We start from the raw sequence: 72,089 nt of genomic DNA on the forward strand, positions 1-72,089 counted from the left end.
TTTTTAAATATAATTTCAAAAGAAACTCCCCCTTATTTATTTATCTGTTGACAACGCTCAACTCACATCCTTAGTACTTCCTCCGAAAACTTTCGGAAATATATACATATATATATATATATATATGAGATGAGCTGTGCCTATCAACAAGCAAAACGCTTGGGGAACTTCGACATAGTTCAATGATTCCAAGTATATGATAGGATTCTTAAAAGGACAAAGGAGGGGTAGAGATCTAGTACTTCCAATTGGAATTGTGATACAATACTGTAACCCTAGCCTAGGTGATGGGTTTACCATTTAGGTATTCGAAGGATAATAAATCCACTAAAGAATTGTTTTCAAAAAGAAGGTGTGTATCACCAAGGAAAACTATTTTTAATAAAATGCATCTATCATATATAGCATTATACTTGAGTTTATCATATAGTCATTTCATACTGTACATTATTATGTTGGGCATTATAGCTCACACTTGTTTTCTTAAATTAACACAACACAACAGTAAATCAAGATGCCTATCATGAAACTCACAGCCAGGAAATGGGTAGGAAACGACCAGCTATTCCGTAGGATGTTTGGTGATGTACCTCAGGTAGATCGAATAAGCTAGATTTGTTTTCAGTTGTTTTTAGTCCGACTTATTTAAAAGTATGACTTGTGTAAGATAATGAATAAGAAATGAATATTTGGCCGACGTACTAACCTTACTTAAAGATTATTTTCCCGGTAAGACTTAATTACTTTTGGGTTGTAATAATTATCACTTTGTGGATTGATTTACTCTAGTAATGAATGGTTCATTTCCAAGATAATAACCTATAAGTGTGGGGTTGTAAAAGTGTGAGTATTTATATATTGTGTTACGAGATAAGTGTTATATAGTATTCAAGATGGCGTGGCCTCCTAGATCCTTGACCCGGATTTTGGGGCGCCACATGAGCAGATACCAGTCAAATCCTAGTGAAGGTCATTGGACAGCAATCAAGAATATTCTTAAATACTTAAAGAGGATTAATGATTCATTCTTGGTGTAAGGAGGAGATGAGAAACTAGTTGTAAAGGGTTACACTGATGCTAGCTTCCAGACAGACAAAGATGATTCTGTATCTTAGTCAAGTTTTATAGTTTTTCCTAAATGGAGGTGTTGTAAGCTGAGAGAGTTCAAAATAAGAGACAGTAGCTGATTCTACAATGGAAGATGAGTATATTGATGCCAGTAAAGCAACCAAAGAGGCTGTTTAGATATATAAATTTATAACGGGATTTGGTGTAGTTCCATCGATCACAAAGCAGTTTATCTTTACTGTGATAATAATGGAGCCATCACGCAGGCTAAAGAACCAAGGTCCTATTCCCAGGCAAAGTATATACTTAGGAGATATCACCTTCTTCGAGAGATTAACGAAAGAGAAGATATACATATATGTAAAGTGTATACTGATGATACTGTTTCAGACCCACTAATTAAGGCTTTGTCGCAAAAAATGCACGATGGTCATACTAGTTCCATGGGTATTAAATACATGGGTGATTGGCTCTAGTGCAAGTGGGAGATTGTTAGTGTATGTGCTCTAGAGACGACACTATTATGTTTATGTTATGAGACATTTAGATTATTAATTATGATTTTATGGATTATTCTTTAGAAATTTATTATATCTTTATTTTCTACGATCAAAGGTTATATTAACAAAGATCCTTGGAATATGATATGTAAATTTATATCTCTATGTATGTGACTTAGAAATGAGATTATGTGAATATTATTGATATTCCTAAAGGTCCCTAGTCAAGTATTATTGTTAAGGGATGATAATATTACATTGAGACTAGTATGTTTGTTGACTAATGATCACTTCTCATTGATCATAGGTATGGTTATACTAAAGTTAAAACACAGGCACTTGTATTAGATACATGGTGCTGGATTGACCCGTTCTGAGATATTACATGTTTATAGTGTCATAAGTTAGTCTCACAGTGAAAATGATGTACTGGTCCTTAGACATGAAGTCATTATTGTCACACCCCCAACTTAAATAGCAAAATAATTATAGCTATTACATCATTTTAATGAGTATTACACAACCAAAATCCAAGATCTTACAGTTTAGGGTTTGGAACAGCCCAACACTACCAACTATTACATCTGATTACAAATACCGAGTCCTCACACAACTATTATTACTTATTCTACCTGAGCTCGAACATAAGCATCAGCATCACAGGTTTTACGGGCAGTCTGCTTGAATCTAACCATGGCTGCTAGCTGTAATATCAGGATAAAGCAAGAAGTGAGCCAAAAGCTCAACAAGTGCTAACAATACAACGCAAAGCATAAATCGAGATATACCTTTAGGAATGACAATGGAATGACATAATCAATGATAATCGAGAGATAAAACTTATGTGAATTGGCATCATTTTGCTTGCATCAAAACAAATTTTAAAACCATTCTTAATCAAAATCATTTTATGACGCTACGGATTACAGCCGGTGATCAGCCGCGAAGTAATCCCGAACCTCGCTGGGTTCTAAAACATTATTGGGAATCCCTAGGCAACTTTTAAGCCTAATATAAGTGTGGAAAGGACTCGCGTCTCAGTCCAGATCCACCATTCAAGAAAACATTTGTCCCCCTTTGGGACTGAAAAATCCACCTTTTATTCATTTTGAAAACTGATGCCGATTTATGACAAAATCTCTTTTGACTGAAATCATTTTTATCAGGGGATTATAGATCAACTTGAAACACTGGAAATATGACACTAAATCTCAGGGCCATGATCCACTAGACTTTACTATATTAGGGTAATCGAGAGATTTCCATAAACAAGAATTTTGACAAGGAAATTAAGCAAGGCTATTGGATAATATGAAAGAGTAATGCCAAACTAGGCTTAAAGCAATGGTTGTAGACAAGGTATAGGTATTAGAACATCAAGAAGATAAGCATCACTGGTTCCAATAGGATAGAGGTGTTAAAATATAAAGGAAGTGATCATCAGCTCAAGATATAACAGGGTATCAAGCTTTAGGGTAAGGATAGGGTTATCAAACAATCATGAATGAATTTAAGAAAAGATTGGCTTTTAGGTATCAAGATAAAGTTTCTATCGAGGTTATTTCAAGAGTTGAATCAAAGCATCAGGGTGCAACATCAAGATTTCTCAGGGATCAATAGCATGATAATCAAAAGGATCAATAAGGTATTATAACACATCTCTATTTTATCATGGCATTAAACTATCATGAAAGACTTTTGAACTACTTGCAATACGTACTCGAAGGTTCATGGCATCTCTATGTAACTCAAAGATAAACAAAAGATACTCTTGATTTAAATATATCAAAATGACTCAGGATAATTGCATCGATATATATATGAACTGTTTACAGTAAATGCGAAGGTCAAGTTGAATCACTTGCCTTGAGATAGACTGGTCTGGTCTGACTGGTAGGAGCAACAACTGGAGCTTCACTCGACTTTTATGGCAAGTTTTCCCTCGTCTCGAGATCCTACATAAATAATAATAATCCTCATTATAATATATTCTTTCCATCTTAACCTATTTACAACCCGAAATTAAACATGGATGGCACTTAGGCCTATACACACTTAATTCATATCCACCATTTATATTTTCAAATGTACACACGTAGCCACATAATCACATATCGTATATTAATACCAAATAACATCACATACACCATAATGCCACACTAGGCTCGGATGATCTCGACTCACCACTTAAGTTACTTGGTCGCTAACTAAACGAAGTCTTCGAATTTGGGCTTCCTAACTCAATGTGCCTTTCCTAAATTATCCAAAACCTATTGACCCTCACTTGTGCCTTTTGTTCTACTGACCTTATACTATCTTACAACTATGGTGGTCGACCTAATACTCACTTCTAAGTGTTCTAAAACTATGTGATAAGTGAAAGTGCTCACTGGTGCAAATTTCAGAATGGTAACTAAGGTTTCTTGAGTGCATTAGACACTCTTAAACTACAAGTTTTTCTTCAAAATTTTTACACAAGACTCTCCTGACCTAAGGGCATCTCACAAGCTTGATGTGGCTCAAAGGCCTGGCTTGGGCCTTCTTGGGCCTAAGCTAAAAGTCCAAGGTACCCCTGTTTTTCTGGGCAGAAAATGCCCTGACTTGAATTAACTTGTGACACATGGTTCTAGCTCATATCCTATGAACTATGGTTGGAAAAACTTCTCTGACATACCCTCTAACTAAGGCCCAATTGGGCCTAATGAGGGCCTACCCATGACATGGCCAAATCTCCCTATTTCTAAGTTGCAACAAAACTGTCCCCTGCTGGACAGATTTTGTTATTCTACTTGTGCACCTAACCAAATGACATGCAAACCTCCAACCAACTCCTAAAACCTATTATATACTCCCCATACTAACTTCTGGTGGCTTGGGCCTCAAAGTGCACATCAATGACATGGTCAAAACTCACTCTAAACCTCAGGGTACTAAACTGATTTTTCTGCAGAAACTATAACTCTCATTTTCCAAGGTTTTGACTTGACAAACCCAATTATCAACAACTAAATACTTAAACCAAGACTTATACTTGGTATTCTACTGAACTAACTCCCTTTTTCTCAAAATACCCTTGGTGAGATCATCCTTACCTATGGTGCAACTATGGCAAAATAAAAGAGACTACTCTTTACAAATCACAAACCTTTATGCTCTTGAAGCAACAAGATATATATATATTTTTTTTATAAAAGATAACCACGAATTATTACCATGCAATAAGAAGTATAAATCAATATTAATACATTATTCCTACTGAAATTAAGGCTCACTAACAACCATGAATCTAAATGATCAAAACTTCCAAAAATCAAAAGTGATTTGTATGCATGCATGCTTTCGGATCTTTCAAGCCAAATTAACATGATTTCCAAATAAATTTTTATCATAATTCAACATGCAAGCCTAACATGGATTACAACTAAATGATCAACTAGCATGCAAAAGGATTTTATCAAGATTTTACTACAACATTCATGTTATCATCACAAAATACACAAAAATGTTAACAAGGCAACAAAACACCATCCATTCGGCTCCTATCAAGTCATGGCCGAATGGATTAGGGTAAAAACAGCATTCGCATAAGTGTAACACTCTTATGTCTAGCCATTCTTGACCCTATGATACTATAACTCATGGTGAAAGCCTTAGATTCACAAGAATCAAGGAGGTTCACTTTGAGTTTAACAAAAACATCACCATGCAAGGTCAAAACATAGGTTTTTCACTCTAAACTTTTGAAATATATAAGAATAACATATAGGGAGTAAAATTACTTGAATATAAGATGATTGTTTGGGTGAAAGAATGAAGAAATGAAGGGGATGGAGGGCCTCGGCTATGGGATGGCCGAGAGGGAGGGTTGAGCCGAGAGGGAGGGAGGAGAAAAGGGGAGGGTGGAGTGAAAATGGAGTGATCATCACTTTAGTTTTGTTTTTATGTCTTTGACTTGGCTAAATGTGAGTGGATTTAGGAAATGACAAGAGTAACCCTCTAGCTAAAGTTAGGCAAATTTGCATGCAAGGTCAAGGAGGTAATTTGGCTAGCAAAATGTGAGTTAGTGGGGTGGAGAATGTCTTCTTTGCCCTTTGGTTAAATAGAAGAGAGTTTGCATGCAAGGTTATTCATGTAATTTAATAATTATGACAACTAAAATTTATAATGATTTATTTTTATAAAATAAAATACAAGTTCAAAAATTATAAAATTTCTACCATAAATTAACTTGTATTTTTAGAGACTTTATAAAATCATTTTCACAATTTGTGTACAAAATGTCTTTTAAAAGAAAATTTTTCCAAAGCTTAGAATATTCCTTATAAATCAAAAATAAAGAAATTAAATAAATTCTTGCTTTGAAAAATCATATACTACCCAAAGCAAATTTAAAATGCAGAAATTTTCACTCACACAAACGTACAAGCATTGAATATATTTTTATTTAACTTAATATTATTCACAAATAATATTACATAAAATGCCGGTCGTAACATCCTCTCCCCCTTAAGGGATTCTGTCCCCAGAATCTAAGAGAACAGATGGGGATACCGGGAACGCATATCAGACTCTAACTCCCAAGTCGACTCTTCGACCTTAGGGTTCCTCCAAAGTACTTTCACTAACTTTACTGATTTATTTCTAAGACTCTTTACTTGCCAGTCGAGTATTTTAACCGGTTGCTCCACAAATGACAGGTCTGCCTGAATTTCTACAGGTTCATATTCTATCACATGGCTAGCGTCAGGATTGTACTTCTTAAGCAACGACACATGGAACACATTATGCACATGCTGATACTGAGGTGGTAAGGCCAACTCGTAGGCCACCTTTCCTACTTGACTCAAAATCTCAAAAGGACCTACGTATCTAGGTGCTAACTTTCCTTTCTTGCCAAATCTTATCAACCCTTTCCTAGGTGACACTTTTAGCAACACAGCTTCGCCAATTTGGAATTGAACATCCTTACGCGCTGGATCCGCATACTTCCTCTGTCTATCTTGAGCAGCAAGCAACCTTTTCTGAATTAACTTGACTGAGTCATGCAACTGTTGTACCAATTCTGAGCCGAGAATTCTTCCTTCTCCTACTTCATCCCAACTTGTTGGTGATCTACATTTTCGCCCGTACAAAGCTTCATATGGTGGCATGCCGATACTGGAATGATAGCTGTTGTTATATGAAAATTCAATCAATGGCAGGTGGTCGTCCCAACTTCCAGCAAAATCGATTGCACAACTGCGCAACATGTCTTCAATTGTTTGAATTGTTCTTTCACTCTGGCCATCAGTCTGCGGGTGATACGCCGTGCTCATATTCAACTTCGTGCCAAGACATTCCTGGAATTGCTTCCAGAATCTTGAGTTAAATCGGGGATCTCTGTCTGAAACTATTGATACAGGTACTCCATGCCTTAATACGATTTCGTGCACATATAGATGAACCAACTTGTCCAGTGACGACTTCTCATTTATTGGAAGGAAATGCGCCGACTTCGTAAGACGATCAATTATAACCCATATTGCGTCATGTCCGGACTTTGTTCGCGGTAGTCCTACTATAAAGTCCATAGCGATATTTTCCCATTTCCATTCTGGAATCTTCAGGGGCTGAATTAATCCGCTTGGTCGTTGATGTTCTGCCTTTACTTTCTGACAGGTATAGCACTTTGCAACCCATTCTGCCACGTCTCTTTTCATATTTGGCCACCAAAAGTTCTTCTTTAAGTCTTGATACATCTTGGTGCTTCCCGGGTGGATTGAAAATTTCGAATGGTGGGCTTCATGGAGGATCTCATTCTTTAATTCAGATACATGGGGAATCCATATTCTGGATGAAAACCTTAGTATTCCTTGCTCATCCCTTTTAGTATTAATCTCTTCTCCAGATAACTGATTTTTCTCTTTTTCCATTACTTCCTCTTGATACTTCTTTATCTTTTCCAGTAGTGTTGGCTGAAAGGTCATTGCATGACAAACTTCTTTGACTTTCCCATAAGCACAAAGTTCCAATTCAAATTTTCCGATTTTTTCGGATAACTCTTTTGATGTTATCATTATATTCAATCTTTCCTTCCGACTCAGCGCATCGGCCACTACGTTCGCCTTTCCAGAATGGTAATTTATCGAACAGTCATAGTCCTTAATCAATTCCAGCCATCTCCTCTGCCTCATATTGAGCTCTTTCTGAGTAAAAATGTACTTTAAACTCTTGTGATCCGTGTAGATTTCACACTTTTCTCCATAGAGATAGTGTCTCCAAATCTTGAGTGCGAACACTATGGCGGCTAGTTCCAAGTCATGCGTCGGATACTTTAACTCGTGCGGCTTCAACTGTCTTGACGCATATGCTATTACCTTACTGTGTTGCATCAACACACAACCCAAACCCTTATGTGAAGCGTCGCTGAATATTACAAAATTCCCTTGATCATCGGGAAGTACCAACACCGGAGCTGTTACCAATTTCTATTTTAACTCTTGAAAGCTATTTTCACATTCTGCACTCCATTCAAACTTTTGATTCTTTCTGGTTAACTTAGTCAATGGCGTGGCGATCTTCGAGAAATCCTTGACGAATCTTCTATAGTATCCGGCCAATCCTAGAAAACTTCGCACTTCCGTAGGAGTCCTTGGCCTCTCCCAACTCATAACTGCCTCAATCTTCGCCGGATCCACTTTAATTCCATCATTTCCAATAACATGCCCCAAAAATTGAACTTCCTTTAACCAAAACTCACATTTGGTAAACTTGGCATACAACTTCTCTTGTCGGAGTATCTCCAATGCTATCCAGAGGTGCTGCATATGTTCTTCTTCCGATTTAGAATAAATAAGGATGTCATCAATAAATACCATGACAAATTTATCCAAATACTTCTTAAATACTCGATTCATCAGATCCATGAATGCGGCCGGAGCGTTGGTCAATCCAAACGGCATTACTAGGAATTCATAATGCCCATATCTGGTCCTAAATGCGGTCTTGGGAATATCTTCTTCCTTGATCTTTAATTGATGGTATCCCGATCTCAAGTCAATCTTCGAAAAACATTTTGCTCCCTTTAACTGATCAAAAAGGTCATCTATCCTTGGTAGCGGGTAGCGGTTCTTGATCGTTACTTTATTCAACTCCCGGTAATCTATGCATAGACGCATACTCCCATCTTTCTTCTTCACAAAGAGAACAGGTGCTCCCCATGGCGACGTACTTGGTCGTATCACTCCCTTATCCAATAATTCTTGTAGCTGGCTCGCCAACTCTTTCATTTCTGCTGGTGCCATCCTATACGGAGCCTTTGAAACTGGTTCCGTGCCTGGAGCAAGGTTGATCTCGAACTCAATTTGTCGATCTGGTGGTAAGCCTGGTAGTTCGTCGGGAAACACATCGGGGAACTCATTAACTACAGGAATATCTTCCATGCTGGGGCTGCCTCTCTCTGAATCCACTACATATGCTAGGAACGACTCACAACCTTTTCTAAGTAACTTCTTAGCCTGAATAATTGTAAGAAATAGTCGCTCTTGCCTCTGTCCCTTAAATACTACCTTCTCTCCACTCTTCGTCTTTAAATACACTCTCTTGGTCTTACAATTTATCTGAGCGCTATTCTCTCCTAACCAATCCATTCCTAAAATTATATCAAACTCTCCCAGCTTGAAGAGTATCAAGTCGGCCGAGAACTTATATCCCGAAATATCAATCTCACATTTTGGACAAAATTGATTCACAGGAATCTTCTCTTGGTTCGCAATTACCACATTTACTACCTCACTCATAACCGTTTTATCACATTGGATCTTATCAACAAAAGATTCTGATATGAAAGATCTTGTGGCTCCCGAATCAATCAATACTTTGGCTTTGACATTATTGAGTAAAAGTGTACCTGCTATCACCTCAGAATTCTGAACAGCATCTTTCATCTTTAGATCAAATGTCCTTGCTGTTGCTTGCGGGGTTGGTGCGGGTGGTGGAGGTAATGCCAATACCTCAGCTGGCACGCTTGCACTGGTACTTGCCACGTTCATCAGAGCTCTGACTGGTCCTGTTGCCTTACACTCCCTAGCCATGTGTCCAGTCTTCCCACATTTGTAGCACGTAACTCCTGGCTTCGGCATCTTGCACTCATTTGCCAAATGTCCCTTCTGATTGCACCTATAACAGGTCATACTCAGCTTATTGCATACTCCGGGGTGCCTTCTTCCACAGTGCTTGCATTCTGGCCTCTGGAACCTGTTTTCTCCAACTTGCCCTTGGCTTGCCTGATTGTTCCCTTTTGATTCTTGCCTTTTGCCCAAATTTCCTTTCCTTTGAAAATTTCCGCCCTTCTGGAAACCAATCCTCTTTACATTCCGATCTTGCGAACTTCCAGCTTCAGACTTTTCTCCATAAAATGGAACCTTCCTCTTCTTGTTATCCCTCTCTTTCCTTGACTGCATCCCATTATTCTCAATCAGAGCAGCTTTCTGTACTACTCCCGCATAAGTTTCAAGCTCAAACATAGCCACCCTATCTCTGATCCAAGGCTCCAATCCTTGCTGAAATTTCTTTGCTTTTTCTTCCTCAGTGCTAGTATACTTTGTCACAAACCTTGACAACTCAGTGAACTTCTTCTCATATTCCAGTACAGTCATGTTCCCTTGCTTTAACTCAAGAAATTTTAGCTCCATCTGATTCTGCATGTACTTAGGGTAATACTTGTCCAGAAATAACTTCTTAAATCTCTCCCAAGAAATCTGCTGAGTGACTTCCATAGCTTTTACTGATTCCCACCAATAAATGACTTCTCCCTTCAAGAAGTAAGTGGCATACAGCGTCTTCTGATCGTCCCCTAACTGTACCAACTCAAAAGCCCTTTCCATCTCCTTGATCCATGTGTTTGCTATCACTGGATCAGTGGTATCATGAAATACAGGTGGATTCACATTCTGAAAAGCCTTGAAAGTGACAATTTGTCTTGGTGGTACTGGTGGTTCAGGTGGTTGGTATGGCTCACGGTTATCTTGGTTTTCAATTTGTTGTTGAAGAGTTAGTTGTTGTTGAGCTATAGCATTGGTTTGCTGTTGCAAGGTTTCCAGTAGTCGAAGAATATTTGGGTCTGTGGTGAAGGTGGTTGTTGGATTCTTCTTTTTGGGAGGCATGGTCCTGAAATAAGAGTTGTGTTATAACAAATATGAATGATAAAATGATTCGAGGGTATCGCATGGCATTCTTGTTTACATATGGGGTCAAGTTTCCAAATTAAGCAGATATGATGATAAAAACATAAAATAACAGTTGAGAGCAAATGGAACAATAGCACATAATTATTGAAATTTTAAAGGTCACAGTACATAGGATTGGGACATAGTCTGATTCTAGAAATAATAGGCTTATTTAAAGGAAAGACGGAAACAACTGGGGATTCCATAGAGTCTGATAGTACAACAACATGAAAGGTAAATGGAAAGAACTAAGGCTCCACTCCATCTGAACGGGGCTTGGTAGTCTTTTCCTCTCGAAGCGTCTTCACAATGCTCTGGAGCTCATCCGCCACCATCTGAATGACATACTGGCTGGTACGGTCCCGGTGTGCTGGCATCTCCTCAAGCTTAGTGTTGACGTACCGAACCAAGGTCTCAAGTCTCGCAATCATCTGCTCCTTGGGCTTCCCTTCGTAGTTTCGGCTGTCCGGATACACGTTCTTCAGTCGGTCTATCAGTCGGTCGTACTTGCCCTGAAGCATGTCGAACTCGCGCCTCAACTCAGCATACACGGAGAAAGCAATAGTGTCGTCCGACCCAGAGGATGACGAGGAATGCGCCCTTTGCTGACAACCAATAAGAGGAGTATTAATAATAATTTACTTTACCTTCTCTCTCGCGTAATATCTATAACCTACACACAAATCCTATAACCTATTTGGGCTGTCCAGGGACTCTAAACCGTAGCTCTGATACCAAAACCTGTCACACCCCCAACTTAAATAGCAAAATAATTATAGCTATTACATCATTTTAATGAGTATTACACAACCAAAATCCAAGATCTTACAGTTTAGGGTTTGGAACAGCCCAACACTACCAACTATTACATCTGATTACAAATACCGAGTCCTCACACAACTATTATTACTTATTCTACCTGAGCTCGAACATAAGCATCAGCATCACAGGTTTTACGGGCAGTCTGCTTGAATCTAACCATGGCTGCTAGCTGTAATATCAGGATAAAGCAAGAAGTGAGCCAAAAGCTCAACAAGTGCTAACAATACAACGCAAAGCATAAATCGAGATATACCTTTAGGAATGACAATGGAATGACATAATCAATGATAATCGAGAGATAAAACTTATGTGAATTGGCATCATTTTGCTTGCATCAAAACAAATTTTAAAACCATTCTTAATCAAAATCATTTTATGACGCTACGGATTACAGCCGGTGATCAGCCGCGAAGTAATCCCGAACCTCGCTGGGTTCTAAAACATTATTGGGAATCCCTAGGCAACTTTTAAGCCTAATATAAGTGTGGAAAGGACTCGCGTCTCAGTCCAGATCCACCATTCAAGAAAACATTTGTCCCCCTTTGGGACTGAAAAATCCACCTTTTATTCATTTTGAAAACTGATGCCGATTTATGACAAAATCTCTTTTGACTGAAATCATTTTTATCAGGGGATTATAGATCAACTTGAAACACTGGAAATATGACACTAAATCTCAGGGCCATGATCCACTAGACTTTACTATATTAGGGTAATCGAGAGATTTCCATAAACAAGAATTTTGACAAGGAAATTAAGCAAGGCTATTGGATAATATGAAAGAGTAATGCCAAACTAGGCTTAAAGCAATGGTTGTAGACAAGGTATAGGTATTAGAACATCAAGAAGATAAGCATCACTGGTTCCAATAGGATAGAGGTGTTAAAATATAAAGGAAGTGATCATCAGCTCAAGATATAACAGGGTATCAAGCTTTAGGGTAAGGATAGGGTTATCAAACAATCATGAATGAATTTAAGAAAAGATTGGCTTTTAGGTATCAAGATAAAGTTTCTATCGAGGTTATTTCAAGAGTTGAATCAAAGCATCAGGGTGCAACATCAAGATTTCTCAGGGATCAATAGCATGATAATCAAAAGGATCAATAAGGTATTATAACACATCTCTATTTTATCATGGCATTAAACTATCATGAAAGACTTTTGAACTACTTGCAATACGTACTCGAAGGTTCATGGCATCTCTATGTAACTCAAAGATAAACAAAAGATACTCTTGATTTAAATATATCAAAATGACTCAGGATAATTGCATCGATATATATATGAACTGTTTACAGTAAATGCGAAGGTCAAGTTGAATCACTTGCCTTGAGATAGACTGGTCTGGTCTGACTGGTAGGAGCAACAACTGGAGCTTCACTCGACTTTTATGGCAAGTTTTCCCTCGTCTCGAGATCCTACATAAATAATAATAATCCTCATTATAATATATTCTTTCCATCTTAACCTATTTACAACCCGAAATTAAACATGGATGGCACTTAGGCCTATACACACTTAATTCATATCCACCATTTATATTTTCAAATGTACACACGTAGCCACATAATCACATATCGTATATTAATACCAAATAACATCACATACACCATAATGCCACACTAGGCTCGGATGATCTCGACTCACCACTTAAGTTACTTGGTCGCTAACTAAACGAAGTCTTCGAATTTGGGCTTCCTAACTCAATGTGCCTTTCCTAAATTATCCAAAACCTATTGACCCTCACTTGTGCCTTTTGTTCTACTGACCTTATACTATCTTACAACTATGGTGGTCGACCTAATACTCACTTCTAAGTGTTCTAAAACTATGTGATAAGTGAAAGTGCTCACTGGTGCAAATTTCAGAATGGTAACTAAGGTTTCTTGAGTGCATTAGACACTCTTAAACTACAAGTTTTTCTTCAAAATTTTTACACAAGACTCTCCTGACCTAAGGGCATCTCACAAGCTTGATGTGGCTCAAAGGCCTGGCTTGGGCCTTCTTGGGCCTAAGCTAAAAGTCCAAGGTACCCCTGTTTTTCTGGGCAGAAAATGCCCTGACTTGAATTAACTTGTGACACATGGTTCTAGCTCATATCCTATGAACTATGGTTGGAAAAACTTCTCTGACATACCCTCTAACTAAGGCCCAATTGGGCCTAATGAGGGCCTACCCATGACATGGCCAAATCTCCCTATTTCTAAGTTGCAACAAAACTGTCCCCTGCTGGACAGATTTTGTTATTCTACTTGTGCACCTAACCAAATGACATGCAAACCTCCAACCAACTCCTAAAACCTATTATATACTCCCCATACTAACTTCTGGTGGCTTGGGCCTCAAAGTGCACATCAATGACATGGTCAAAACTCACTCTAAACCTCAGGGTACTAAACTGATTTTTCTGCAGAAACTATAACTCTCATTTTCCAAGGTTTTGACTTGACAAACCCAATTATCAACAACTAAATACTTAAACCAAGACTTATACTTGGTATTCTACTGAACTAACTCCCTTTTTCTCAAAATACCCTTGGTGAGATCATCCTTACCTATGGTGCAACTATGGCAAAATAAAAGAGACTACTCTTTACAAATCACAAACCTTTATGCTCTTGAAGCAACAAGATATATATATATTTTTTTTATAAAAGATAACCACGAATTATTACCATGCAATAAGAAGTATAAATCAATATTAATACATTATTCCTACTGAAATTAAGGCTCACTAACAACCATGAATCTAAATGATCAAAACTTCCAAAAATCAAAAGTGATTTGTATGCATGCATGCTTTCGGATCTTTCAAGCCAAATCAACATGATTTCCAAATAAATTTTTATCATAATTCAACATGCAAGCCTAACATGGATTACAACTAAATGATCAACTAGCATGCAAAAGGATTTTATCAAGATTTTACTACAACATTCATGTTATCATCACAAAATACACAAAAATGTTAACAAGGCAACAAAACACCATCCATTCGGCTCCTATCAAGTCATGGCCGAATGGATTAGGGTAAAAACAGCATTCGCATAAGTGTAACACTCTTATGTCTAGCCATTCTTGACCCTATGATACTATAACTCATGGTGAAAGCCTTAGATTCACAAGAATCAAGGAGGTTCACTTTGAGTTTAACAAAAACATCACCATGCAAGGTCAAAACATAGGTTTTTCACTCTAAACTTTTGAAATATATAAGAATAACATATAGGGAGTAAAATTACTTGAATATAAGATGATTGTTTGGGTGAAAGAATGAAGAAATGAAGGGGATGGAGGGCCTCGGCTATGGGATGGCCGAGAGGGAGGGTTGAGCCGAGAGGGAGGGAGGAGAAAAGGGGAGGGTGGAGTGAAAATGGAGTGATCATCACTTTAGTTTTGTTTTTATGTCTTTGACTTGGCTAAATGTGAGTGGATTTAGGAAATGACAAGAGTAACCCTCTAGCTAAAGTTAGGCAAATTTGCATGCAAGGTCAAGGAGGTAATTTGGCTAGCAAAATGTGAGTTAGTGGGGTGGAGAATGTCTTCTTTGCCCTTTGGTTAAATAGAAGAGAGTTTGCATGCAAGGTTATTCATGTAATTTAATAATTATGACAACTAAAATTTATAATGATTTATTTTTATAAAATAAAATACAAGTTCAAAAATTATAAAATTTCTACCATAAATTAACTTGTATTTTTAGAGACTTTATAAAATCATTTTCACAATTTGTGTACAAAATGTCTTTTAAAAGAAAATTTTTCCAAAGCTTAGAATATTCCTTATAAATCAAAAATAAAGAAATTAAATAAATTCTTGCTTTGAAAAATCATATACTACCCAAAGCAAATTTAAAATGCAGAAATTTTCACTCACACAAACGTACAAGCATTGAATATATTTTTATTTAACTTAATATTATTCACAAATAATATTACATAAAATGCCGGTCGTAACAATTATAATTCTAGACGAGAATTAATATACTTTGATTCTATTAAATATTATCCTTGACCGAGTAATAATAAAAGTAGATATTGAGTATATTATGAATCATATGAGAAATATGAATGATCTAGATGGGATTTAACATTCCTATTTTAGGAGTGATATTATTGGCCTCTTGTTTGAGTGAGACTATGAAATACATGGTTGTGCTCAAATATTTATTTGTTTAATATAGTTTACTTATCGATCAAGAAAATAAATATTAAATTATGAAGCGGATGACACAAACCATCCAAAATATGAAGGTTAAAAGGATTATATTACATGGAACATTTATCATAAAAGGTTTAATCGAATCACTGATTTATTATTATTACTTTTGTAGAAATGATGTATTACTAAATGCTGCTCATTGTTTATAATTTTATTATTAGATAATAAAATTATTTCCAACGTAATAATAACCTATAGGGTCACACACAAAGAACACTTGAAGGAGAATTTATTTAAATAAACTATGAGATCAAATTTGTTTATGATATTAATTAAGTTAGACTTAATTAATTAATAAAACAAGAAATTTGATTTCATTAAAATTTGAATTATATTTAAATATTATTTAAGTATGACTTAATTAGTTGTTTTAATTAGAATTCAAAGTTTAAATAAATTAAAGGCACAATCAGATTATGGGCTAGAAAGCCTGTTTATGTACTTTATAAGTAGACCTCTTTCTAAGCTGGTTAACCTAATGTTATTTTGGAAAAACCCTTTTCAGAAAGAGAGAGAGAGAGAAAGATAAACAGCCTTGGGTGCTAGTACATCGTTCCTCCTTCGAAGATCAAGTGTTCGTGTGGATACTGGTAGAGATGTAAATCGTACATACGAGATACATGGTGATTCAAGCTTGGACCTCTATTATTAATCAATTGTTAAAGCTTCGTTTAAGGTAAACATATAATCTTCAAATTAAATGTCTTATTTCACATGTATCCTACGTTTGGGGTTTCGTTTTCATATTTATTTTTTATTTTTCCTTCACGTTTGTGCTATGAACCCTAACATGCCATATATCCTTGGCTGTAGAACAGTTCATGGCACATTCAAACATGTCAGAGTCTATCCCATTAAATAGTATGTTCATAGTCCTCTTGTCTTTGTTGACTTTTTATGCATCTTCTGGTGAGTAGTCATTTGGATTCTTCATCATTATTTTGTCAACACCATTGGTTCCATCAGCTGCTGTAAGTCCTGTGATTTTTTCTTTAGGAACATGAGGACCATTGTCAATGCATTTGACAAAACCCTCATCCTGAGACATCAAGTGGAACCTCATCTTCACTTTCTAGTGAGAGTAAAATTCTTTTTTAAGAACTTGAATCTTTACACCAATATCCTTCTTTCTCATGATTGATTGTATAGCTTCCAGATCTTTAAACACTCAGTATGTTGAGGACTCGCTCTTATACCAATTGATATGTACAAACAATCAATACTAGAGTAATTTATAGAAGGGGGTGGTATACAATTTTCAACTTCTTATACTTGAACAATTGTTAAAATGAAATAAGAACGCAAGACATAAAAATTTCAGGTGGTTTATTTTTGACTTGCCACCAGAGTTTATATATTAAAGAAATAATTCGTGCAAATTACAAGAATTTCACAGCTTCTTTTTACAACATTTTTTTAAGAGATAGTGCTCTCGGCCAAGCTCTATTGAAAACTCTATAAACCTGTTTCTTAGAGAATACACTGCTGCTACTTGGTTTATAAATCACCAAGTTACAATGCTTGCTAGATAATACATAACACAGTCTACGAGGTCCATCAAAATTGCTTCTTCATTCTCTTTCTCGTGATGCTTGACAAATAAGGCTAGAATTAATCTTGATATATTGCTTTGAACATCCCTCCAATTTGTCATGCATGGAAATGGAATTTTTCTTTTTCTTCTTCTTCATAATCTAATATCACATGCACATTTTGTCTTGGCTTCCACTTTTCAAACTGAGATCTTCTATCTTCCCATGTGCTGTCAAATTTGATATTTTTTCTCTATCAAGTCACTGTCAATTACTATCTTCTACTTTAGACATTGATAGTGTAAACTCCTTAGTAGTTGATGGGCTGATCCATTAGCCATTGAAAGTCTGTTCTCCTTGATCATTGATGATTAACTTCATTTAATCAGAATTATATGGCATCGAGTATTTACAATTAACCGTCCTAATCTATTTATTCATTGAGACAGTGATGACCATGGAATGAACAATTATAACAATGATTAGCTATTGAGATCTACATGAAAAATGCTGCAAAAACTGATCAGTAGATAAGCTACTCTACCAACGACTATGAGATAATGATAATTTAGTTGTTGATAGCTACACATACTTCATTAATGATTATTCTATATTTTTGTTCCTTATAAAAAATATATGTGATTCCTAATAAATTATAAATAGGAAAATTATCATTATTTGAAAGTCTTCATCCATGTTTCTCAAGCATTGAAATATTGAAATTTTTGAAGTGTTTAAGCCCCAAACTTTTCTTGTTTCACAATTTTTTGCACTGATATGATATTTATCCTTTTATAACTCGGATTAGCACCAAGATTAGCATTTAGGAAATCACTGCTCACGAAATATCTAGCCTGTATAAAATCTCTAACAAGAGAATTGTCAATATTAACAAGTCCTCATTCAAGTTTCACAAACATTGTAATATGAAATTTATCAACTGTATATGTCCGGGACCCCTTCCCTCTTTCATTACACATAACTTCTCTCATAACTTACATATTTCTAATCATTTAATTATTCAACAAATTCTCCATCAAACCCCATTCATATTCTTTTTAATTCCATTACAAACTTCATCCAGAAGAAAAAAGAGGCTCATCTAAAAACTTGGAATTGCCTTTGTTGTTGTTTTTAACGGTATAATGTTACCATCCTTAGACAAAGCTTTATTCTTTCACCCTTGCAGCTTATATCCTATATATTCAGTTAGAAAATAAAAAAAATTATTATCTTTCCTGCATATATTGGAATCTTTAGATACTTGTCGGGCATATATACTTCTCTCACCTTAATATTCTCACACATTAATCTTCTATTTGTCTCGGTAGTATTTGGGCTAAACATAATATTTGATATTTAATTGAAAATTAAAAATGATAAACAATTCACCGAATTGAAAAAATCATTCTAGACTGTTTAGTTACGTTTAAAAGGTAAAAATTGAACACAATTGACATATGCGGTTTGATAACAATTTTCGGTAAAAACTGAGTTGAACCGACCATTGCAGACCATTTATCTATTTATTTTAAATTAAGATACATAAGCAGGGTTTTAAGATATGTTCGCCATTAATTTTGGAGGATTCTACACTGAACAGTGCATAGAGAGATGCGCGCAAGTCTGTCATTTATTGGGTTTTTTTCACTTCAGGAATAAGATACACCAAATTACGATTTACTCCCACTAAAAACTATATTGTATTTAAAAACTCACAAAAAAATTTAATGACATTTGAAATAATTATGTTCCAAATATGTTTGAAAAAAGTGAGGTTTAACCTATCAGGCCCTAACGATGGTTTTTAGATTCATTAAGAAAATGGATGACAATTTGTATTGAACCAATGGATAGCCAATATATATAGTTACTAATAATATTATATTATTACTAATATAGTAATATTTAGCATATTCAGTCATTTGTCCCCCGGACCTTCGTCCCTTCCCTCTCCTCTTACCAAAACAAACCTTAGGTTTTCTATCAACAACATCGGTGCGGCACACATCTACAATTACAAAGTTTAATTGTTCAACATCGTTGCAGTGATCTCTATTTATACTCATGGCCTCATCTCCGTGATAAAGTTCTTCTATTTATCTACAAAACAAAAGATTAATAAACCTTAGGTTTTTAATCTTTTTTTGATAGTGTAATTAATTTACCGAGACTTAAGAATAAATGATTCCTATTTTACCTTCCATTAATTAAGTCCAAATGATATGTTCCCATTTTGATTATTTCCCTTAGTTTGAATATATAAAGACTAAAGGTGTTACTTGTTAGTAAAATTTATGTCTGGTAGTATTTATTTATGGATTGACATGTCGCAGACTCGTAGTCACCATCATGAAATCTGAGTCAAGACCAGTAGTTAAAAGTTCTGAACAAGCAAAGTCAAATCTATCTGGACCAGAACCCGGTCAGGATTCAATGATAGCAATTCAAGCCCGGATGTAACCGGCCCAGATTTAACCGGTAATGATGAGGCTCAAATACAACCAAATAGTCAAGAAGAAAAAGGGGGTACAAAATTAAGAAGGAAAATCTGGAACCATTTTCTTAGGTAAAAAGTTAATGCTTTTCAAAGAGGATTTTAAAAATATTATCTAGACGAACTCCGGGCTAAAGGTAGTTTGGAACATCGCACTTGAAAAATCATTATAAGAAGAAGCATTCGAAGAATGAAAATGTAAGGCCGAAACTTTTGACAAGCAATTTCAGTAGAGATCATCCACATATGGCCTTTTATAGTTTTAATCAAGCTGTTGATCATATTGGATTTAAGAGGTATTCAGCTTCACTGCAGCCACTTATTAAGGTTCTATATACAAACATGATAAAAGTGAGATTTTTCGAAATTATGAGTTTGAGAAAGTGAAGGCATTAATTTTTGCAAAACTCTTTTCGACCGACCCTTTTGCCGTACCTAATTGAGAATATAACATCTATAACTCTGTTACCTAAAATTGAGGGTGTAAAAATACACATTTATTCCTCTATAACTTATAACACCCACCTCTATATATATATGATGTTTTAAAATGATCATAGAAGTAATCAATAATGAATACGAGAATCTTTATTTAGTCTTCATTCCATACTTTGTTCTTATCTTTAAACCGTGTCACTTGATTTTTACTTTTCCATACCAAGACAATCTAATGAAAAAATAAGATTTTTGATTACGTTCCTAAAATGAAACTGCTTTTCCTTTTATTTCCAATACACCTCATTTTATTCTTACAAATTAAGAAATTTTATGTTTTTCCTTGCTAAATCCCGCCTTGACTACTCCTTGTATCTGCAACTTTCAAGTTTACAATATATAGTTTTTTACCTTTTCTCCGCCACAATCTTTAAACTTAATACAACAATTAAATATTGAATTTTCCGTATAATATTTTCTAAAATCCACTTTATTCGAACTATTATTTATTAAATTTTGGCAATCATTCTCACAAATCCACGTATTTTCAAAACGAAAATGTTTAATTTTAGGAATATATACATGCCTATTTAGATGCACAAAGAATGGTAAACGATATGATATTGAAACAATTACAACTCTAACTTTAGTCGTAATTACTATTTTTGTTCGCACATCAAAAACATTTAGTTTACCATGTTTCTAAGAAAGTCTAAATAAGTTTACTCAACTAAAAATCTATAATAAGATTAGAGTAAATATCCATATATAATCTAAATGTTATATAATTCTCTTATATGTATGTTTATATGAGTATTATTCGTAAATTTTATTGTTGACTGTATAATATGATCATGTTAGATCCGTTTATTCCTCACCCCGGATTGTTACCTATTGATATATATCCAAAATTGAGATGACATCCTTGCATGTTAATTAATCATTTAACTTGATATTAGGTCGAAAAGACCGAAAAATTATCAACCACCTAGTGATTCTTTAACTCATTGAAGATGATATCGTCATTGTAAATTCATTTTCTAACCTCTTTATATTTTAATCAAATTTAAAGTTTATACTAAATTATTTTAAAAGTAGCTTAAATATTTTGTATACATCTTCAATTTTTAGGATAAAAGAAAAGAAATATTGGAGGGGAAACATAACATTTTGCAAGAATTAATAATGATCTCCTTTATTTGAAACTTTTTATTCATACTAATTTTGGTCGAGTTAAATAATTTCGTGATCTACCTATTTTGATTCACTGTTGAGGTATCTAATATATATAACTGATTATTCTATAAAAAATAATATTAATGTTAGTGTGAAACATTTTTGACCCAATGTTTAGATACATCATAAAATTATGATCGATATGATTCTTACATATAAAAATGTTATTTTAAGAGCTATTTGTTTAGATATTCGTATTTTGTATATAAACATATTTGAAATTTTGTTGAGAAGTAAAAATAAAATGTATAAGTAAATTTTTTTTTACACCTTAATTAAATTTTATTTTAAGATGAAGAAATTATAAAATTGTTTTGTAAAGATTACTTTTTCAGGAAATGATCATATTTTTTGGAATTGAAATCTACCTTTAATTGTATCGTCAAATTTCATGAAAAATAATGCTTGTCTGATGTGACATTCTATATTGGTAATAGTTTCCTCTTGGCTATTATTTACTTATTTCTTATACCTAAATTTTGACCAATTTACCCCTTATTACAGAGATTCACAGATAGATTACACAACTTCTTGTTGTTTCCGAACTAAACATACATGCACGGTCTTTTAAAATCAAAAACTAAATTACATCAGGTACATGCTTAAACCAAACCATTATAAATCATAAAAGGCAGAAACATCTCCATCATATACACTACCAATTACACTATCATTAATAATACTACCACCACAATATAACCATCCCCATACATAATTAACATACGAAGAAGCCATTACGAATTAAAATTTAAATCACGTAAGTTAAGAAATAAGTGAAATAAAATTACCATATAAAGAGAAAATTGATGACAAGATTCATAATTAGTTGGAATTGTGGTATAGAATTAAAGTTTGATAGGTAATAATTAGAGAAAATATGAGCAACAGTAAGTAGACACAAAGAAATAATACACATTGTCGGGGTAAAGAGTTTTGGGGGATTTAAGATATTAGCTATACACTATATGGTAATGCATAGTAAGTATACACTTTTCCTTTATGCGTTGTCTCCTTCTCATATATTATTTCAAAAAAATTAAAACACAAGTAATGTAAGTGTAATAGTTGTATGCATATTCCTGATACGCAATACTGCACTATGTATTCCCTATACACAAGAAAAATATGTGTATATAGCTTATTTTGTATTATCTTTAAATTTTAAAATTATAGAGAATGCAACATAACAATACGAATTCAGTATACAAGTTACAGTTATGCGTATTCAAATTAGTTTTAATACAAGAATTAATTGGGCCAGTAATTTCACCCTATTACATACTACCTAGGTTATTCTTCTATTTTTTATTAATAAAAATTCATCTTTTTTCCTTGAATCAAATAGACATAAATAAATAAACACCCATGCAATGAATATATCACTTTGAGTTTAGCATTTCTTCTCTCTACCCCTTCCTTAACTCCATTGCTTTCATCTGACAAAAATAATGGAGGAAGACTGTGTAGATCCTGCTGAGGATTTTGAAAAGATCAAAGTGCACTTTGTGACCATTGAAAATCCCTTTTCGAATGGTAACTCGAGTGCAGTCGGTGAAATAATCAGAGACTTCAATATTTAAAATTATGGTGTGTTGTGAGGTCAATTTAAGGCATGTTAGGAGTTCAAACAAACACTATGGAGCCAACTCCAGCATAATTCAGGCTCACAGATTGGGATTTAATCAATCTCATATTGAAATAGATAATAAGGAAGCATTCACCCCATAAGATTTGAGGATCATGCATTTATCCCTGAATATTTAATCCAAGTTGTATCTCAAATCAACTTATCTTTCATCATAAACCATTTTCTGGAGGATGAAACACAGAGGTTTGTATTAGTTATCCCCTTGAACATGAATCGTATTGTGCAATGCATAGCGACTTTTAGTATGGGAAACTTGGATTACTTTGCAAACATTCCTGGCATCTTTTAGGAACTCCAACAGTTCCTAGACACAAATATTGGAGTTCTACTCCCTTTTCCCTTCACAATCAAGGTCCGGCGTTGCAGGTCCAAGTTCTTCAGCAAGGGGAATTTTTTGATCTAACTCTTGCGGGCTCTCCTGTATCTTTGATTGATCTGGTTGAACATGACCTGTCATTAGAGATGTTTGAGGATGTTATTGATTTTCTGTCATAGCTTCAAGACCATAATATTAATGGAAACATTTCCTATGAAGGATGATGTAACCCTATAATTCATTTTGAAAGTATAAGTGAAATTTCATGGTTAATGACTCCTTGACTGCGATTGAGAACCTTAATGTAGATTTCCATACTTATGTTGTTGCTTATACTAACAGTAATATGGTTGGGGTTCTGCCTACTGAAATAATTGAATCACGATGTTGTGTTTTATGATATTAAAATAATGAGTACGAAAATAATATTAACATTAATTGCTACCGAAAAAGAAATTAAATCTTCAAAAATATAAACCCTAGTTGACTCCTTGAGAAAGTACGGCTGCCTCTCACAAACCTTATGATCTAATTTCATTTTTTTGTGTGTTAACTCTAGATTTATGAGTATGAGAATATTTATAGGCTACATCAGGGATCTTGGACAATTATGTTAGGACCTCTAATGACATTCTGTTCCAAGCCCAATGTAATTAAATATTAATTTGGCTCCCATATTAATTGCTTTTAAAATTCTATATATTTAAGATATCGCATGTCCATTAATTAACTTAATTTCTGATAATTAATTTAATCTATATCTTTTATTGTCGATCATCCAGTCAACCTTATAAATATGCCAGAACAAATTTTCATGCATGACTAGAACATAATTATCTTTAAGAGTTTTCAAGAATAAATTTCACATAGTTTCTTTTGATAGTTAATATATCACTCTATATACAATATCATTTCCTAGTATATAATTCATTATTTAAAATAAATTTTTTCATGTATAAAATAAATCATTACATATACTACAAGTGTCAATTACTATACTTGAATTAAGAATCTTAGCAATAAAAATACCATAAAATCTTTGTTCTTTTTTATTATCACGATAAAATAACAATTCTAACTTTCCTTTAAAATGCAAGCAGCATCACTAATAACTTAAACATTTGGACCTTACAATGGAAAATAAAAAGTTAGGAGCATTGAACTCCATAACTGAAAATTTGGCATAAAACTAGACGACTGGCAATGCAATGTGCCTCCTTCTTTAAAGACCTCTTTAAAAAATCTTATGAAACATTATTTAGAGATAAAGTAGGATTCGATAGTCCTCAGACAACTACAACGCTAGACAAACTTTTTACCCTGGATAATAACTAAATAATCTAATTCCACATCTACATCATACCAATCTTTACATTTATTTCAACTTAAAGCTTATTTCACCCCAATAATTTTTGGTGTCTCATACTAAACCTCACCTAACTTACAAGGAATGTCAACAATTCTAATATTTTAATTCTGTTAATATACACAAAGTACACAAATACTATACATTAGCCAAGGTACACTATTTCTAAATAATATTGGTTTGTCTAACACCACTTAAACTATGAATTTTTATTATATCACATAAGGAGTTTGACATTTTAATTTTTTTCTATCTCATTTGATACAAGATTTTCTAAAATATAGAATATATATATATATACAATGTGAAAGCATGCAATCTGGGGAAAAAGATAATATTATATACTTCAAACAAATAATTCAGTATATTCCCTAAAACTGCCCACAAGTCTGGGAAACCAATGGTATAACTTTGATATTGATCTAGTTCTAAGCAAGGAAGTCATAGGAATTCTTGAGGAAGGTTGTTTGGGAAACATTTTTAAGGACTTTAAGTCTGATGTTGTTGATCTTAAGATGAAGGTCTTTGCAGGGGTGTTCATGGTTCATGATGTAATAGGATTTTCGGTTCATAAAGAGGGTATAATGAGACGCGAGAAGAGAAAAAGAATGATCACACTAAGGATTACGTGATCATGCTACTGAGGATGCATGATGCCATGATCACGCTGTTAGATTGTATGATCATGACAATTATGGATTTTGCACTAGATGGAAAAATTATGTATGATCATGCGTAAACCTGCATGATCACGTTGCTTTTTATTATTATTTGTTTTAAATTAAGTAATTTTTTATTTAGTTTTAGAGTTATGTATCCCTATTTAAACAATCTCACGATGTAAGGAATGAATAATCTTTTATTGAAATTAAAATCCTAAGAATTTTTTTTATCTTTTTCGTGGATTCAAGAAACCCATGTAGATTCAAGGTTTACCTTGTGAAGGATTCAAGGTTTGCCTTGTGGATTCAAGGTATTAAGATATTTGTCATGTAACAGTCCTTGCGAGGATTATCACTTGATTTTGCTTCCTTTCGTGTTGTGACATTTGGTATCAGAGCATGCTATCATGTCATTTCGTTACCTGATTCATTATGGGAAAACCAATTACCAAAGAAGATATTCGAGAGGTTATGACAATTTTAACCGTAGCTTTGAAGGTGTTCACAAATCGAGTGAAACGTTGCCAAACCGAGCGAAAAAAACAAGAAACATAGAGGTGAAGAGAAGGTAGAAATCGAGTCTCTCGAGGCGTAAAATATCACTTGGGTGAGAATTTTGGCTCGAAGTCAAATACAGGTAATTAGTAAATTAACAATATATGGGAGATGCTGATATACCTTTATATGTAGGACATTGGGAGTTGAGGAGTTTTTAAATTGGCAGAGTGATATCGATAATTATTTCGATGTCATGGAGTTTCCTGAAAATAAGAAATTTAAGATGGTGGTAATTCGACTGATGAGTGTTGCTTCCATATGGCGGAATAAACTTGTTATACAGAAATAAATATTAAGTGAAGAGACATGTTACAATATGGCAAAGGATAAAAGATTAATTGATGATGAATAGGTTTTTACCGGAGGAATATAAGTCTAAGATGCATATTAATCACAAACAAGAGGATAATATATCTTAATATCATGGACTGAATCATGCTGACAATGTGTTTGAAAAGTCCTCAACTAAAATCAGTAAAATGTGGGAGATAAAGAAGTGACTGATTCGATAATGTAAACAAATTAAAAAGTGCGGAGATAATCGAAGAAAGGTGTGAGACACCGGGTTCTCAAAATTGTATGCCTACAGTTTGTGAAGAAATAAACGTGATTAAAGAAAATGACAAGAATGATGATGGAGAAGAAAGAAATAAAGTAATTTTCGATAATATGTATAAAGATGAGAATAATGGCGTTGATGAACATCTTGTTGAAGGCATACCAAAGATGTCCTTGGTTACTCATATATCAGTGTATGCTTTGCAACATCCGAACTTTATTCAATCATTATGCATAGTGAGTCCCCAAAATTCCAAGATTGTGGTAGATTATGAATATCCCAAAAACTTTAATTTGAAGGAGATGATTAATGAAATCAAATTAATTTCACTAATTTATGTAGCACCATTTAATGTTGATTGGGATAATCCACTGGTTTCGACTTACGTAGAACATTGTGTGATTAACTTTACTAGTATAAAGTATAAGAATAATTCAGTTTTTGATGTTGATGTGAATGCATGCTAGTTGGTAATGGGTAGACCATGTCAATTTAATTTGAATATGTGATAAAAGTAGGAAGAAAATGATTGACTTCGTGAATAATAATGGAATAAATGTTTTATATCCGTTGAAATATAAGAGTATCTTGAAGTCACCAAACGGAAGTGCAGTATCTCTTGGTAAAGTATATGAGTTTACCGATGTCGATTCTAAATGTGTGCTTGCAATGGTATATCTTGGTTTCGTCGAGATACTTCTAATAATCTTATATGCTTGAAAGATATTTTAGAGTAGAAAGTGAAGCTGGAAATTTGACTAAAGTGTTTGCCTTTAAGAGTACCACCTGGCGAGATAAATATCAAGTTGACACAATTCTAATTCTAGATAAGAACTCGAGATCGAGTTATTATGAAATGGAGGAGCCTGATGTAGGAGGAACGCAAGTGTAAAAGTATGATCACGCTAAAAACTGCATGATCATGCTACTGAAGATACATGATAACATGATCACGCTGTTGGATTGCATGATCATGCCAAATAGAAATTTTGCACCATAAGCTTTTATGGAGGATGAAGAGATTGTGCATGATCATACTCAAACGTGCAAGATCACACTATTTTTAATTATTATTTGTTTTAAATTATGATTTGTTTTTAATTTATTTTAGGGTTATATATCTCTATATAAACAATCTCATAAATGAATTATATTTTATTGAAATTAAAATCTTAAGAAATTTTCTCTTATCTTTCTTGTGGATTCCACAAATCCACGTGAATTTAACTTGTGAATTAAGATATTAAAGGATTTCTAGTATAAAAGTATTTGCAAGGGTTAGCGTTTAATTTTTCTATGCTCCCCTGATACGTCAGTTTAACAAAGAGTGTTGGATGCAGCTGTTTCGGGTAAGCTCAAGGAACTGCTGAGCAATGTGCGCATCCAATCAAGAGAAGGTCGAACAATGTTTCGATTGAGTAATTTACATAACCGGAAATGCTAGTCCAAGCATAGCAACAGATAGTCATTAATGATGAAGTGGAGCAGCTTGTAGACGTGGACGAGGTACTCTTTCAGATGGCTACAAATCACTACAAAAAAACGGCTAAATACAACCGGTCAAAAACCAGTTGTATTTAGCTAAATACGACCGGAAACGGTGGTATTTAGCTAAATACAACCGGTTTTTGGACCGGTTGTATTCGCTCGAGTAATATTTACTAAAATGGTTGTTTTTAGTATACGGAGCGGCTAAATTCGACCGCTTAAATTCGACCGAAAGCGGTCGAATTTATTTTTCACCTAAAATTTGAAAATCCCGCCCAAAATTTTGATTTTTTTTTTAAAAAGTTTGAAATGTCCGCCTAAATTATAAATTCAACCGTATATTGTTAAAAATATTGTTCTAAATTCGACTTAAAGCGGTCAAATTAACGAGCACCAAATTTAAAAAAATAAAACTCGCCGGAAAATTTTCAATTTCCGGTGAGCTTCAAAAAATCCGAAATATGTAAATTTTTGTGAAATTTGACGTTTAATATCACAAAATAAAGCGAATAATGTATACAATTGTAACCCATTAACGGGGTTCAAACCATTAACCGTCCCCGTTTGTTATTATATTTTTTTGTTGCTAAATTTGATTGTTGACATCACTGCTTCTCCCGGAGTGGAGCATCTGTGTGAATATATTTGGAACAATCAAAACTCTTTAGATCTCTGAAGTCGAATACCAAAATGAGGCAGCATCACAATTTTTTTAAGGGAGAGTTCCGAGAAGTCGGAAAATTACATTCTTACAACTCAACTTAGCTTCAAGGTTAACATATAAAAATGTCAAATAGATGGATATCAATCAATCAAGAAGCACTATTACTATTTACCTAGAACTAGAAACAACCAAAGCCATATAAAACAAAGGGATAAACATGGTTACACATACCAAAGACAATAATATGATTTAGGCTTTAGCAAAGATGAACTGAAATGATTCTTGGTTCAAAGAGAACAAGAAACGAAATATAAAATCAATGCACTGTCTGGAACATTACATTACATAAACATACTAATTTCAGTGCTTAATCTATTTGATTTGCTTTTTTAAAAGTCAACTAGTAAATTGATTAGTACTTCTAACTAGTGTTTAATCCCATATTGATGTTTCGATATTTTTAAAAATATTAATAAATGATCCAACCGTATGGATGTCAAAATAGTTAAAATTTAAATATTCAAATTACTTACATTTTTCCGTGAACTTTTTTTTTGACAATTTTCATATCCGTATTGTTGGATTATAATTTAAAATAGATACAAAATAAATTGAAACTGAAACTATATTTATTATTTGAACGATAAATATCTAACTACCATAATAATCCTTTTTACAAGAACTAAAATATAAATTTCGTGTGAATTTTATTCTATATTTTTTTCCAGAAATTTTCCGCCATTTTAAAAAAAAAATTGACGGAAATCGGTTGAATTTAATACAAAATTCGTTGGCGGGAAAAATCCCTCCATTTTTTGGCAAGGCTAAATTCGACCGAATGCAGTTGAATTTAGGAGTACGCCTAAACTCAACCATATACGGTTGTATATAAATACGGTTGTATTTATTTGGTTGTAATTAGTAAGGCTAAATTCGACCGAATGCGGTTGAATTTAGGAGCACGACTAAACTCAACCATATACGGTTGTATATAAATACGATTGTATTTATTCGGTTGTAATTAGTATTAAATTCAACCGCGTAAATACGACCGTATTTAAATACGACCGCATGCGGTTGTATTTAGCCGCGTCCTTAATTTCAACCGGAAACGGTTGAATTTGATATCGGTTATATTTGCGCGGTTGTATTTAGACTTGTTTTTTTGTACTGATGAATCAAGATAGAGTATTTGGAATGTTGTTAAAGTTTTTTGTTTCAAATTTGGTAGTTTGTTCAAGGATATGCCTTTTGTCCCACGGTGTATGGATGGGTTGAGTAGCTCATCTCTATGTGCCATTGTTTTAATATATTTCGGCTTAGCAAAAAAAATCTTTTTATTTTGATGGAAAGTTGAATATGATCATGAGTTTTCGGAACGTTGGTATAGATGATTTTGTTACCATGCTAGTGGGACACTATTTCAAAATGAATTTGTCAAAAATTATTATTTACTACGTATTTTTATTATTAATTTATTTTAAAAAAAATTATCTAATTTTTTATTATAATACAAATAAAGGCCTAATTTTAGTACTCATTCGCACATGCAGGGAAATTTTTGCCAGGTAAAAGAAAACGGAATATCAAGCCTTAAAACATCTCCAATAATATCAATCGAGACATTCTTCCAAAATGGAACGATATAATACATCATGCTAAATCTTCTTATCTATCTTCGATTATACTTATAAAATTTGAATGTATGAGTTCGGAATATTAACAAATTTGATTTAACACTCCCATTAAAAATGATCTTACTATCAGCAAAAAGAAGTACAGCTAATCTTGTTTTCTTGATCATTAGCCATTTAGCAGTCAATGATTCAAGAACGATCATCCCGATCCCGAACAACAGCCAAACTACCTTTTGGTAAAAACCAAACCAGTATTTTCTCAGCATGCACAGTTGTCGAGCATAGAGCCGCAGACCTTAACTAACACAGACCTTTAGACTTTGAAAAAAGATTGAAAGAGTATCACCATAAAATGATCTCACTCCTACAGACTACAGAGCTTTTATTCATCTAACTCCTGTTAATTAGAAAATCAATGCAGCTCTCTTCTCGACTTCAACAAGTAATAAAATTGCATCATTAAAGAACAAGAATTTTATTTAGGGAAAGAAGTATAAACTTCTTTGTAAATGTATTACAAAGGGAAACTCTGAATCTCTCTAAAACATTATCTCCCATCTTATAACCTACCTTTGATAAAGTTAAAATAAATTGAATGATAGTTTCCAATCTATATTACCAAAATAGAAAAACAATTGCGGTTCTTGATCTTCAACAGCAACCAAAATGAATTCAAAGTCTCATCTCTGCACCTGCTCCGGTGCATGGTTGTTTGTGGACCTCGATGAACCAATATCATTGGCAAACACTTTATCTGCTGGTTGGCTTGCTCCGCACTCCCCATCTGGCTCAACCTGTTCAAGGACTATTACGGACCCGTCTGTCAACCCCAAAGCAAATTGATGGGGATCCTGTGGATGTGTTGCAACCACCAGTGGATACACAACCTCACCTCTGCACACATTATAGTTGATTACCGATAAGAACCACTGCTGAATGCTCGCATTTATTCTACTATTGACAGGATATTAACAAGTCTTCTACCATTGCAAAAGGTGAAATCAGTCTGATGCTTAAGGATAGCAATAAACATAGTTAAGCTCCAGAAATATGTTATTATTTGTCTGATTGTCTCTATGCTCTTTTGAATCTGTAGATCTAGACTATTTTTACAAATAAAATCTTATAATGTCTAATCTAGTGAATATATATTAACTCAAAAAATGAAAATTTCAATTAGTACCCATGCATCAAATTTCAGTCTACTTAAACCATCATGCAAAAATAAAAAGGAGTTGCATGTAAAAGACATTACAATTGATATCTTACCCTTGTATCGGCTGAGCTAAGTACGTTGAAGGGCTAACACAAGATCTTAAGCTTAAGCTATCTGCCTCGAAGATGCCAACATTACCATCAATGAAAGAAGCATATATAAGCTCACTGTTGCACGAGAATGCTGCGTAAGATATGGGTGCTGAAAGAACGTCCTGAGGAATCCACTGCAAGAGAAGTTGAACAGAAGTTACACATGACTTGAGTCTTAAAACGAATTACACATATATGTAGTCATGAGTTTATGTCAAGTCCAATTTTTACCTGCTGTATACGATCCACATTTGTTGCATCATATAATGCCAGTTGTGTTTCATGAGATACCAAAAAACGAACTTGATTGGAATCGAACTGTACTCGTGTATCCCCAATAGGCCAATGACCAGTTGGTAGTTGCAACGGGAAAGAATTTCTTTTCTCCCAAGTATCAATGCTCCATATACATATCTGACAAGTACAATGGATATATTAGTAAAAGTTAGTGGCCATGTGTAGAAAGGAACTGATACACGCGAAGTTAAGACAAGGTTGCTTCTGTTTTAAATTGATGCTAACACACACTCACACCCTTATGAGTAACTGCAATATTTTCTAATGTAGAAAACTGTAACTTACATGAGCATCTGCTCCTGAGGAAATCAGGATATTCAGCTTGGTAGAGAATGCTAAACCTGTCACCCGCTTCTGGTGGCCTTTTAGTACAGATTTTAGCTACACAAGTCAACACAGTGCTATTAAAGTCAGTTTTGATATTGATGAACTAAAAGCAAAGGCATATGATAATCCAAATTGCAAAAATTACCTTATCTTTCTTAACATTGTACATATATATAGCTGAATCGTCCATCCCGACAACTACAATGTTATTATCAAGAGGATGAAACGTCACTGAGGTTGAAACTGGTTGAGGTGGCATAAATGTAGTCAAAATCTACAAATCATAACAAAGAATATATATTAAATTAACACAATGATACATACATTACATTAATATTCTAGCTAAACAAAGTAATTACTGCGTATCTAAACATACCCTGTAGGTCTTCAGGTTGAAAAGTGAAAGCTTTCCACCACAGGCAGACACTGCATATAAGTCATTCTTGGATATCTCCAGGCATGGAGAAGCTTCCTTAAGTTCAACTCCTGCAATGTCATTGGCCATAAGAAGACCACTAGATGACTTCAATAAGTGTGGGAGAACATTTGCAGTGGCCTGTAAAATTCCAATGATTATGTCAGGTTCCTTGCACATATTAAGTTAAAAAGTATTCGAATTAAAAGGAAATGAAAGAGACTTAATTGCGAATCTTTAGTACCTTTCCACTTGGATTCTGTACATCGGAGTCCCACACCCACAGCTTTTGAATACCCCCTGATCCAAGTACCAAAAGACCATTTCCAGAATTTGTATATGTAATCCGAGAAACCTGGTTTTAGAAGTTTCAGATATGAAAATTCTGTGGCAGATGTATCATAAAAAATGTTAGAATATATTAGTGAACCTTGTTTCCCGTGTCTAAGGCGTCCAATGTAAGCAGACGCCATTGAATAGGATTAGAACCCGTAGCTTTCACGTGATCCGAAATTTCTTGATTTTCACTCACAGCTTTCAGCCCATTCTAGCAGAAGAAATGAATCAAACCTGCAGTCAGTACCTTAAAAAACAAACGACGCCACAAAAGTTCTAGCATATATATTATAAAACAGACTATTCCTAGATTTATAACAAAGAAACTGCATCAACATGTAAAAATGATTTCCCAATGAAAGATCCTTTAGCAATATATGTTAGCCAAACAATATTATGCAGCGAAACACATTTCGTACATATGGACAGAGGGAACAAGAGTAACACGTTATTTATGTCACATATGCAAGTAAAAAACTAGTATACGTATTCGAATGCATTATTAATCATTCAATCTATTTGGTAAGTACTTAATAGAGTTAAGAGTATAGAACCCAACATATGCATCTTTGGATATAAAAGTGGAAAAAGGTAAAATATGAAAAGACGCTAGAGGGATTAAATTAATTCTAATAGCAGTTTTAAGAAGAAAAAATTATCAGATGGGCAGTTTCTGAGAAAGATAGATGACTTACAAGAGTTGCCCCACGAGTTAAGGACTCATCCAATGACTGTGACGATCGTTCCCCAACAGCAGAGTTTGTGGCCTGAAACAGAAGTTCACCATGCATCAGCAGCATTGAACTATTGAAGTGGATTATCTAACAATTTTGGTAAAATGAAATTCTAAATATAGAAATACTCTCCTCCATTACCTCCTCAATAGGCTCTGCAGTCCGCACACGCTTCAGTAATTGTTGATGATCCGCGCTCTGAAATTCCAACATGCCCGGGGTAACTGGTGGTGTGAATGGACGTTTCGTACCAGATACTACGCATGAAAAGAAAATAAAGGTAAAAAAGATGAGTAGACAAAAGGTTGATATGTTCCGCTCATATTCCACTAAACACTTGAGAGTGAACTAGAAAAAAAAATTCAGAACCAACTATAAATGAGAGAAATATAGAAAACCAAAGATGTATGAATGGAAGTAAAATGTTAAAGTGTAAATTCTGACCTTGACTTGGAATAACAGCAGGTAGAACAGATGAAGTGGTGCTAGCATTTGACATCCAGCCAGCTAAACCATTAAAATTGGCAGCTGAGGCCACACTTGGAAATGGCTGCATATTATTAATGTTAAACAAAATGGTTTTAGAATTCATCTACCTAGAAAAGGAAAATGAAATTACTGACAAAAAATTTAAGGATTGTGAATCATACAACCTGAAACCCGGTTGGTGTGTAGGCAGAAGGCATTGCACCTCCCATAGCTGGAATATTCACAGGAGAATTTACAAAAGCTCCAATTACTGATCTGCATGAATGATCTGTGAACAAGGTTTTGATATCCGGAATTGGCCTACGATTTGTGCACAACTGGTGCTGCCAATTCAAGCTGTATACACCGTCAAAACTCTAATTATGATCTCCAAGTGGAACATAATCTAATTACAAATTTACAGAAATTATGTGAACTAACAAGTAGGAAGACCAGCATGGAATCTATTTCCAGTGCTTTTGCTAACAATAGAATATAGTAACCGCAGAGAAATGCCACAAAATGAAGTTTCATCAATGGTTATTAATGCCAATGAGGTATATATATACATATCAGAAGCTATAGTGTAAAATATTAAAATCGCAGTGATACAGTAAAAGTAAATCCGCCAATTACTAAACAAGCTAATGAAAGATTTCCAAAGTAAACTAAGAAATGAATTAACAGTCAAAAGATGGACAAAAGATCATTGAGTTGATCTATTGGCAAAAAAATACATAGAACTAGCCATTAAAATATATAAAGAGAGTTCATCTAACGAAAACTTGATCCCTTAGATAATTGATCACTCTTATAAATCCAAACAACCATACCTCTGGTTGATCAATGTTCGCAGCCTTGATGACCTTAGGCTAGGAAACTCAAGCTTATCGTTAAGTAGAGGGTTTGCTTTGATTAATTTCTTAAGCTCTCCCATCATTGTACTACGAGCTTCTTTTGTGTCACCATGATTGGAGAGTTTCTGACTCATCCTGGAAGAACAAGAATACAGATTATGTTTTACATACTGATTACCATTATAAGCATAAAAGAGAATCACCAAGGGTGCATAAGTTTTAAAAAGATACTCCCTCATCCCTTTCAATTGTTTACATTTCTGTTTTGAAGGTACATAAAAAGTAAAGTTATGTAACTTATTTTTACAATTTTTTTTTTCTAAATAAAAGTTGAATGTTTTAATTTTTATTCAGAAAAACAAAATTGTAAAAAAAAAATTACAGAACTACATTTTATACGCACCTTAAAATGCATGTCGGACACTCTCTAAAAAATGTAAATAATTAAAAGGTACCGAGGGAGTATTAAAAAGACTGGTTTCAGTAATTTTACAATAACATCTTATATATACCTGAAGTTATCCAGAGTCAGAAGCTTAGTGATTTCACTGTATGCATCACTATTGTAAGCTGAGAATACCTTCAAATCCTTGAGCAGGATTTCAAGAGCTTCGGGCTTGGCGTTCCTGCAGTAAATCAAAGCACAAGTACAAAACATTACTAAAACTAAAACCATTTAAATTAAAATAAAAAAGGTATATAAAGTAGATATAATTATTCACCTATCCAGAGCCTCAAGATACTTTTGTTTCCTGAGATCATAATAGATCTTCATGGAGTAGCTGTTGTCCTCCACTTTCGTAAATCCTGACAGGTATTTTTCAACCTCGTCCCAATCACCTGCCAGAACTTTTTCTTCGAAGTAGCTCAGGTTAAAGAAAAAGCCTGATTCTTTCTCCAGGCTGGTAGACAAATTGAAATACATTAGCACACACAGGTTAAAAAATTAAACATGTAACAAATTAGTGAATCATTATAATTATGACCGGTTCCTGGATTCTCCAGTAACCGCAACAAAAAATAAAACATTTTAATAACCAGATTACCACAAATCATGATTTTTAATTTAGAAGGAACAATAAACACATTAACTGTAAATATTTATTAATTCTGCGATTTGTAAGATAACAAATCTAAACATGATTAGAGAACATAAGGAGCTCCAAATCAGAATAAAGAAATAAAAAAAATCAAACGCTCCATAAATAATTAAAAGAATCCATATTAGTTTCAACTTTCATAAAATTCATACGTATATCTATATGCAAAAGTTCAAATGAGAAAAAAAATGTGCCAACCATAAAAAAATAAAATGAAAATATTCAAAACTATTTGTTAATAGAATCTTTGTAGAATTATTATTTAATAAAACAATGTCTAAATTTCAAAATGAACACATTTCTTTACATAAGTGAAAATGAATATTTTTGTTAAAAAGATAGAGTTCTAACTTTAAAGTAATTCCCGTAAAATGAACATATACATAAAGAAATCAAACGTACACTGTACACATGCATGTTAACATGCATTTCAACATGTGCATCATTTTTCTACATATACATATAAACGACACATATGCATAAATCACAAAGAGAGAGAGAGTGCATCATTTCAACATATACATATAAAAACACATGCATAAATCACACACAGAGAGAGGGCGACAGATAAGGGGATAGGCGGAGAGGGGGGGATAGGGGGAGGGGGGCGGGGGGGGAGGGAGAGAGAGATTACCTATGAACAGCTTCAGTGTAGTGCTCCTCCCGGAGGAATTGCATTACGATCATCACCAAATCTTTGCACAAAGGATCCATTTACACCAGCTGATGAAAACAAACCTAGGGTTGAATTTTTAGAGAGAGAGAGTGAGTGAGTTTCTAGAGTAAGAACTGTTTAGACAGGGACACTAAAAAAGAAAGAGATGGTTGGTAGTGACTAATTGCTCTCGCTTATGCTCGATGCTGTGTTCGAAAGTCTTACCTACACCCCAATTTATACTGCTCTATTTTTTGTAAGGACACCCCATACATTTATTAGGGGTAATTACGATAAACAATATTGTCATTACAGATTTAGTGAGAAGATATCAATTCAAATTTAAGAAGTGGGCCCTATAATCTCTTCTTAAATATTCCAAGGATCCAACAGATATTATCAATTTATTACATGTATACAAATTGGTTTATCAAAACAAATGTATACAAACTGGTAACTGCCCATTTAAAAATACTTGGAATCCTGATCTTAACAAGATTTTCTTATAAAGAAATTGCTTGCATATATTACCTATCTTACTTTTTACATATTTTACACGGAAAATACTAGAGACCCCAAATTTTTACCCCAAAAAGTTTCCCAAATCTGATGTGTCACATGAATAGTTGGTAACCTTCCTAATAATAAATTGCAACCCCGGTTACATTAATATGCGCCCACGAATTAAAATAAGCCATGCGTTAGTAATGTCTTTTGATAAAAATTTTGGGGAAGATATTTGGGGAACCTAGCACTACACATTTGACACACTGTGAATTATGATATTTAAATGCCAAGGAAATTTAGGTATAAAATACATAGTCCAAAATCTACAAGTCAAATAAAATAAACTTATGTTAATTAAAAGTATTTAGACTCAAATAAGTCTCTAAAAGTCATTAGACAGCTTGTATTTAGACTCTCTATTTCATTTCTTGTAATTCTTAGTTATAAAATACTTGCTACACTTGGTTTTTATATCACCAAGTTACATGTGTAATAAGATAAATAATATTCCTATCAGCTAGGTCCAATTCACACGTTTCTTCATTTCTCTGTCCAATGCAATCCAAGTTAGATACAGCATCTTTGAACGAGCTTTTCTTGCATGAATATGAAAATGCTTCATTTTCTTCTAACATCTGCAATCAAGCTGCCACATTCCTTTTGTGCACTATCAACGGGTGTGACTCTGTCAGCTTTTGTTAAGTCGCTATTAATTGCCATCTTGTTGATTATCCGTTGAAGCTTCTATGCTATTATCTATTGAAAATATAATGGTGTCGTACGTTGAAACTTTGTCTGTTATCCGTTGAAGACTTGGCTGACTTATCCGTTGAGGGCATGTGAGTATCCATCAAAGCTTGTAGAGTCATCCGTTGAAGCTTTGTAGATTAGCAGTTGAAGTTGTTTCCATATCAGTTGATACTCTTTCACTTATACAAAATTATATGGCATTTTATATTTACAATTAACCCACCTATTTTGTATATCCTGCTAGTAGTCAACATGACTTAGAAACTAACTAACACTACTAAATCCCCCAGCTATTCTAGTGTACAGAATGTGCTACATAATTATTGTTATAATCTACTCCATCAACGGATAAACAACTGTGGTTATCCGTTGATGGCTACAAAAGACAGTTAATAAATCTACTTAGGTGTTTTGGTGAATTATCATCAAGATTACAATATATTCATAACAATCTCCCCTAATTTATGTCTAATAGAATTATAGGCATAAATTCAGGTTGACTTGATGACAACAAAACACCCTATAAAGACTAATACATTAAAAAGTAGATAAATTGTAAAGTGCTACATTAAAATTGAACTGTAGAAAGAAAGTTTATAGAAGATTACATTCCATTATCAAGGTGCTCCTCTAGACTGAGCAAATCATTTCTTCTTCCTTGATTCTCTTGTTTTCTTTCTTAATTTTTCTTTATTCTCCTTTATCTGAAGTTGGAGTTGTCTGTAGAATTCATCTTCATCTTCTTCATTGATATCCAATATCTCTTGCATCTCTTTGAGAGTTTGATTGCTTGAAATTTTAAGCTGGTCTTCAAGTCTGAAGAATCTTCTAACATAGTTTTCATCCCTGAACTCCATAATCCGGTAGGGCTTCATGTGCACTCTATTCCCAGTGTTTGGAATAGTTAAAACTTTTGGTAGTTTACTAGGATTTCTCCAACTTTGTCTGATTGAACTGATCTTTTTTAGTATTTCTGACTTGAAAATTTTTGTGAATCCATAATCCTTCTTCATTGTAGAAAATACTTTGACCAAGACATTATAGCTTTCATTGAGGATTCTGTAGAAAGGCCATGTGATCTCATTAACCCCTTTAAATCTGAACACTAATCTTTTTGGAAGCCTGTAATTAGCATCAATTCCTCTCACTTCATCCAGTTCTGTTAAAAAGTGTTCAATTTTTGAAAATTTCTTGATGTCACAGATGTAGACTTGATCATCCTTGTTGACAGTAGGTTTGGGTTTTGAGATGGCTTTGGTTTGATGTAGGGTTGGATTGGTTCCTCTGTTCTTCTTTCTTGAGTTTCTTTTTATGTGGGAAATGGTATGTTTAGATTAGGAATTGGTAAATTATCCAAATCTATAGGCTCATCCTTTGGTGCTATGGGTTCACCATGAAAGTTGACCTCGGGGTTCACCTGGATTTCAGATGCTTCCATAGTGGTTACCGTTGGTTGGCTTGTTGGCATAGATTGAGATTGTTCACTTCTATTTTCTATAGTATTTCTTGGCCTTTTTGCTTTGACCTTTACCTTATTCCCCTTAGCCCACTCAGTTTTATCAGCCATTTTCTGTTCCGTTGTAGTAGTGGCAGGCTTCTCACTCTTCTTTTGAGTTTGCCTTTTCTTTGGCAATGGCTTTATCCTCATGTCTTCTTCTTTTTTTTTTAGCTTCAACAAACTGAGGATGCCCACTCATCACACAGATCATTTGTCCATGTCTATAAATTCTTTCAATTCTGCTTCTCAAAGCTCCATCCTTAGTTTTTTTAGCTTTTAATTGTCTTACCAAGAAGTTTTTGTTCATCAGGTCTGTTTGGTGACTAGTCAATCAATATTGGGTGTTTTTTCTGAGAATTTAATGTTAGGTCACACAACACTGTAGAAGGGGGTTGAATACAGTGTTAATACAATCAAATCGATTTAACACAAGTATGTAACAAAGATCAAGTATATTGAATAAACTTTGTTACAATATGAACTGTTGTTCCCTCTCATTGATGAACAAATATCACTAAGAGCTGCTAGGTTATAATGTATAATCCTCTCGATAATGATAACACATATAGTGTAAACCCTAAGTATGTGTTTATATACTACACAGTTACAAGATATATTCTAATTGATATGGAATACAATTTTGTCTCCTAAAATATATCAATCAGATATCTTCTACAAGTCTTCCAGTCTTCTAACTCTTTCCATGCATATCTTCTTTTATTTTAGTCTCGATCTTCTACTGTAAATCAGCTTCCTTCCTTAACTGTAAGTCCTCCCGCACTTAAGTTCTGATATGACCTTAAGTTCTGATATTAAGTTCTGACTTCCAGTAAGTCCCGATTTCAGTAAGTCCTGATTTGTCCTCTTGTTAAGTTCTGAAAACTAAACACAAATCATATTAGACATGACATCTCAAATATATCTAACAATTTCCCCCAACTTGTAAATTATGCAAAATATACAAGTTAATAGATTTGATGATGTCAAAAATATTTAAGTACAAATGCAAATAACAGTTTAACTAGATAACTAACTACAACTTACGATCCTTGTAGCTTTTACCAATCTCACTGAGTCAATCTGAATCCATAATGATTCTTGACAAATCTTGATATCAGCTTTTCTTCTTTAATCCTCAGGACTTGAGCTATTGTAGTCTTGACTTGCTTTATCTCTTCATTCTGACTCCCAATCTGGTAGATTGCAGTCCTTAAAGCAGAGATATGGTTTCTTTCTAAACCATCATTCAGTCTTATTACCCTAGGATGAGAAGAATCTTTATTGTAGCATAGACATTTCTCATTCGGTAACACTTCAAGCTTAGCTGAATCCTTCCTCATTGGAGTTTCACTTCCATCATCTCCAACAATACTAGGAATAAATTCTATAACTCTTGAACCAGAAGTTCTTGCTTTATCTCTGATGGTCTTCAATATGAAGTTTGACCATCTCCTGGTAATATCAGACTTTACCTCTAAAAGGTAATAAAAGAATTGAAGTTCTTTCAGTGACTTGTTTGCACATCTGATTCTGACATTTGATATTTCCTTTCATCTTCTAGAAAAAGAATCAGATTTTCCTTGACATTCTGCTTGTCATGAACATCAAGTACCACTTGAACAGAGATAACCTTATCAAGGTGTTTCTGTGTAACATCTTCAAGAGGTCTGTCAGTCAATAGAAATAGATCTCTAGTAGCAACTTCAACTCCTGTCTTGATCTTAGCTTCATCAGAACCTAGTCCAGCCCTGTCTCTTGGTTCTCTAGCATTTAACCCAATAGTCATGAAATTAGACAGTAATTGGCTTTTCTTTGGATCTGATGGTTTGACATTTTTCCACAGAAGTTTCTTTTTATCAGCTACTTCCATTTTTTCTAAATCAACTTGAGCACTGTCAGAGGTTGATGTCTTGATGACTTTATCGAAAATTGTTGTTTCTGTTATAGCTTGAAATTCTTCACTCTGAACAACTTGAGCTTTGTCAGAGGTTGTCTTTGATTCTTCAGAATTCTTCTTTCTTTTCAGAGTTTGAACATCCTTCATCTTCAGCAAGAATATCATCAGTAACTTGAACCATTTTGCACACAGGTTTTATCAGAAGTTGAGGAATTTTCATCTCCTGTGGCTTGATTGGTTCATCAACTTTTCCCTTTCCTTTATCTTTGGGATCAATCTCAGATTGTGATCTTGTTTTGGGCTTTGATGCCTCAATATGTGACTTATCCTTGATCACAATGCCTTTTTCCTTAGGCCTTTGTTAGATATATTTTATAATGTCATGTCTAATATGATTTGTGTTTAGTTTTTAGATCTTACTTAAACATGACAAATCAGTACTTAATTGGATATCAGCACTTATACTGAAGTCAGAACTTAAGTTGTCAGAACTTAAGTTGTCAGAACTTAAGTTATCAGCAGATATTTATCAGGAGATAATATTTTGGACTTAAGGAGACTTTCAGATAAGGAAGGCAGCTGATTGAAAGGAATGAAGATCAAGACAAACGCAAGAAGAGATATGCATGAAGAAAGAATTCTATGAAGAATAGAATACTTGGAAGAAAAGATATCTGATTGATATATTTTAGGAAGCATAATTATATTCCATATCAATTAGTGATTATCTTGTAACTGTGTAGTATATAAACACGGACATAGGGTTTACACTATAAGTGTTATCATAATCAAGAATAATATTCATTGTAACCCTAGCAGCTCTCGTGATATTTTGTTCATCACTGAGAGAGGACAGTTCTACATTGTATCAGAGTTTAATAAAGTTTGTTTTCTGTTACTTGTGTTCTTTGAATTTGATTTGATTGTGCTATACACTGTATTCAACCCCCCTTCTACAGTGTGTGTGACCTAACAAGTGGTATCAGAGCCTATCTGTTAACACACAAACAGTTTAAGATCCAAAAACAATCATGTCTGAAGCAGAAACTCAAACCAAGCCCACCAAAACTGAAGAACCTCCAAAGACTCAAATCCATAGTCGATATGAGGCTATTAGACTTCCCATACTGAAACCATCTGAATAACCCATATGGAAGGTGAGGATGACTATGTTTCTGGAAGCTACAGATCCAGAATATCTTGACAGAATCAATGAAGGACCTCACAAGCCAACCAAACTCGTTGTTGTAGTTGCAGGTGAAGCAGCAAAGTCTGTACCAAAGGAGAAAAGTGATTACACTGCTGAAGATATCACATCAATTGCTAAGGATGCTAAGGTACGACACTTGCTGCATAGTGCCATTGATAATGTAATGTCAAACAGGGTAATTAACTGCAAGACTGCAAAGGAGATATGGGATGCCTTGGAGACAAGATGCCAGGGAACGGATTCGATTAAGAAGAATAGGAAGACTATACTCACTCAAGAGTATGAACACTTTGACTCAAAGCCTAATGAGTCATTGACTAATTTATATGACAGATTTGTCAAACTCTTAAATGATTTATCACTAGTTGATAAGGAGTATGATTTTTGAAGATTCAAACCTTAAATTTCTGTTAGCTCTTCCTGAAAGTTGGGATTTAAAGGCCACAATTATAAGAGACAACTATAATCTTGAAGAAACAACTCTTGATGAAATTTATGGGATGCTCAAAACTCATGAACTTGAGATGGAACAAAGAAGCAAGAGGAAAGGAGGAAAGTCAAGGACAGTTGCTCTTAAGGCTGAGGAAGAATCCCCCAAAGCAGCTGCCTCAAGGAAAGGCAAGGGAAAAGCGCTCATCACAAAGTCTGATACTGAGTCATCAAGTTCTGATAGTGATGATGACTCAGAAACTGAAAGCTTACATGAGATGGATGCTGATGAAGAGATGATGAAGCTGTGTGCTCTTATGGGAAAGGAATCACAAGGATTGTATACAGAAAATTCAGGAAGGGAAAGAAGTTTTCCAGGAAAGGTGCAAGTTCTGATAAGAAGAGTTTCAGAAAATCTGAAGGCAAAGGAGGGAAGTCTGACAGAGGAGATTACACAAATGTCAAATGCTACAACTGTGGTGAGAAAGGACACATATCTTCTGATTGCAAGAAAGTGAAGAGTGACAAAGGCAAGGCTCTTGTCACAAAGAAGAAAAGCTGGACAGACACTTCAGATTCTGAAAGTGAGGAGAACTATGCCTTGATGGCAAATGCTGATAGCAGTTCTGAAGCTGCTGAGTGAAAGGTACCTCAAACTACTTATTCCTTTCATGCTGATGATATTAATGAGTTGAGAAGATATCTTAAAACCATATTTATTAGTTATAGAGATCAAACTTTAACATGTGAAAGATTAACTTCTGAAAATCTTGCCTGTAAAAAGAGGAATGATTATTTAGAAAAAGAGTTAGTCATGTTCCATTAAACTCGGAAAGATAGAGATGATGATTTCTATTTTAGGGATGAAGTACTTAAAATGAATGAATCTCTAAAAACTGAGTTAGAAAAGGAAGGAGAGATTATCAGGACTTGGACTAACTCTGGCAGAACAACTCAGAATTTGTTAAGTAGTGGAAACTGGGAAGAGGGCTTAGGTTATGGAGAAGATAAGAATGATAAAGAAACTGTAGAAATTAAGCCTATAGTTGTTAAACAAAAGCCAAAGGTAAAACCTGTAAAGTTTGTAGCTGTAAAGTATGATACTAAGAAATCGGAAGTTAAAGAGGAATTAACTTCTGACAAACTAAAACAGGAAAAGCCAACTGAAGTTAATGTAGGCTTGATGACTAAGAAGCAGCTTAAGCATAAGCTGAAAGATGTTAAGAATGTAAACAAGGTAAAGTCACCTAGGAAAAATAGGAATAAAAAGGAAGGTGTGAATAAAAGCAATGATTATAAGCCTGTTCCTAATGCTCCTAGAAAAATATGTCATAACTGTGGAAGTTATAACCATCTGGCTTCTTTTTGCAGGAAGAATAAGAACATAAACTCCTTACCTTTAAAGTCAGGAGTTAAGAGTCAGTCTGTTAGATATAGGCCATAAAATCCTTGTTTTCATTGTGATAGTTTATGGCATTCCATTTATACTTTTAAGGAATATCATAGTTTGTACTATGATTATTATCAAATAAAACCTTCTTTAAAGAAAGTTAGCATTGTTCCTTCTAGTGTAAGTTCTGATACAAAGTCTGAGAGTGTAAATGTTGATAAGAAAAATGTTAACATAAACTCTGATGCTAAATTCGCTGCAAATGTTAACAAACTTAATAAGGCCAAAGGATCCAAGCAAGTCTGGGTCCTTAAAACTAATCATTAGTGGTCTTTGTGATTGCAGGGCAACAGGAAAAACATTCTAGTTCGGACAGTGGATGCTCGGGACATATGACTGGAAATAAAGCCTTGCTATCAGACTTTGTGGAGAAAGCTGGCCCAAGTGTTTCTTATGGAGATGGCAACATTGGAAAAATACTGGGATATGGCAATATCAATCTTGGGAATGTCATCATTAAAGAAGTAGCTCTGGTCTCAGGACTTAAACACAATATGCTCAGTGTTAGTCAAATCTGTGACAGAGGTTATCATGTGGATTTCTTTGAAGAACACTGTGAAGTTGTAAGCATATCTACAGGCAAAGTTGTTTTGAAAGGATACAGGCATGGTAACATTTATGAAGCCAAACTTTCAACAAGTACTGATGGTTCTGCAATCTGTCTGATAAGTAGAGCATCAATTGAAGAAAGCTAGAATTGGCACAAGAAACTCTCTCATTTAAATTTCAACAATATAAATGAACTAGTCAAGAAAGATCTTGTGAGAGAACTGCCAAAATCAGTATTTGGTCCTGATGGCCTTTGTGATTCATGTCAGAAGGCAAAACAAAGAAAATCTTCATTCAAGAGCAAGACTGAATCATCAATTCTTGAGCCTTATCACCTACTACATGTAGATCTATTTGGTCCAGTGAATGTCATGTGTATTGCAAAGAAGAAATATGATATGGTCATAGTGGATGAGTTCACCAGATACACGTGGGTGTATTTCTTGCACACAAAAAGTGAAACTGCATCTCTCTTGATTGATCATGTCAAGCAACTGGATAAATTGATCAAAGATTCAGTGAATATCATAAGAAGTGATAATGGCATTGAGTTCAAGAATTTGATTATGGAAGAGTTTTGCAAAAACCATGGAATCAAGCAGGAATTCTCTGCTCCTGGAACTCCACAACAAAATGGAGTTGTTGAAAGAAAGAATAGAACTCTTATTGAAGCTGCACGGACTATGCTTGATAAAGCAAAGCTACCAACCTATTTTTGGGCTGAAGCTGTGCAGACTGCTTGTTTTACTCAGAATGCAACACTCATTAACAAGCATGGAAAGTCACCATATGAGATGGTGAAGAAAAAGAAGCCAAATCTGAAGTATTTTCATGTATTTGGATGCAAGTGTTTTGTTCTTAAGACTCATTCTGAGCAGCTATCCAAATTTGATTTAAAAGTTGATGAAGGAGTTTTTGTTGGATATCCACTTTCCACAAAAGCCTTCAGAGTCTACAATTTAAGAACAAGGGTTGTTATGGAATCTATCAATGTCTCTTTTGATGATAAGAAGATTACTGGACTTGAAGATTTCAATGATCATGATCGACTGAGATTTGAAAATGAAGACTTAAATTTTGATACTGGAAATCCTGACAGCCTAAATCTTGATACTGCTAACTCTGATGGATTAAACTCTGATGTTATTGAAACTGTGGTGACTACGCCAAAGGAAGATGCACCTGTGCAGGGGGAGCATACTGAAGAAACAACCACATCTCAAGAAGCATCAGAACCTATAACTGGCTCTTTAAGTTCTGATTCATCAAGTTCTGATGAGCCAAGTTCTGCTAATTCTGAAAACTTAAATTCTGAAGGATCCAACTCAGAGAGCATAATTTCAGGGGGAGCATCAGAAAATGTTGATGAAGAAAGTATGGATCATGGGGGAGCATACAATTCTAGAGAAAATCTTCCATCTACAAGAAAGTGGACTAAATCATACACACCTGATTTAATTATTGGAAATCTCGATGCAGGTGTCAGAACTAGAACAGCTACTTCAAATGAATGTCTCTATAATTCTTTTCTTTCTCAGACTGAACCAAAGAAAGTGGAAAAAGCTCTTCAAGATGCTGATTGGGTGCAAGCAATGCAGGAAGAGTTAAATGAATTTGAAAGAAACAAAGTCTGGACCCTAGTGCTAAGACCGAAGAACAGATCTGTTATTGGTACAAAGTGGGTTTTCAGAAATAAAACTGATAGTGATGGCATAATTACAAGGAATAAAGCAAGGCTGGTTGCAAAAGGATATTCTCAACATGAGGGAATTGATTATGATGAAACATTTGCACCAGTTGCTAGATTGGAAGCCATAAGGATATTTTTGGCTTATGCTGCTCACAAACAGTTTACTGTCTTTCAAATGGATGTGAAAAGTGCTTTTCTCAATGGAGAATTGGAAGAGGAAGTATATGTTGAACAACCTCCAAGCTTTGTAGATTCTAAATTTCCAAATCATGTCTATAGGCTTGATAAAGCACTTTATGGCCTTAAGCAAGCTCCAAGAGCATGGTATGAGACTTTAGCGCAGTTTCTTCTGGAAAGTGGATTTAACAGAGGAACTATTGACAAAACACTGTTCTACCTCAATCATGGAAAGGACTTACTTTTGGTGCAGATATATGTTGATGATATCATTTTTGGTTCTACAAATGACAGACTTTGCAAAAAGTTTGCCAAATTGATGCAGTCAAGATATCAAATGAGTATTATGGGGGAACTTAGCTATTTTCTGGGCCTTCAAGTCAAGCAGAATGAAGAAGGCACTTTCATTTGTCAATCCAAGTACGCCAGAAATTTGCTGATGAAATTTGGAATGCAAGATTGTTCAAGTGCATCCACTCTCATGGCCACTGCAACAAAATTGGATAAGGATACTGGTATATCAGTAGATATTACTGATTACAGAGGTATGATTGGCTCACTACTCTATCTAACTGCTAGTAGACCTGATATCATGTATGCTACCTGTCTTTGTGCAAGATTTCAAGCAGATCCAAGAGAACCTCACTTAACAGCTGTTAAAAGAATTTTCAAGTATCTTAGGGTGCAGCTGATATGGGATTGTGGTATCCTAGAGAATCAGTGTAATAACCCCAATTTTTGGAAATTTTTGAAACCCTTATGAATAGTGATTTTGCAGATTATGCTGAATAAGAAAACTTTTCATGCCACACTATGTAGGGGTTCTGTTATTGATATTCTGAGATTTTATTAGTACTCTATATGGTATATAAGTGTATGTAAAGATCGTCAGAATCCAATTCCGAACACTTTGATTTTTCCTGGAAATCCACTAGATACGGAAAGAATTGAGTATAAGGTAACAGGATAAAAAGGATTTAAATAAAAGGATTATAAGAGAGGATCATAAAAGGATTATAATGTATTGAGAAAGGTTAAGGAAACCCAAGTAATAAGATCTCGGGTATGATCCCTCAAACGATAAACGAAAACGAAAGTTAAGCGAATCGTATAACAGATCAGCGGTCATTAGGCAAACAATTAGGAAGTTAATCAAGTAGGTTAGGGATGATGAGGTCATCCAACCAATAAGGAGAGGACAAGTAAGGGATGATGACACAATAAGGTGATGTAAGCATGACATAGGAGGGAAGGAGGTGTGGATGAATGATAACCACACAAAGTTCAAGGTTATTAAGGTAATTAACCAAAATCTAAACAAAAACAACCAACCAAAAAATCAAATCAAAGCAAAAACACAAAAATCTCTCTTTCTTCCAAGCTTGCTCTCGGCTTTTCTTCTTTTTCAAAGAAGAAATTTCCAAAAATCAAGTTCCAAGCATTGTTAAATCACAAGGTAATTATCTATGGTTCCTTGTACATAGATATGGATATCCTATAAGTTTAAGCTTCTAATTCCTTCACAATCTCTTCCAATAAATCAAGGAAGAAGATGGTGAATAGTAACCTTCAAGAAATAACTTTGGTTTTCTTGATTTTTTTATGAAAGTTCAAGGTAGCTTAAGCATAGATCAAGGCTTCTTTAGGCTTCCTAGCTACTCACATCACTTCAAGGAAGGTATATCATCTCCAAACCCTAGCTTTACATTGTATATTAGAATGATTTTGGTTGTTATGGTAATAAAGTAGCTTAATGCTTGTTGGTTTAAAGTTTGAGTTGGAATGGTGGTGAATTGAATGTTGAAATCTTATGGTTTGGTTAAAGGATTTAAGTATAGCTAAATTCAAGTTTAAGAATAAGTATAAATTATTAATGTTAAGTGTTGGGGCTGTTATGATGTAGTTTGGATGGAGTTTTGATTGGGTTGTGAATTGGGGTTGAATTGTGGTGGATTTGGAATGGTATAAAATTGGGAAATCGCGTAAACATAGCCGTCGTAATGTTCGATTTACTTTAGACTGCTTTTGTTCATAACATTAGGACCCGAGAACTCCCTGCTAGGTTTTGACCATTGCCATGTTTAGATATTTCATTTTATGAGCTTCGTTTTGATATGTGGTTCGTTTGATTCCGATGTACGGTTTAGGAGAAACGGCCGTTTTAAGTAACGACGTTTCGCGAACGAAACATTACCCCTCGCCTTACTTTGAAACATAGGTTAAAGACCTAAAAAGGGTTAATTAGTGTATGAAACAATTATGTTAAGTGTGTTAGGCAGTTGGTAAGACACTCGCGAAGGAATCGCCTTAAAACTCGTAATGGTTAAATTATTAAAAATGGTGGAGCCGAGGGTACTCGAAGGAATCAGTAAGCGCAAAGCGAGCGCTAGAGTCTAATTTGGTTAAAGTATAGATTTACAAGTGACTTTGGTTTAATTCCAACTCACATGTTGTTTATAGGTTACCAGACTCGTCCCAAGCCATTAATAATCCTCAGTCGCTCAGGCAAGTTTTCTACCTGTATAACTGTTGCTGTGATGTTCCCGAGTATAATATATATATTTTATATATATATGATTATAGTTTTCAAAACTATTAATCGAATAAGGTTTATTCGATAACTTTAACTTTATTTTATTTATTGAATATTATTTTGAATATTCATCCGAGGACTTATGACTCCTTTTATTGTATTAATTGAATATTATTTTAAATATTCATCCGAGGACTTATGACTCCTTTTATTGTATTAATTGAATATTATTTTGAATATTCATCTAAGGACTTATGACTCCTTTTATTGTATTAATTGAATATTATTTCGAATATTCATTCGAGGGCTTATGACTCAGTTTATATTATTTAATGATTATTAATTGGATATTCATTTGAGGAATGTATGACTCCTTTATTTTATTTAATGAATATTATTTATAATATTCATTCGAGGTATTATGACTCCGCTTATTATTTAATAATATTCTTTATTTTATTAAAGAATAATGTTCGATAATCAAACTTACTTTTGATTATTCAAACAAAGATATTACTTTCGTATAAGGATATCTTTGATTATTTACTATTCATTTCAAGTATAAGTTTTCCAACTTCTACCTCAATTATTCTTTATGGGAATATTATTTAAATAATAATATTCAGATATTTTCTAAATATATTGGGACTGATTTATTTTATTAAATCAGCATTACTCCAAACACTCTTTAAAGTGTTTTCGAGTCTTCAAAATGATTTTTAAAAGTTAGAGCGGATCCCAAAACTCATTTTTTTTATATTTAAGATCTTCCTTTTAAAGGGGATTTAAATACTCGCTCAAAACCTGAGGGATCCGGCTCTATAGTGTATTTTATATTCGCAACAAGGTTGCAGTTTTGATAAATGAATTGATTACTTACCCAACGTTCGGGAAGTAAGTCCATCTATCGAGTCGGCATAAGCAACATGGGCTCAGGGGGCGTCCATCATAGTGTAAGTGGCTCAGTGGGAGTCCATCAAATGCATAAGTGGCTGAGTGGCAGTCCAGCATAAGGTCCTATTGCGGCCAGGGTGATGACCAGTGGGGAATTCGTCCATCTACTAGTAGAAAAGGTTACTTATTGGTATCTTTGCCTGATCAGCAAGATATCGGGTTTATGCCACAATTCTTTTTCCTTTCCAAAAATTCATTGGATGTTACAAACTCTGTTCATACCTTACATGACAGAGGTTTTCAGGAAATGTATGAAGAAGATGTATAAGTGGATATATATATATATATATCAGAACTTAATGAAGTATATCATAACTTCATTTCCTTCAAAATATTTCAAAGATTGAATCTATTCAAGTCTTATCTTGTAGTCTCATCAGTGTAATGAACTTTTGAAACTAATTATAACTTGAACGGTGGTAGTTCAAGTAGTATTCGGAAAAGATATAAGTATATTGGAGTATCTTGTAACTTCATCTTTTAAACTTATACCTAGTAAATGATAATCTTATGCATATCAAAGACTTTCAGAAAAACGTTGAGACAAGGTTAGATATATGAGATCACCTTGTAACGATATTTATTTTTATACAGTTATAAACTGGAACTCTGTGTATATTATGCATGGAAGAGGACTTCCAAGATTTTGAAAAGTATATATGTATGTATACTGAATATTTTGCGACTTCATCGCATTAAGATATCAAACTTGGTTCATTTCTTTTGACCAAGACTTTCATGAGTACTATGAGAAGGCTCATATATTATTAATCATTATACATATTATTTTGGTGGGCTTGCTGCTCACCCTTGCTTTCTTCTTTCATCACACAACAACAGATAGAAAAGATGAACAAGACCAAGCTTCCAATTCGCAAGCGGTTAGGAAACGTTCCGCAGTTTTCTGGAAGCGTTGATGCCGCCGTAGCTGAGGTAGGAGCTACCAATAGGCTAGGCTTTCAACTTTTGATGTACCAGATTATGTATATTTATGAATTGTAATAATGGCAAAGAAATGTAAATTTATTCAGAAACCCTTTTAAGGTGTAATGGCATATAATTTTGGAATAAAATAACTTGTGATTATTTTTGGATATTCATCTCTGAGACTATAACTTGTGGTGTGTGTATTTATTGTGGGGTCACAGTACAGAGTAGTTGATTATTTATTAAGATTGGGTGTTATTAAGGGAAATGGAACTCGTGATAACCCGGATCCCTGACCCCGGATTTGGGGGTGTTACAGAAGTGGTATCAGAGCTAAGCGTTATAAACCTCAGAGATGATGTGACGTTAAAATAATAAGTTCACTAAGATAATAAGAACTCTTGCCAAGTTCATAGTCGGACTACCTAACGTAGTACTGACAGTTAAAACCCTTACTGGAACCCTTATAAATATCGTGATAGTAACATAGTTCGTTCTCCTATAGGGTAGCGGGGAACCGAACCCTGAGGTTCAGGAGCATCACCATGAGGATGTTTTATTACAAGTTGGAGATCAAATTGTGAATCCGATAGAGTACCCTAATGAGGGACTGAATGAGATTCATGTTGAGAATGTTGCGGTTGAGAATATTATTCCGGAAAGGATTGTGGCTGAGGAGGATCTCAGGGAGGATCCTGATGAGAATGAAGAGAGGACCGCTGAGGAATTGATGACTGTAGTCAGGGCGACTACCAGAGCAAGAATGGCCGCAAGGGTGGTACTAGAGGATGAAGAGTTACCAAGGGCACAAAGGTTAATATGGGCAGAAGGAGTGGGGCCTTCCACGACACCAATTATACCAGTATCAGACCCTCTTCCAGAGGTTCCTGTAGACATCCATGAGGTTCCACCAATTCCTGTTCCATCCCCGGTACAGAGCCCAGCACCTACTGAGGAAATGCCACCTTTATCTCCTGCACCATTGTCGCCTGATACCGTGCTTGGTTATCCGTTTGGATCTCCTGGGTCTGCGCCACCTGCACCCCATGGACTGCTAGATGCTACCACTCAAGCTTCTCTTATCGCTGATTATCAGATGACCCTGGTTGGCCTGTCTGAGGCCCGTAATGTTAGGAGTGATCTATTGGATCGACTCACTGCACCAAGGATTGAGGGCGGGGTACTTCCGGTAGGATTAGCGTATAGCATGGAAAGGATTGAGGCTACCACCCGTGTTACAGCTAGAGGCCATCTTGAGGGTCAGATTGATCCAGCTCTACTTGCAACTATCTTGGACCTCATCACCACTTTAATGGAGCAGGTTAGGGATATTGTGTGTGCCCGCATTTCTTGATCCATAATAGTGTGCAGAGTTTGAGCAATCTGACAAGAATTTCATGCAGCATCGCTTTTGGAGGATTAGCCTAAGTTATGGATGATTAGTTTTAATGACTAGATGATTATCTATGGTAGTACTTTTGGGATAGAAGCGATCAGATCAAATGATGTAATTCTCTTTAATATGTTCAGTTGTTGTACCCTCGAACAAATGGTTATGTATATATTCGTTAATTTCAGTTCAGATCAGTTTGTTTGTGATAAGATCACATTGTTAATTGCACTATTAACACTTAAGAGAGTGTCATGAAGTTTATTGAACTTAAGAATTCATAATTTGCAATCGTGCAAGGACTGAACGAGGGAAAGACTTAAGCAAAGTAAGTAAGACAAATATCCAGAGATTCTCAAAATGTTCCAAGTAATATGCCCCCACAAGGAATAAGATTAGGGGCAAACCTTGAATGTGATAATCAGGGAGGTCGCAATTAAGATATAAGGAACTCAAAATATAATAAAGTGGAAAATGAGGATTTTTAAATTAAAAGATGACCCCAATTATGGGGAGTAGGAAGAAATATTTAGACTAAGAAAACAAAAGTTGAGCGAGATAAGGAGACCCGAGACGGTACTCCTATACGGAAATTCATGGACCTGTCTAAACAGAACTTATACTTTATTCCCAACCACCACCTTGAGGGAAACAATGTAGTGGGAAATTCTTTCAGGACCTTTAAATCGCTAAGCTCTCAGTGTTCCAAGGAACAAGTTGACCCAGTCGAGGCAAGAGCCTGGCTAAAGGAAATATAGGAATCATTTGAGATTCTAAATGATTGACGAATCACAAAAGACGGTTTTTATCACTTACCCTCCTAAGAGAGAGGCCACCCGCCGGTGAAAGGCCAAGGAAGGCACGGAGCAAGAGATTATAATAAACTGATTTAAGTTCAGTCAATTGTTTTCAGGAAAGTGCTTCCCAAGAGTATAGAGATAGTGTAAAAGCTTTGGAGCTAGAATAAAAGCGGATGAGTATGATGAATTATGAATCTAAGTTGTAAAAGTTGTCAAGATTCGTTCTGAGGACACGAATCCAGAATGACGGGATGTTTGAAATCAATGCTTATGTTGTGATTGGTTTGTGAAATAATGATAAGAGAAAGGAAAATAAAAAGAAACTGAAGTGGAAAGGAATATAAAGGCAATAGAGTTTGAGGAATGATAAGGGAGTTGGGTATGAGGAAACCCTAAAGACTCATAGCAATAGAAATAGAAAAGTATGTAATCGTCAGGATGAGGATGATTCACCATGAGTTAAAATTGATGGTTGAAGGCATACGAGATACATATATTGTACCCCCTTTAAGTTGGGAGGATTCGAGGAAACCTTGAGATAGTTCGAAGGATAAATAATGAGACGCGGATAGACTGAGGAGACAAGGAAGTAAGAAATTAGGAAAATTGGATGAAGGAAGTGACCTTCAAGGATGTGAAGTGTAAGACCGGTGGCTTGATACCCAGAAAGGGAGACGCCGGGTATGAAAGATATCCCAACATTGAGGTGACTGTTGAGATAAACAATAAAAGTAAATAAGGAAATATTACGAAGAGGTTCACGTTGAACACGACCAATATCTTCCAGAACATCCTTGTTATCGTTACCAAATTAGGAAAGAAAAGCGGATAACCGTTGCTATCTTTTGGAAGCCATATTGATTGACCCCATTTTGAATACAAATGTTATTGTGAAATTAGACATATACTATCGAGGTGGGAATGATTGAATAAGACACCCTTATCAGGGATATATGACTTGATTTATCCATGGAAGGATGCAGGTACCTTTTAAAGGTGGAATTAAGGATAGAACATCGGTAACTTAAAATGAATCCTAGAGGAATGCATAAAGGTTGGCATTTCACCCTTAATAGGGATAGTATGAGTTTTGACAGTATGAATTGGAAAGGATTAAGGTAATAACAACCTTTAAGGATCAGTGGAGAAATTTTTTCAGAAGTATATAGACAATGATTCTGGTATTAATAAATGGTATCTTGATATGCCCTGTGCCTAGGGTGTACCTGATGAAGGATTTAAGGATAACCTTAAGAGGTTTTACAAGGAGAAAGGTAATATTCAAAGTTCTCAAGAATAGAAATTTTGATGAAGGAAATATGGCGTAATTATAATAATGCCAGGTGGGCACGTGTTAAACCACGAGAAAGTATGGATCGAACCAGTAAAGGTCGAATTTGTTCCAGGCAATTAGGACCTAAGATTAAAGATGTTCTAAGTATGATTGAGAGTCAGTCGTGACAGTGATTAACCTCTAAAGACTGAGGCAATAACTTATGGAAAAATGGTGATTTTTTTTACTCATCAGATTTTAAGGAAAACATCTTCACATAAGCTGTGATTGAAATGAGGTAGAGAATTTAGTTGGAGGTGGTTAAAATGACATTGACTGTAAGGAAATTTTACTATCAAGAAGGGCCAAAGAGGTGGCCGACACTTTAAAGGTAAGAGGATAATTATAGGCGCTTGTGCCAAAGGAATACAGTGATGATGGTTAAAGCTGAAGGTTGTATTATGGTTTGGAAGATTGATATTCCTTCTGATGACTGTGCAATACCCAACCGTAATAGTAGTTGGTAAAGGTTTAATTCGTGTAATCGCCATGAGCGGGCTATCTATCTTAGAAGGTACTATCTTGAGAATGAGCCTGGACCATGTTTGAAAAGGACTAAACGAACCTTTGAGTTAAGTCTTCTATTGAAGGCATATGATTAAGAATGGAATTAACCTGCTATCGTTGCTTTGATTGAAACTCTTCTGCAATTTTATCTGCTTCATGTCATGTATGTATGGCAGGATCAGGAGTGTTCTACATGAATCATGAATGGTGATTATGTTACCTCCTTAGAAGGATTTGATACGACATGTATGGAATCCGTATGGTTAGATATTAAGATTTCATGGAAAGTGAATGACGACAGTAGGTCAGTGGTGGACCATAGTAATGCAGCAATGATTCTGCGAGTAATGAGCTGATTACAACCGTGAGAGTTGTATTGGAATGGATGTTGAGATTGAGTACCGCTAATCGGGTCGTGGTAATTGTAAGTCATATGTCATAGCCTATTTGTATATTCGAGGATTCAACTCAACTCAAATAAGAATGTGATAAGTAAATAGTGGATCTATCGTCAAAGAGATCTCACAGAGTAACATCTGTCAAAGGATTCAGAAACAAGGTTCATCTACAGACTTGAGGAATTTATTCACTGGAAGAAGTTCAAGAAATTGATCATGCCTCGGTGATATAAATCAAGATTGTGGATTTAATCAAGTGACAGAGATCTCGTCAGAGTATCATTAATTACAAGGATTTAATCTGAAGAAAATCAGAGTATCAAAGTTAAGACATGAAGAAACGTCACGGAAGTTAGTCACTCATGAACCAGACAGTACATCGAGTGTCAACGTTGAAGTGGTGGAATTGATTCATAATTTTCAGTGATTTTCAGAAGATTTTCAGAAGAATGGTTGCTGCTCAAGATTAGTATTAATTCTCTATTAATTAATTAAGTCATATAATTTAATTAAGAAAATAAATTATATCTGCAAAGATTAATTTATTTATTAATTGAATTAATTGATTAATTAATTCTGAATTAATATTAAGATTTTTCAGAATTGTTTTTGGATTAAAATCAATTTAAATCAGCAAGACAATTGAAAATGAACTAGCATAACAATCTGGATTGTCATACCGATTGTCATGCCAAGTCATTTCAATTGTCATACCGAAAGTTACACTGGGAGGAGGATTGTCTTGCCAGTTCATTCTGATTGTCTTGCCAGTTCATTCTGATTGTCTTGCTAGTTCAATCAATAGTCTCACCGAAAGTCTTGCTAGCTCAATGGATTGTCTTGCTAGCTCAATGGATTGTCTTGCTGAGCTAAAAGGATTGTCTTGCCAACAAATCAGGTGGTTGTTTTATTATTTAAACAACAGAAGCAACAGAAGTCAATCATCCATCTGAAAAACAGTTCAAGAATAAAGAAAAACAGAAGCTGAAAAATATATCATCTCTTCTCTGCTAAAATCAAGATCACAATTTCTAGCTAGTAAAGTTAAATCTAAACCACTAGAAATCATTATCTTGTTCTTGTGTAACAATCTAGCGGATCAAAATCCCTAGAACTTAATCTCAAATAGCGTTTAGCATTTGATTCTAATTATTGCAAAAATAGAAAAAGTTCATGTCGAATTTATTCTAGATTTGTGATAATTAATTTGAGATTAATTCCTTGTAATCGATACAGTTGTTGTAACACCTTTCAAGTTTAATAATATTTTTATTTAACTTGAATTTTGTTTCACATTTTTTATTCCACATTTAATTCGATTATTCGGTACTGTTTGTATTCAACCCCCCCTTCTACAAACACATTAGGACCTAACAATTGGTATCAGAGCCTTCTGATTAACGAACAAATCAAGATCCTAGACTTTTATGTTTCTTTCACTCCTTGAATTTTTATTTATTCAAAAATTCATAATGACTTCACAAAAAGTTGGAACCGTTAAAATTCCACTATTTGATAAAGAAAATTACATCATGTGGAAGAAGAAGATGCTATTATTTTTACAAGTTGCAAATCCCAAATATCTGAACTTGTTAAAGAAGGGTCTAAAAACTCCGATGGTTATTGAACCAGAGGTGATAGTAGATGATGTTGTGATTACCAAAGCTAGAACCTATCCAAAAGTGCCTGAAGATTTTACTCCTGTTGAGAAGGAAGAAGCCTCCTTGGATGTCAGCCTTCAATTAATATTAATTGATTCCCTTGATCCCTTAATGAACAGACATGTGATGAACTGTAAAAATTCCAAACACATGTGGGAAACTATTGAGGTGATTAATGAAGGCACAGAGGAAGTTAGGGAGAACAAGTTGGAGATCCTAACCTCTGAGTATGAATATTTTAAATCAAATCCAGGAGAAGGAATTACTGAAGTGTTTGAGAGGTACAATGCGTTGATCAACAACCTGAACATAAATGGGAAATATTATTCAATCAGGGAGGTCAACAAAAAGTTCCTTTTAACACTGCCAACTCATCTTGAACATAGAATCACTACCATTAGAGAAGCTAGAGATCTGAGTGAGATTTCTTTGGACAGGCTCTATGGAGTGTTAAAAACCTATGAGTTGGAGAAGATTCAACAGAAGGAAGTCTACGGGAAGGATAGAATGGTCAGCACATCTACTGCACTTGTAGCTGAAGGTCAACAACAACAGAAATCTTAACAATTGGAGAGAATGGTACAGTGTTCCAAGGCTGAGGAAAATATGTTAGTAGCAGAATATGATCCTCCTACTACAAATCAATCAAGTGATGATTTTTATTCCTTGGAAGAGCTGGAGCAATTGGAAGATGAGTCAATGGCCCAAATTGTCAAGAGATTCTCCCATGTCAGATTCAAGAGGAATCCCAAGCTTAAGTACAAGTCCAACTACAACAAATTCCAGAAAGGTGGATCTTCATCCTCTAACACCAGCAGTGGTGGATACAAAACAGGGATGGTTGATCGGAGCACCATCAGATGCTATAACTGCAATGAGTTGGGACACTTTGCCACAGAATGTAGGAAGCCAAAGCAAGTAAGAAAGAACTCTGAAAGGGCTTATCTGGCAAAGGGAAGAAGCTGGGATGATACTGACAGTGAAGATGAAGATGAAGGAAATCTTGCTCTTATGGCTATTGATGGAAAAGCTTCATCGTCAAGAATAGAGGTAAAACTTTCTGATGCTGAAATGGTTTATCATCTAAGAGGTAACTTAGATTGTGCACGTCGTGATAATGAACTGTTAAATTTACAGATCACAGACCTTGAGAAAGAGGTCAATGAATTAAGACTTGTGCACATTAATCAAGACAAATTAAAAGAACAAGTATCTTTTCTAGAGAATAGAGTTGACTGTTATAGAAAACTCGAAACTATTCTCAAAGACAAGATCACCGGTCTTGAGACTAAGGTTAGAGCCTACTTCAATTCTTGTTCGAAGGCTAAAGAGTTCTACAGTAAGCAATCTGTTAATCAAACATCTGGAATAGGTTATGATTACAATGTTGCTATTGGAGAATTAGGCATAAACTCCCCTCCTCGTGTCTGTGCTAAAGGGAGGGAAGTACCACATGTGCTTAAGGGTGTTGATGAACCCCTCTATAAAGCATCAATTGCTGAACCATTTGATGCGACCTCTTCTGTTATTCAGGAAGAAATATGTGCTAAAGATCATGCTAATGAGAAGGTTATTTCCAAGTCAAGTGTGTCGAAAGTTCCAGTCAAAGTTGTGAAAGCAACTGAGACTAACTCAGACACACATGAGTTGGATAACAAAAATGCCATGTCTGCCATGCATAAATTGCCTACTATTAATCACTCTCATAAAGCATGTGGTGTTTCTAATTGTATGTCTTGTGCTTTTAATATGATGTATACTTATTTTAATGGTAAGCATATTTCTAATGATAAGACTACTCCTCGTCAGCATGTGAATAACAAGAAGCATGATAGGTCTAAGACTGCTAGTCCTTCTAAGGCTAGAAAGGAGACATTTGTGCCTAAGCTTAAACAGAAATTTGTTAAGGCTGTTTACAAGGTCAAATGTTCAGTCATTGAGAAAGTTGAGGCAATTAAAATTAAAAATGTTGTTTTGCCTGACAAAGGACAGTTCTACAAGTATGCCGGGCCCAACCAAGTTTGGGTTCCGAAGAAGGTCTAATCCATTTGTAGTGCAGGGCATTAAACAGGTGTAACCGATAGTGTGGATTCTTGACAGTGGATCATCAAGACATATGACCGGAGATAGAGCCCTACTATCAAATGTGGATTGAGAAAGCTGGCCCCTGGTTACCTTTGGAGATAACAACAAAGGTTTATCCGAGGGATATGGTTGTTTGCAAGCTGGTAATGTTATCTTGAACTTGTAAATAGTTTCTATATTTTTGCTTTATTTATATAAGTTTTTATTTGTATTTTTTTTTTGTAATTGTAAATATTGTATGATATATGAAATTGAATGCTGATATCTTGTTGATAGATATTTGGTATTTAATTCATTGATATTTGTTTTTATTATTATTATTATTTGTATTGTATTATTTGTATTTATTTTTTTTTTATTTTATTTTAAATCTTATGCAACATAACAATTAGTATCTAAAGTACTTGACAAGTATCGGTCAATGATATATTGTTAACATTATGTTGCAGATATTTGTAAGCTTTTGATATGAATGAGAATTACTTAGACTTTACCCAAAGTGATCAATGTTTTATCAAAAACTCATTCATATTAAAAAAAAAATCAAACTTCTTTCTACATTAGTGATTTCTTATTTCATGTAAAATCCTTTGAAATCACTATTGTACATCATTACTCTCAAAAGATTAAATGTATAATTTTCATTCATTATAAATCTTAAATACATTTTATCTCTATAGTGCCATATATTCTGTGTTACAGGTTCAGTCTCCAATGACTTTCTTTCATTGACAGTCATGAGGTTGAAAACCCACAACATCTATCCCAGACTGTAAAGACAAACACAAAAACAGAACCAACCAACACTCTCTTACCACTAAATGTAGTATAAAAGAGCGTGAGGGAGATAGTGCCTTAGTGCACCACATAAGGAAGGTTCTATAGTCAACCCAGTAGCTCTATCTCCTACATAGATGAGTAGTATTTAAACCGAGACAACTGCTAACCCCCATACATCTTCTCAAAAAGATGTAATGGTTGAAAAGGCACAAAAACAGTTACTAGATTCATTCTCTCAACAGGGTGCGTCTATTGAAATTTGCCTGTCAGCTAAGGTATCCTATATAGTGTCACCACCTCATATATAAACAATTCTTAATGCACAAGGAAAGGTTACACACACAAAGGATGAGTTGACGGAAACAAGAGTTTCGACCATTTTAAGGTCAGATTCGATTGTTCAAGGTTCGTTAATGGACCAATTGCCTTTACAGGTGTTAGGAGAGGATACTGATCCAAAAGCCATATGTCAGTGGTCAGTGTCTACCTCCCCAGGCTTAAATCCCCTGGATGCATCTGCGGATAGTGGATCTGACATAGGCGCAGATCGGCAACTTGTTGACAATGATTCAGATATTACCTGATGAGTCACAAGGAAATGTCTTCACAGACATTAGAAGGGAACCTTGATCTTTATGCTAAATTCTTTGGATCATTGTTTACCTTCCCAGAATTCAAATCTGGAACCCTAAAAGGGAAACTAGCAACTTGTAAATTATGACTCAGATTCATCTGACGAGTTTAACAAGGATGGGGATTTGCGAACTCCCATTGCACCACCTGTGACCTCCTTAAGGATGGCTAAGGTGATTTTCCTTGCAGGTACAGCTGGATTATGGAGCTATGAGAGAAGAGTGATACACTTGTGAGAATGAGTGTAAACACGAGTGGAGAGAAGAGTGAAACACATGTGAGGTACACTAAACAGAATCACACACTCACAGTGAGGAAGAAAGAGAAACTTCTTGTTATTTCTTTTCCAACCAAGTGAAATATGAGAACTCCTTCAGACGACGGCATACATTCCTTCTTTAAGGGGGAGATAAAAGCTTAAGTAATAGTTTGGAGGATTTCTCAACTAAGGGGGAGAAATAGCAGGGAGGAAGAAAAAGATCATATGTACACTACACCACACCATTGTTGTTTGTAACTACGGATCCTATTGTACGGGAGAGGTGGTAAACATAAGGTGATTTTCTAGTAAGGGAAGAAGCTGTTTTCAAAAGGGGAGTACCATTGGTTTTTATCTGCGGATCCTATTGTACGGGAGAGGTGGTAAACGAAGGTGATCTTCTTTAATCAGTTGATTCTCATAGGGGGAGAAGCAAGAGAGATATGGGCTTCTCAACAGGAAATGTGGTTGTACAAATGAAGATGGAACTACTTGAAGATATGTTTAGTCTAGAGGAACATCTACTTGGAATCTGGAAAATGTTAAATCTAGTCCAGAACTTTTCTACTATTTACTTTGCATTTCTTTTTATATATCTTTTTCTTATTTGTTAGTTGAGTTATCCTCTAGGTATTTGTGTGTTATTTTCTAACAAACAAATAGGGGGAGATTGTAAGTCATATGTCATAGCCTATTTGTATATTCGAGGATTCAACTCAACTCAAATAAGAATGTGATAAGTAAATAGTGGATCTATCGTCAAAGAGATCTCACAGAGTAACATCTGTCAAAGGATTCAGAAACAAGGTTCATCTACAGACTTGAGGAATTTATTCACTGGAAGAAGTTCAAGAAATTGATCATGCCTCGGTGATATAAATCAAGATTATGGATTTAATCAAGTGACAGAGATCTCGTCAGAGTATCATTAATTACAAGGATTTAATCTGAAGAAAATCAGAGTATCAAAGTTAAGACATGAAGAAACGTCACGGAAGTTAGTCACTCATGAACCAGACAGTACATCGAGTGTCAACGTTGAAGTGGTGGAATTGATTCATAATTTTCAGTGATTTTCAGAAGATTTTCAGAAGAATGGTTGCTGCTCAAGATTAGTATTAATTCTCTATTAATTAAGTCATATAATTTAATTAAGAAAATAAATTATATCTGCAAAGATTAATTTATTTATTAATTGAATTAATTGATTAATTAATTCTGAATTAATATTAAGATTTTTCAGAATTGTTTTTGGATTAAAATCAATTTAAATCAGCAAGACAATTGAAAATGAACTAGCATGACAATCTGGATTGTCATACCGATTGTCATGCCAAGTCATTTCAATTGTCATACCGAAAGTTACACTGGGAGGAGGATTGTCTTGCCAGTTCATTCTGATTGTCTTGCTAGTTCAATCAATAGTCTCACCGAAAGTCTTGCTAGCTCAATGGATTGTCTTGCTAGCTCAATGGATTGTCTTGCTGAGCTAAAAGGATTGTCTTGCCAACAAATCAGGTGGTTGTTTTATTATTTAAACAACAGAAGCAACAGAAGTCAATCATCCATCTGAAAAACAGTTCAAGAACAAAGAAAAGCAGAAGCTGAAAAATATATCATCTCTTCTCTGCTAAAATCAAGATCACTATTTTTAGCTAGTAAAGTTAAATCCAAACCACTAGAAATCATTATCTTGTTCTTGTGTAACAATCTAGCGGATCAAAATCCCTAGAACTTAATCTCAAATAGCGTTTAGCATTTGATTCTAATTATTGCAAAAATAGAAAAAGTTCATGTCGAATTTATTCTAGATTTGTAATAATTAATTTGAGATTAATTCCTTGTAATCGATACAGTTGTTGTAACACCTTTCAAGTTTAATAATATTTTTATTTAACTTGAATTTTGTTTCACATTTTTTATTCCGCATTTAATTCGATTATTCGGTACTGTTTGTATTCAACCCCCCTTCTACAAACACATTGGGACCTAACAGTAATGTATAAGTTAGCATTGATAGACTAATTAAGTAGAGTATCTACCTATTGAATATTTATTCCTTCTTATGAAAAGAGAGTCGTATTACTATATGAGGAAGGTTGCGGTGCAAGCATAGAATTCTAGTAACGATGATGTCTAGAATGAGATCCCAGATTCGATTTTCGATATCGAGGGAGTTTCAAAGGTGATTGTGTATAAGCTCGAGGAAGAGCATGGGTCCATAGAATGATGGACAGAATAGCAAAAATATTTAGGCATGTGAAATACGATGCTATAATACTTGATGTTGATATAAATACATATATGTTTTGTTCTCCTATGACAAACCTCTATAGTTCAGAGGTAGGTTCCAAGCCAGATATTTTGTGGCAGTATATTTTTTTTATATTTACAATTCTCTTCAATTCGTTCTTTTCTCTTCTTTTCATTTCATATAAACTGAGAAGAACAACCCTTCCAGAAGGGGAGGTATTGCCGAATGACTATCTATCTGTGTGATAGAAGCCGAGTAGGATACCAGCTATTGTTTAATTTCTTGTCAAGTACTAAAGGCTGGCCACCTTCTGTACTAACTATGCAATGTAACAAGTGTTCATGATCATAGTGATCTCTCAATGAATTCTTTTACTTCTATATGATGGATCAAGCTTTCAAAAATAGAAACAGCTGAAAAAGGAGTAGTAAAGTTGTGGTAGTATTCGGAATGGAAACACATTCGTGATACTAAGGTTGACGTGGTTATTAAAAGGTTATAGAACGCTAACGAGCAAAAGTATAACCAGTATAATATTAGGAACAGAAGGTAGTAGCGATTACGAACTGGAAAAGAATGGGTATTGAGAAGCAAAAGCTCTAATGCTAAAAGCTATAATGAGAGTCTGTGCAATAGACTTGAAAGAAATTGGAATGATCACTTAACACGGATTGAGTTTTCTTACGACAATAGATCATATGTCATTATCGAGATGTCGCCTTATGAGATCCTTGAGGGAAGACAATGTCGATCTCCCTTATGTTAGGATGAAGTTGTAGAGCGCAAGATGCTCGGACCCGCAGTAGTCCAAAGGACCAAGGATATAATAGATCTAATCAGAGGACGGATGGTAGTAGCCCAAGATGGACATAAGAAGTATGTTGATTTGACACGAAAGGAACAAGTGCTTAGGAGAAGGGTTATCAAACTAGGCAGAGTTTGGTGGTAGGACCCCAATGTAGGAAAATTTACTCGAGAGCTAGAAAGTGCAATGCTAAGAGAGTATCCCTATTCATTTTCTATCTGATTCCGGGACGGAATCCTTTTAAGGAGGGGAGACTGTAATAACCCCAATTTTTGGAAATTTTTGAAACCCTCATAAATAGTGATTTTGCAGATTATGCTGAATAAGAAAACTTTTCATGCCACACTATGTAGGGGTTCTGTTATTGATATTCTGAGATTTTATTAGTACTCTATATGGTATATAAGTGTATGTAAAGATCGTCAGAATCCAATTCCGAACACTTTGATTTTTCCCGGAAATCCACTAGATACGGAAAGAATTGAGTATAAGGTAACAGGATAAAAAGGATTTAAATAAAAGGATTATAAGAGAGGATCATAAAAGGATTAGAATGTATTGAGAAAGGTTAAGGAAACCCAAGTAATAAGATCCCGGGTATGATCCCTCAAACGATAAACGAAAACGAAAGTTAAGTGAACCGTATAACAGATCAGCGGTCATTAGGCAAACAATTAGGAAGTTAATCAAGGAGGTTAGGGATGATGAGGTCATCCAACCAATAAGGAGAGGACAAGTAAGGGATGATGACACAATAAGGTGATGTAAGCATGACATAGGAGGGAAGGAGGTGTGGATGAATGATAACCACACAAAGTTCAAGGTTATTAAGGTAATTAACCAAAATCTAAACAAAAACAACCAACCAAAAAATCAAATCAAAGCAAAAACAAAAAAATCTCTCTTTCTTCCAAGCTTGCTCTCGGCTTTTCTTCTTTTTCAAAGAAGAAATTTCCAAAAATCAAGTTCCAAGCATTGTTAAATCACAAGGTAATTATCTAAGGTTCCTTGTACATAGATATGGATATCCTATAAGTTTAAGCTTCTAATTCCTTCACAATCTCTTCCAATAAATCAAGGAAGAAGATGGTGAATAGTAACCTTCAAGAAATAACTTTGGTTTTCTTGATTTTTTTATGAAAGTTCAAGGTAGCTTAAGCATAGATCAAGGCTTCTTTAGGCTTCCTAGCTACTCACATCACTTCAAGGAAGGTATATCATCTCCAAACCCTAGCTTTACATTGTATATTAGAATGATTTTGGTTGATGGTAATAAAGTAGCTTAATGCTTGTTGGTTTAAAGTTTGGGTTGGAATAGTGGTGAATTTAATGTTGAAATCTTATGGTTTGGTTAAAGGATTTAAGTATAGCTAAATTCAAGTTTAAGAATAAGTATAAATTGTTAATGTTGAGTGTTGGGGCTGTTATGATGTAGTTTGGATGGAGTTTTTATTGGGTTGTGAATTGGGGTTGAATTGTGGTGGATTTGGAATGGTATAAAATTGGGAAATCGCGTAAACATAGTCGTCGTAATGTCCGATTTACTTTAGACTGCTTTTGTTCATAACATTAGGACCCGAGAACTCCCTGCTAGGTTTTGACCATTGCTATGTTTAGATATTTCATGTTATGAGCTTCGTTTTGATATGTGGTTTGTTTGATTCCGATGTACGGTTTAGGAGAAACGGCCGTTTTAAGTAACGACGTTTCGCGAACGAAACATTACCCCTCGCCTTACTTTGAAACATAGGTTAAAGACCTAAAAAGGGTTAATTAGTGTATGAAACAATTATGTTAAGTATGTTAGGCAGTTGGTAAGACACTCGCGAAGGAATCGCCTTAAAACTCGTAATGGTTAAATTATTAAAAATGGTGGAGCCGAGGGTACTCGAGTGACTTAAGAGAATCATTAAGTGCAAAGCGAGCGTTAGAGTCTAATTTAGTTAAAGTATAGATTTACAAGTGACTTTGGTTTAATTCCAACTCACATGTTGTTTATAGGTTACCAGACTCGTCCCAAGCCATTAATAACCCTCAGTCGCTCAGGCAAGTTTTCTACCTGTATAACTGTTGTTGTGATGTATATGTGTATATGCATGATCTTGCGATAAATGCATATTGATTATTAGCAAATTCTTGCGATATATTGTAGCATGTGATATGGTATATATGCATGCCTGTTTCATATTCTTGATTTATATATCTGTTGGTTCAAATGCTTATAGTTGCATAATACATATGCTAAAGATAAGCGGTATTTGAGTTTACCCTTAGTATAGGGGATCAAAAGGTGAAGATATTTCTAAACCGGGAGTCGATGTTCCCGAGTATAATATATATATTTTATATATATATGGTTATAGTTTTCAAAACTATTAATCGAATAAGGTTTATTCGATGACTTTAACTTATTTTATTTATTGAATATTATTTTGAATATTCATCCGAGGACTTATGACTCCTTTTATTGTAGTAATTGAATATTATTTTGAATATTCATCCGAGGACTTATGACTCCTTTTATTGTATTAATTGAATATTATTTCGAATATTCATTCGAGGGCTTATGACTCAGTTTATATTATTTAATGATTATTAATTGGATATTCATTTGAGGAATGTATGACTCCTTTATTTTATTTAATGAATATTATTTATAATATTCATTCGAGATATTATGACTCCGCTTATTATTTAATAATATTCTTTATTTTATTAAAGAATAATGTTCGATAATCAAACTTACTTTTGATTATTCAAACAAAGATATTACTTTCGTATAAGGATATCTTTGATTATTTACTATTCATTTCAAGTATAAGTTTTCCAACTTCTACCTCAATTATTCTTTATGGGAATATTATTTAAATAATAATATTCAGATATTTTCTAAATATATTGGGACTGATTTATTTTATTAAATCAGCATTACTCCAAACACTCTTTAAAGTGTTTTCGAGTCTTCAAAATGATTTTTAAAAGTTAGAGCGGATCCCAAAACTCATTTTTTTTATATTTAAGATCTTCCTTTTAAAGGGGATTTAAATACTCGCTCAAAACCTGAGGGATCCGGCTCTATGGTGTATTTTATATTCGCAACAAGGTTGCAGTTTTGGTAAATGAATTGATTACTTACCCAACGTTCGGGAAGTAAGTCCATCTATCGAGTCGGCATAAGCAACATGGGCTCAGTGGGCGTCCATGATAGTGTAAGTGGCTCAGTGGGAGTCCATCAAATGCATAAGCGGCTGAGTGGCAGTCCAGCATAAGGTCCTATTGCGGCCAGGGTGATGACCAGTGGGGAATTCGTCCATCTACTAGTAGAAAAGGTTACTTATTGGTATCTTTGCCTGATCAGCAAGATATCGGGTTTATGCCACAATTCTTTTTCCTTTCCAAAAATTCATTGGATGTTACAAACTCTGTTCATACCTTACATGACAGAGGTTTTCAGGAAATGTATGAAGAAGATGTATATGTGGATATATATATATATATCAGAACTTAATGAAGTATATCATAACTTTATTTCCTTCAAAATATTTCAAAGATTGAATCTATTCAAGTCTTATCTTGTAGTCTCATCAGTGTGATGAACTTTTGAAACTAATTATAACTTGAACGGTGGTAGTTCAAGTAGTATTCGGAAAAGATATAAGTATATTGGAGTATCTTGTAACTTCATCTTTTAAACTTATGCCTAGTAAATGATTATCTTATGCATATCAAAGACTTTCAGAAAAACGTTGAGACAAGGTTAGATATATGAGATCACCTTGCAACGATATTTATTTTTATACAGTTATAAACTGGAACTCTGTGTATATTATGCATGGAAGAGGACTTCCAAGATTTTGAAAAGTATATATGTATGTATACTGAATATTTTGCGACTTCATCGCATTAAAATATCAAACTTGGTTCATTTCTTTTGACCAAGACTTTCATGAGTACTATGAGAAGGCTCATATATTGTTAATCATTATACATATTATTTTGGTGGGCTTGCTGCTCACCCTTGCTTTCTTCTTTCATCACACAACAACAGATAGAAAAGATGAACAAGACCAAGCTTCTAATTCTCAAGCGGTTAGGAAATGTTCCGCAGTTTTTTGGAAGCGTTGATGCCGCCGTAGCTGAGGTAGGAGCTACCAATAGGCTAGGCTTTCAACTTTTGATGTACCAGATTATGTATATTTATGAATTGTAATAATGGAAAAGAAATGTAAATTTATTCAGAAACCCTTGTAAGGTGTAATGGCATATAATTTTGGAATAAAATGACTTGTGATTATTTTTGGATATTCATCTCTGAGACTATAACTTGTGGTGTGTGTATTTATTGTGGGGTCACAGTACAGAGTAGTTGATTATTTATTAAGATTGGGTTTTATTAAGGGAAATGGAACTCGTGACAACCCGGATCCCCGACCCCGGATTTGGGGGTGTTACAATCAGACTTTGAGCTAATAGGTTACTCAGATGCAGATTTTGCAGGATGCAAAATTGACAGGAAAAGCACAAGTGGAAGCTGCCAATTTCTTGAAGGCAGATTGGTTTCTTGGTTTAGCAAGAAATAAAAGTCAATTTCCACATCAACTGCAGAAGCAGAGTACATTGCTGCAGGAAGCTGTTGTGCACAAATTCTTTGGATGAAGAATCAGTTACTGGATTATGGGTTAACATATTTTAAAATCCCTATTTACTGTGATAATCAAAGTGCTATTGCTATGACAGGTAATCCAGTTCAACACTCAATGACAAAGCACATCAGCATTAGGTACCACTGCATAAGGGAACATGTGGATGAAGGTACAGTGGAATTGCACTTTGTTCCAACAGATCAACAACTTGCAGATATATTCACAAAACCACTGTGTGAAGCTACTTTTACAAGATTGGTAAATGAACTTAGAATGGTTTCAGGTTCTTTCTCTAAGTCTGCTTAGTTTATTTTATATTTCATCAGATTTTATGATCAGTATTTACAGATATTACTATCCCTGTGTATTATGTGCTTAATTTGAAAAAATTTTAAGTACTGATTGTTGTCTGATGTGAATTTCTAAACTCTGATAGTGATATGAATGTTTCTGTAACAATTCAATCCAATGAGGATAACTATGCTAGATGCTGACCTAGTAGTCTTTAATATACTAAAGATCCCATATTTGAAGTAATTGTTTATGTGGAATTCTTTTAACACAAGCAAATTCTGATATTGAGCTTAGTTAAATTTACTTTGTCTATCTTATTACTAAGTCAAAAACTAGAATAACGCTTCTTATCTGTTAAGTTCTGAAGTTAGTAAATCTGTGAATGTACTAAGTGCAGATAAGCCTCACTTATCAAAAGCAAAAGAAAAAGAAAAGAAAAGAAATTAAAATCAAGTACTTCCTTGAGATCTAGAGTAAAAATGTGGAAGGGAAGACCCAAGTGCATTGCTGGTATTAAGTAATATGCATCAGAAAAGCAAAATAAATATTTTCTTGGTGACTTTTCACACTCTATGATTACTAGAGAAATACTCTGATGATAGCATAAATTTCGACAAGCAGTCGTGACTCACTTACACTGAGAAGCCACTATAAAATGGAATTTCAAAAGATGCATAAAATGAGCATAAAACAGTTGAGGTTGACTCATGCATGAACTCATTCTAAAGCAGACTTCAGAATCATGACAGATTTTGAGGAAAGTTCTTAGTTATGCCTTATTTCTAAGATGAACTAAAGTGAATCAGACTTTAATCTTTATCTAATATTTAGCTTACTGAACACACATACACTCCATATGAATGATGAAAATTACTGTGGTGATAAATGTTCTTTTAGATGAACAGGTTAAGTGTCAGTTGCATAAATTATGAGGACAAGATCTGATGGAAGTTCTGATGATTAAGTTCTGAAGAGACGAAATCAGAATTTGTGTGAAGAATTACAGAAATAGGCATTCACCTTTCGATTTAAGGACTCATGTTCTGATGACTGTTAAGTTCTTATATAAGTCTAAGTTCTGGTATTAAATCATGATTCTTTACTTGACTTATTTATGGTTATAATCTGAAATAGTCTTATTTAAAATCAGAATATGTTTGGGTGAGATATTAATAGTCAATATAATTTGGGTTAGTGGTACTCGTCTATGCACAGTAATTTTTACTTGTTTTGTGTGCGCATTAAATCCTGTTTTAAGCTTCTAATGGCTGTTATTATTCTCATCAGTCTAGGGAGATGAGGTATAATTACTTTTACCTATAACCATTCAATTTTCCTTGCATCTCGTAGATTCTATTGGTTATATAAACCAACACCTCATTCCAGCCAACACATCTCTCATTTTCTCTCAAACTCACTCTTTTTACATCCTCATCAAAAACATGGTTCGTTTCAACTTGGTCCTCAACTATGACACATTTAATATAGAGTTGAGCTGTGCTGATTGGAGGCAGGAGTGGCATGTCACTGCCATTCCTGATGAAATTTGGGACTCAGTTCCCCAAGAGGTTCTTACAGACCTCTTATTCTTCTATATGGACTATCATCGCCATCTTGAGTGTCTGGAAGAGGAAAGGAGAGAAGCTCTCTGACAGTAAGAACGGATCATTCGTCTTGATGTTCTCTTTGTTGAGAGTAGGAAGAAGAATTAATTACAGCCGCCTGTTTCTCTTCACCATCAGCTTTGTCAGTCTTCTTAGACTAGGACTAAAGTTGTTAATGTTAGAATTTGTAGCTTAGGACAATCTTGTAATTTTATGCATGTAATTTAAGTTTCATGAAATGTATTTGCTTAATATATTAATGAAATTTTATCTTTTGTACAAGATTTTGTCTCTGAGTCGTTTCATATTCTGATGATCTTTTAAATCCTGATACTCACCATATTCTGATGACCTTATAAATTCTGATACAAATCAAGTTCTGATTCTGACGTGGCAGTATTTGTTTACTTGGTTTATTTTTGGTTATTATCTCTCTGGTTATATTTTTTACAGAATATTGGAAAAGCAGTAATAATAATTTATTTCGTGGGAACAGGTTTTAATATTTAAAATTAAACTGAACGTCCTTGATTAATGGGATTACTTGGTAAGTGGAACAGTTTTTTCCTTGAAAAAATGCATGTGATAAGTAATGATTACTGAATTCTCGTGCCCATTAATTATCTTTGACTGCTGCATGTCTGACAGGTGTCTCAATGGTTATTTTCTTACCGTGTATAAGTAAAAGAGAGAAAAGATTGTAAAATCTTTTATTTACTTTCATATTTTATCTCTCTTTTTTTACTTTTATTCTCTCTCATCTACTGATGATTTTTCATACAGACGTTTTATCAAACACCTGACAGGCAATTTTTTTTCTCTCACGTATCTCTCATGGCACCCAAGGACATAATTTTCGATGGAGCTACGTTTGTTCCTAATAACTTCTCTACTATTCTTAGCAAGTCAGAAGCACCATCTGAACTTCACTTCATTCAGGACTTTCTTGCTAGTTCTGAAATTGGGTATGCTCTGGCCGAACCTGAAGCAGTCTCTGGTACTCAAGTCCTGGAGTTCTGGAGAAACGGTGTATATGATGATGGTGGTGCTCAAGGGTCCCCAAGTATTATTTTTTCATCAGGGGAGGATGAGTATGTTGTGACATTGTCTACGGTTCGACAAGCACTACAGCTACCTGAGAACTGTGTTTATTCTACT

At 34.6% G+C, this 72,089-nt stretch overlaps 1 protein-coding gene across 1 annotated transcript; it reads right to left on the reverse strand.

Annotated features, from left to right (window-relative positions):
• Positions 1-30,868: 30,868 nt before the first annotated feature.
• LOC141683055 (topless-related protein 3-like) lies at positions 30,869-36,973 on the reverse strand. Its single transcript, XM_074487781.1, has 16 exons — positions 36,894-36,973; positions 35,882-36,061; positions 35,672-35,785; positions 35,136-35,294; positions 34,485-34,659; positions 34,279-34,384; positions 33,976-34,091; positions 33,796-33,921; positions 33,195-33,311; positions 33,009-33,119; positions 32,726-32,905; positions 32,495-32,623; positions 32,308-32,403; positions 31,957-32,139; positions 31,687-31,859; positions 30,869-31,311 (listed from the first exon to the last, which is right to left on the reverse strand). Exons 1-16 carry the CDS (start codon positions 36,971-36,973, stop codon positions 31,098-31,100), a joined length of 2,259 nt encoding a protein of 752 aa, XP_074343882.1. The 3' UTR covers positions 30,869-31,097.
• Between the last annotated feature and the right edge of the window lie 35,116 nt (positions 36,974-72,089).

The sequence above is a fragment of the Apium graveolens genome, chromosome 1, assembly GCF_009905375.1.
Source record: "Apium graveolens cultivar Ventura chromosome 1, ASM990537v1, whole genome shotgun sequence".
NCBI lineage: Eukaryota > Viridiplantae > Streptophyta > Magnoliopsida > Apiales > Apiaceae > Apium > Apium graveolens.

Coding starts and splice junctions, on each gene's coding strand:
- LOC141683055 (XM_074487781.1), bottom strand. CDS start 36,973: ATGGATCCTTTGTGCAAAGATTTGGTGATGATCGTAATGCAATTCCTC. Junction 34,092..34,278: donor TGCTGTTATTCCAAGTCAAG/GTCAGAATTTAC, acceptor TTTCATGCGTAG/TATCTGGTACGAAACGTCCA. Junction 33,922..33,975: donor CTGCAGAGCCTATTGAGGAG/GTAATGGAGGAG, acceptor CAAAATTGTTAG/ATAATCCACTTCAATAGTTC.